This window comes from Schistocerca cancellata, chromosome 11, assembly GCF_023864275.1.
Source record: "Schistocerca cancellata isolate TAMUIC-IGC-003103 chromosome 11, iqSchCanc2.1, whole genome shotgun sequence".
NCBI lineage: Eukaryota > Metazoa > Arthropoda > Insecta > Orthoptera > Acrididae > Schistocerca > Schistocerca cancellata.
Window position 1 is genome coordinate 31256872 of NC_064636.1, and position 72089 is coordinate 31328960.

At 44.8% G+C, this 72089-nt stretch overlaps 1 protein-coding gene across 1 annotated transcript; it reads right to left on the reverse strand.

Annotated features, from left to right (window-relative positions):
* Positions 1-12540: 12540 nt before the first annotated feature.
* Positions 12541-30164, reverse strand: LOC126108152 (protein maternal effect lethal 26-like). Its single transcript, XM_049913396.1, has 4 exons — positions 27687-30164; positions 24015-24164; positions 12777-12919; positions 12541-12662 (listed from the first exon to the last, which is right to left on the reverse strand). The coding sequence occupies exons 1-4, from the start codon at positions 28220-28222 to the stop codon at positions 12541-12543; spliced, it is 951 nt and encodes a 316-aa protein (XP_049769353.1). The 5' UTR covers positions 28223-30164.
* Positions 30165-72089: the final 41925 nt, after the last annotated feature.

Consider the following 72089-nt stretch of genomic DNA (forward strand, 5'->3'; position numbering starts at 1 on the left):
AGGTTGAGGTGAGGTGCCGTAATGGTTACGTTCAAGTACCATTACAATGTGAGACTATGTCTGTAGTATAAAACAGTGGACATACTCCAAATAATTTAGTTTTTCATTTTTGTTCTAAAAATAAAATGCTTTCTTAGTTTTAGCAACCTTTATTAACTGTCTTTCATAATATTGACTATGAAGAACTCATATTTGGAATGAACACAAGAATTTAGCGTGCAGAGTCTACTTAGAAGCAAGGAGAGGTGCATTATTCATGAAAATGATGATTAATTTTACATTTATGAGATAGGTATTTCAAATTGAATGTAGGACTACCAAGGCTAGACTTGAACCAGCGAACCATGAGCTGCACCAAATTAAGTCCTACTACGCTACCGTTTGCGCTATACATTCAATGTGTGTTTGTATCTCAACTGCATCAAAAACTTCGAAGCTAATTTTTTCTGGAAATTTACGTTAAACATGAAGAACAACCTGTTTCTATGAACTTTTTATCCGTGTTTCACTACGTAGCAGGAAGCAACGTCAACCATTTTCGTACTGCTTAAGCCGTGTCCTGCGTGAGCGACAGAAGCGAACGACAGCGAGCGACTTGTGGATCATAGAGTAAACATCTCTGGAGTGAGCACTGCGTTCTGCGCATGCTGTTAACATTAGACCAGGATTGTCACGTGTTTTCGGGACTTCGCTGCGCGTGTGCGCTTTCCGCAGCGTTTGAAGTTTATAATATCAAGAGTTTTTGTTGTGTTTTCACCGTTTGTTGATAGTGTAATGGCGATGGTGCATTACTGTTGTTGCTACGGATGCAAAGAAAAATATGTGAAATGAGGGATAGTTAAAAATTTCGAGACGCATTATAATTAAGGCTTGATTCTGTAGACCTATCTTTCAACGATTTTATGACTATATAATAGATGTTACGGCTCGTACAAAAGCTTACAAACAATCGCTTCCTCTCTTAAATTTGCTAGTCGAACAGGAAAGGGAATGGTTAGTTGTTTCAGCAAATACTATCCTCCATGCATTTATCAGTGACTTGTCCATTATGTATATAGCTTACTCAGCCTCCTATTTATTTAATAAACTGGGAGCAAGTACGTAAAATGCGTTAAATAAGTACTTCAAAGTGTCATAAGTAAGAAAAATTGTGTTTCAGGTCGCAAAAACGAGAAAATAAATAAGCAGAAATAGCAGAAAAAAAGGACGAATTAGCAGGGATATAATCGCTAATGTGTGGCAAATTCGGTGTTTTTCGGACACTTGCAAAAGTACGGGCGTACTGTCAAGTCGTTTTGCAAGACTATCACTGCAAAAATGTACGTCAGGCTCTGTAATACCATAAAGTGCCGTATCATAGCGAAAACTACCAAAAATCGAGTGCATCTCAACTGTGACACCTATCGCAAAGAAGCAGAATGCAATATCACTTGCCCTTAAAAGTTACGTAGCTGGTTTATTCCCGGTATCAAATGGATACTGTTTAAATGCCTGCGCAACATATATAAATAATCCACGACACATACGAAAAGAATCCGTCTGTACTAGGGATGTCGTGACATTCTAAATATACAGGGCGCTATACGGACACACACACGACGTCCCGTGAACACGTGACCAGGCCGGCAATGTATGTTGACAACACAAAATCTGTTCTGCGCATATGAATGCTCACTCCAGAGATATTTACTCTATGTTCTGGATACGCGACAAGCAGCAGCATCGGGCGATTAGTTCGGGTGTTATGCGTGCGAGAGACCCATGTCGCGCTACAAGATGGCTGCTTAGTCAACCAGCTGTTTCTATAATACTGCAGCTGGAGAGTAAGGCTACGGAATTACGTTTACGTAAGAAAATAAAGCTAAAAGAAATGCTGTGCATGAAATTTACAAATGGAGAAATCTCCATGGAGAATTTCATAAATATCATTAGCTACGAAGGTCACCAGACAAATTCTTCGAATACACGTGATTGAGCAGAGGAGCATTCGACTATCTCATCAATAAATTAAGTACGAATGTTTTTTTACATGGCCAAGAACTTTTAACAGCCGATAAATGCGGAGGAATGACTACTTCATGACTAACTACGCTAAATGTCAACATAAGTACGCAGAATGACACCGCAGCACTAAAGCAAACTGTGGTGTAGGGTTAGCGTATACAGTTGGTGATTACGTGTTCGGAGCAGGTCGTGGGTTCGAAACGGGGCTGGTCTTATAATCTTAACTGACTCAGTTACAATTCTGTATACTAAGTCCTATATATACTGTTTACACTGCATTGCTAAGTGTATTTTTAAGGCCTTGCCAAAGAACTTGATCTCCGTACCTATCCCAGTATATCACACACATTTACTACCTAATGAATTAAAAAGAACCATTAAATTTTACAGAAATTTGATGTTGCGAACGTAATTCATCAGCAGTCAATATTAAGGCCAAGCGTTTCAATTACTCTAAATAGTCTGTAAAAGTAAAGATTCCAAAATTTTTTAAAAGAAAGTCAAACGTTTTGTGTAATGATTTGTCTGAAAGTATGAAATAAAAAATATTAGGGAAACGTTTGGTGCACCTCATTTCCTGTTCATGCTTTCGAGCACCATTCAAACGCACGTAGAACGTTTCTCTGATCTACTTACTTCTTTTACACAAATCATTTCACAAAATATTTGGATGATTTCTTCCATCTTCTAATTTCAAGTTTTATTCAGAAAGCATGATCTTACTGACTCCTCGTTTGCCTTCCTAACTTACTTCATTCGAAGGAGCCTTTCTTACATTTAAAAACCGCGCAAATGTATCATTTTATGTGCAAAATAGCTAGGTCTTGAACAGATGAAATTTTTGGCACTTCATTTACATAGCTTGGCAGCAGCTTTTCGTTAAATATTTAGATTTCCCTCAGCTCATTAATTACGTTTTCGTTAATTACACTGATTAGTTTCAAGCAGTTAAACATTTTCATGTCAAATAAGACCTCATGCTGGTCACTTTGATACCCCGTTTACCTGTTTCTCTCCCTTTGTTTGGCTTTGAAAATTTGGACAAAACCTCGTTGTGCAAGTTACAGGGAGTCTTCTTTTCGCTCTGCCCACGCGTTTACAAAAACGTATCGAGTGTTGATCATATGATAAAATAGTCCTTCCTGCGTGCTGTCAGTTCCAAAATTCGTAGTTTCGATATCTTGAACCTTTTATGAGATATGACGATTTTTACGACCACTTGATTCCCGAAGCGCAGGAAAGGTTCGGACGCGCTGCGAGCGACCCGTCTGCGGATATAACAACCAATATCTCAAGAATGGAAACAGACATCATCCCGTCTCAACTTTAAATACAATTTTTATATGTTGGTTACATTTCATACGCAATAATGTATGGCCTTAAATTAACTATACGGAAAGTCTACACAATGTGATTTTACCTCTGCAAATTCTTAAATTTCGTTCAGCCATGTACTTAATGTCGTGCAGCACAGTAACTATGACGAATAACGAAAATAAATTCAGATCTTTATCGTTTAAAGATACAGGGTGTATACGCCCCGGGGCAACCGGGAGATCCCGGATAAACCCGGAAATTTTTTCATCCGGGAGAAAACCGGGATAAACCTGGCAATTTTTTAGAATTCCGGGAATTTTGCATTGTTGTAGTTTTCAGTTAATTTTTCTAATTTTGACTGGTAAGAATCGATACTCTAACAAAGGATATTACTGTATCCCGCTATTGCAGAATAATACTTCAACAAAAAACATAAACGAGAGAAAAAAACGAAAATAACTTAAACTGCAAAGGAAATGCTCCTTGTACACCAACGACTCAGTGCTCATGCAAGCGTCTGCCAACATCAAAATCTGCCAAAGGCTTTAGGAAGACTATGCAATGCTTCATAACAACAAACTGCCTCCGATGAGCGTGAACTCACAACTGTTCACATTAGATCCGTTCTAGAGTTACGAGCGGGCTCGTGCGCATGCGCAGTTGAGTCGTGTTCGAGCAGGAATGTGGTTGTTGGCTGTGCAAGCAGTCGCAGCAAGCAGCTAGATGCTAGCGGGAAAAGGGGGCGCCAAATTCATATTCTGGAGTGGAAAAAAACTTGTTTCACAAAGCGCCTAGCATCCAGCACACGTTTGCCTTTCGATTATTCATATCATTTTAAAAAGCTTCCCTGTTGGTTTTTGAACATTTGTGAACACATTTTAAGTCGATTTCTGAATGAATCATAAGTTGATTTTTGATTGCGTGATGTCTCTGTAAGGTGAATCCTCGTCGCATCTAGAAATAAACTGTCCGCAGACACTTTTGTCTGGGGTTCCGAACTGAGTGGAGTAAAGCCGAACCGATCAATGCCAATCGCTGTCTTATTATGTGGTTGATTGGGTTTGCGAATGATCAGCGTTGTTATAATTACTAGCGAAATCTATAGATTCAGACTACCGAAATGGAAGTAAACCACTGACAGGAATAACAGTTGGGAAAAATTACGTATTATCTTCTCGGTGTATCCAAGAAAATGAAATTTTGACAGGAAATATTTGGCCAGATCGCTACACTAGTAAGGATCAGTTGCAGCCCCGGCTAGCAGCCGCGTAAGTTCTATTCTGGAAGTAACGCGACAAACGTGTTGTACGACAACGTAATAGCGCCTAACCGGAATAGAATCGCGGGATAACTCAACCTGTGATTCTGGCAGGGTTAGTGAAGTTAATCGGCGAACAAATTTTGACAATGGCGGGAATAGCTACAGAATTGACGATGACAAGATTGTTTGTTAGAACGAGGAAGGAGAAGAAACGGGAACATCACACAAATTGTGGAAGAATAAGACGATTCAAAATTTATATAAAAATTTCATCTCATGTTTGAGAGACTGGTGCTTATGAATGAAACGTGGAACTATTTCCTAACATAAAGCTTTTTGCTCGTAGTAGGCCAAATAGGCATTTGATATCCGTAATTCGTGAATTATATTCTGTCTTGTTAAAAACATTTCCATTTGTGGCAAAACCGTCTCGTTTATTTGGTGTGTGTTACAAAATTGTTGTAATATTATAGAGGCCTATTTTGTTTTATCTAGCAGACAGGCATAAAATAGACGTAATCAGATCAGAAACCACACCAGTCTTGGGTATTACTTGTGTTGACAGCTTATTCTAACAGCTTTTTCTGTATTAGATAACGACATTTCGATTTTTCATGTAGCAAAACGTTTGACGATTGTTTCGCAGAAAGGAAAGCACGCCATGTAAAGCTGTAGCAAGATTAGAGAGAAAAAATGCTGGGAGCTAAGGAGTGAAGAAATGTGTAAAGTCTTGCTTATCTCTTGTCTTCATTGGTTTCATGTATCTTATATTTAATTTTATATCACACAAAACAGCAAGTTATTAGCAAATATGCAATAAAGAGGGCAAATTTTCTGAAAAGTTCTTGTTCTCCCGATTACAAATAATCCCGTCGCTATTAATGAGTATCTTTTTAAGAGGGGCGGGCTGTCAAACCGACGGACTGGGAGCAGGAGAGGCACCACACGACATTCCAATTTCCTCTCTCCTGAATATAGTTTCATGGCACGCATTACAAAATATACACGTTTCAATTCCACAGAGCGTATAATACGTCTTAACGTTTCCTCGAACACGTGTTTTATGTTTCAGACTTTTCAGAAAGATATGCGCTACAAGATGAACATATTTTTGAAAGTTCGTTTTTTTTAGTAGTGACCCGGTTCGCAAATATCGTAGATCCGGGGCTGATGCGCAGAGCAGTCTGAGTTATAGTGTGTAGTCTGCAACTGACCCGTGTTTACATTTAGTGATTCTGCTGTTTCCCCCTCGTTTACTCTCACGCCAAATGAAAACAAAACGAATATCTGTGGCTGGGATCTATCAAGTGAATTAAAATGTATTAACATAATTACGCAAGGCTAAAATATGTCATTAGTTTCAGATTTTATTTTATTTCAACTTTTCTGACAGTCAAGCATTAATCGCCTTGACGAACAATGAAGTTATTTTTGTCTGTTTGCTAAAGAAATTAACTTTTATAAACTTTCCCAGCAGAGGCACTCAATGTATTTGAAACGAAATGTTTACACAGCTCTAGCTAGTTTCAACTGTTCGCTGCATTTCAAGTTCACGTTTTCATCTTCTAGCAGATATGGCATTTTTGCCATAATAAAGAACCAAACATGATATAATACAGTACTGATGCTTCAAGAAAATTTACATCCCGAAAACCACACTGAAATGCTTAATATCGAAGTCTACTTCATTGGCGATCTGGACATACGAATGTGCCCTTTAACTATGCACTTTAAATGTGCACATTTTAATGTGGTTCACGAAAATCCGATGCTCTTGCAGTATCCTCTCATGTCTTGTTTATGACATAATGTATGATCTTTCAGGGTTTTACGCGTACGCACATACGGGCTTCCTACGTCATGGTAGCTGAGCAAGCGCGCTGTCGCCTGTTATCTGGCAACTGCGGAAACGAAGCTGTTTCTAACAGGTCGCGGGAAAATATTGCGAATGGTGGTTTGAAAAGCGTTACTTTCAAAGTAAATATCCTTTTACGTAAGTTGAATTATGTGGAAGAATGTACCATGAATTTATTAAATCGCAGAGCGTTTGACTCTCATTTGAAAATCAACTCGTCGATGACGAGCCATTTAGAATAATTTCGAACCCTGAAGATCAGACATTTATGTCATTATTAAAAATTTTACTGGCACATTTGTGTGACATATCGTAAAGTGTAACACGCGCAAAAGAGATCATTACATGCGAAAGCTTAGCTTCTCTTGCAGCTTATTAACCTCAGAGACAAATATTATATGTGAAAGCTTTGCTTTTATTGTAGCAACACCATGTATATTAATTTAAACTATTAACTTTCGCTGTTTATGTGTTCGTGCTACTTAAGTGACGTTGCTGTTGGCTGACTACATCACGTGTCCTATGCTCTGAATATCCGCTGCCGTCTCGAGGCGAGATCACGTGACATGAGCTGTGACTGGCCTACAAAAGCGCATCGCAATCTCGATTTCAATGATTCGGAAAGTAGCATGCGGTGTTTGGTGGAATTCCAGTGTATACTTTCGTAATACGAAAATACGCAGCGTATATGTTGCTGTACGTTAAAGATATTTACCCCGAGTTTCGTTTTCTAAAGTGCCAGGAAATTCTATGCCCGTGTATAAAACCATAACCATTACAAGGATTGATTAGTGAAAATATACTCAATTAACACGGAAAACGCGTGTTTTCACCAGGGAGAAGGTGTATTTTTAACAGGGAAATCCAGGAAAATTGGGGAATTTTTTTCGATTAGATTAGATTAGTACTTGTTACATAGATCATGAATACGACACTTCGTAATGATGTGGAACGTGTTAGGTTAATAAAAGGTGTCTATACAAGATATTACATTTGACAAAATATTACATGACTGCATACGTTAAGGCAGAGTCGCCTTTCTGTGGGCCCCAACTCACGCGGGCATCCCATGGCATGAGCTGGCTGACCGTTGGCTGGAGAAGCAGATACTCAACACCCCCACCCACCCCCCCACCCCATTCTCTTTCACGATTCCAGCTGCGGATATGGGCATCTACGTCAAATCTCTCTTCGCCCAAAAGTGGAATGCCATTTGGAGCACTACTACTCATAGCAATGAACTCCGCACAATCATGGGGTCTACTGCAGTTTGACGCTCTTCTTTCGACTCCTCTCGGACAGTCCATTACTTTACGCCGTTTACGCATTGGTCATACGCGGCTCACCCATTGTTCGCTCCATCACGACCCACCCACGCAATGTGGTTGTGGAGCCAGACTGACGATGTCCCACATACTGGTGGAATGTCCCCTTCTTTCGGCCCTTCGTCTCAAGTACAGTCTTCCCGATTCCTTAAATTTAATAGTGTTTTGTTGTTGTAAATTGCACATTTCCTTTGCCACTAAAGTTTTATTTTTTCCCTCTCGTTTATATTTTACTGCTGCATTATCATTCTCCAGTAGCAGGATACAATAACATTCTTTGCTAGAGAATCAATTCTGCAATCAAAACTACAAAAATTTCACTGAAAGCTAAAACAATTAAAAATTCCCGGGATTCAGAAAAATTCCCGGGTTTTTCCCGGTTTTCTCCCGGATGAAAAAATTCCCGGGATTTTCCCGGATTTCCCGGTTGCCCCGAGTCGTATACACCCTGGTATTTCCATATCAAAATAAATTTCAACAATTTCTCAGGTACCAGCCATACACTTAAAACCAAGAGTTTAAATAAATACGAACACATTTCAAAAGATATGACGTTACTTTCGTCACCAGATGTATGCGGTGAATGCCGTTGTTTGGTGATGGGAAGAACGCTGATGGAGTTCTGGGCTGTTTCCCCTCTGCTGAAGCGTGCCGTGGCGTTGCAGTGTGCCGGAATAGCAGAGAACAACAGACGAAGGCTGTTAAAGGAGCGTTCCGAATTTTCGGCAGTCGCCGTTTTTCAGCGCGCTCTAGCGCCGTCAGCGCTCGTTGTCAGAAAATCCCAACTGATTGGTGCGTTTTGTAGAAGACCTTGGCTACTGTAATTTTGTGCAGGGTTTTCAACTCCGAGAAACGCATAGTCTTCGTGAAACGGACGAAAATCTGAGAAAAGAGTGAAAATATGTGAGAACTTTCGTTGTGAAGCCGATCTCCTACAATGCACCAAACACGAAATTTGGATTTAGCATCACAAAACAAGTAATTATAGAACCGCTGAGAAATGATGTTCCGCAGTTTCGTTATGGGACAACCTCCAGTTTTCTGCGCTTCATTCAGTTGCAGAGGTGAAAACATACACACAACGTTGTATTTTAAGAATCTGCCAAAGGAAAGAGGTCTAAAACTAAACTATGGAATATTTGTAGTTATTTAGCTCCATTACTTTGTAGATTTTTCCATTTTATTCGATGGCGGTGCGCTCAACACCGATTATCTTAATTATTTTTCCACTTCAGCTCTAAGACATTTTTTGCACAATTAGATATTCGTTGCACCATTTGAATTACATTACAGTTACGAAATTACGGTTGAACCTTTCTTCACCTGATTGTTCTGTAGTCTCCTAGAGATTGTCGCAACATGTAAGAACTGTTCTATAACTGGAGATGCGAGAAAAACAAAGTATTTTCCTAATATCAGCCTTTACTGTGCAGCTGTAAGTAAACATATACAGGACTGATAATATTTCGTAATTATTTTCTCATGTAGGTTGTGGGTCGTCCAGCACTGCAATCAGACTCAGTTCTGGAGAGATATTTGCTGGAACAGCTGGAGGCTGTCAACCACAGACGTATCAGTAAAAACACGAAATGTAGAAATTACCCCAAAACTAATAACATAACACAAAATATTTAAAATATGAAACGATGTAAACAATCATGGAGGCAAGGTGGACAATGTGTTTTGCATTATAGCACAGCACTGTAGCTACCAACGCAGCGCGCGAAATCACAATAAATTCTCCAGTTCCTGCGTGGTGAGTCGTTTTAAGTATTTCACTCGTGGTGTGTAGGCGCGTCGCACCAGGGAGTGTGCTGACATGCGTGGTTGTGAGTAATTCATGGAAGGGTGTGTTGCTGTTGTGGCTTAGTGAAGCATAGTTATACTTGGAACCTTTCTCTCATCTGTCAGTCGTTAACTTCAGTTCCTCTTTTTTGGTTTTTGACAGTTCTGTCATTGTATTAATACTAAATAGGTTGCAGAAGAAACAAACATTCCGTTCTCAGAGGTAGGCCAACATATTTAATTACCACTGCCCACTGTCAGATAGTGTAATTGTCGGGATATATCTGTGAAAGTACATCACTTCAGAGGTTTCAAATCGGTAGATGATCTGAGACAGGTGTTACCTTGTGAGTTTCCAAAGAGTTTTAAGACAAAGTTGGATGCGTAAAATTTTGTGTTCATTATCTCTGTAATTACCGCAAAACTTCTGGTGCAGTGATTCTTTGCGAGGCTGAAGATAAACATTAACAACATTCAGGGCCAACATTTTAACCTGAGTCATTTGTTTGCAATCAAATAGCATTTGTAAGTTTCATTGAAAACGCCATGCTCTCTCGCAGGCGAGTTGTTTGACGTGGTGGCTAGACTGGATTTCGCATCGTGTAGCGTGTGCTTCACATACTTCCGATCAAAATTAAATTTTAAAACAGTTTTGCTGCCCTGCTCTGAGATTAACCTTTCTACATATCAACATAAATTTTACCAGTTTCTCAGATACCAACCAGACGTTTACATACACGAGTTTAAACAGGAACACGTTTCAGACTATTTGGCGTCCGGTTATTGAGCGATATGAGCAGTGAATTCAGGCGTGTTTGACGATACGAGGAAAGGGGACGGAGTTCTGGGCTGTTTCCCCTCTGCTGTGGCGTGCTGTGCCGTTCCAGTGAGCCGCAGTAGCAGGCAGCACCAGGTGGAGGGCGTCAGGCGCGTGCCGAACTTTCGGCGAGATGCACAACATGGCTCTCTGTTACCCCCACAAAGAGCGTTTAATATCACGGCGGAGGCGTGTAAGATTGTGTCTGATGTGGAAGTCGTAGTTGCACACAGAGCCACGAAACGTCAGCTTACATGTGCCACATGTGGGGAAGACGCGGCAAAAAGAAGCACTCGAGTTAAGTGCGATACTTCCCCATGACGTTTCTCCTCTGTCTCCAGTACAACTGCTGTTTCTAAGAAACTCATTTAAATTGAAAGTGGCAGCTATGGAAGGTTTTAAAAGAAAATATCGGCAACGAGAGGGTCTGTGTGGGTAGGTGCCACGCATTCATTTGACGAGGATTTGCCATGATTACAATGGGCGGTTGAACTTGCTAATAACCTGGACTGCGGGAGCAACACATTGAACTAAGCAGCATTCATAAGTATTTCAAATTATTGGCTGCAATAAACATACGTAAAGTTGTACTTCAAACTGGAGAAACGTATGTTTCAAGTAGTAGTAGTAGTAAGAGTCTCGTGGAAGAATTAAATCAGCTGAGAAATGTTGGGACACTACGCAGAAAGTTGCGAAATAGCAGAAAATATTGGAATATCACGTGAAGTGAATGTAATGATTGATGACGGAGAGAAACGGCAAGGTAGAAGAAAACGCTTTGTTGATGAAGCAGCAGGGGACGATTTAAACCATAGCTCGAGGAACAGTTTTCATCTAAATGCCACGTTATTACACAGCTGTAGGGAACTTGACTGTACCGCGTGCAGGCACATGCAACACGGACACATTCCGTTTCCCGTGGAACTACGTAAGCGAACACGATTCTCCGGTCCAAGAGCTTGTGGGAAACGACGAATCTTGCTACAGTGTAGACGTTAATAGCGAAGGTCTCGGAGAAATTTTACTGTAGAAAAGATTCGTGAAGGCAATGTTGTGTCTGGGCATTTCTTCTGCGCCTTGTCAGTACTCTTTGTGAGTGAAGTGTGAGTGACGGCCTCACGGACTGTTCTGCCGTTTGCCTGCTGGCGCCTCACAAGCAGAGAGGCCGCTGACAGCTGCGGCAGGAGCCACGGACTGGCGGGGAGCGGCGAGCTGCGTCAGCTGCGGCCGCAGGGAGTGGAGTGAGGCGACAGCAGCTGAGCTGACAGGCGTATACACTCTCCACTACACTTATTTACTCGATGTATTGTACGAGTCAAAGTAAGTGTAGTTTTATTACCTGTAGTTGCACGACTTGCGTCACCGTCTCAGCTGTGCCGTTGTGACCGATGAGTGTGGAGACTCGTGTGCGTCGTTGCGAAACTGCTTTCGTGTGCTGAAACTCGGGCCTCGGTGTTCTGTCTCCAATACAACTAGGATTACTTTGCTCGTTGCAATCATTTACGTCAAGTAGAGACAACAGTACCAGATAGAGAGGATTTCCTTCACATTTTGTATGCGTGTCATGTTGTGGTCTGATTGTGTTTAGTTAAATGTAGACTGACTGTATGGTTCCAGATGATAGTCGCATTATGTAGTGTGAATACTGCTACTAATATGTCATTGTTATTAAACACAACAGGTACGGTAGAGTAGGATGTTTGCTGAATGTGGAGAAGTAAATTGAGTCTGATGTCAGGAGCGAAAATTCTGGTGATAGAACTGATATAGCGTCAATCTCGGTATGTTGCAAATTAGAATAGTCTGATGCAGCACCTTGCTGACTGGTGTGAAATACTTTTCAGCGATCAGATATTATAGAGCAGTTGTGTTTGTTCACAGTGAACTGTTGACTTTTGCCATGTTTTGTCTGGAAGTGTACTCGAGACATTTTTCGTGAGAGAAGGATTGTCCGTTGTTACCTGAATTATTTTGCTGTTATCTGGCGTTGTCTGGGTTTTGCTACAGCATTGCTTTGAGTATTTGTGTGCTGTATGTTACTCGAGGAGGGCTGAAATTAGTGAGTCACAATGGGATTGAGTTTTTTGGATCTTTATTTAAAAAATTATGAATATTGCTCTCCTACAGATTCTTTCAGTTCCTGTTTTTTTGCACAGACTTCGCTGGACTGGCTGCCTCATGACAGCATCTCCACCAGCCGCCTGTGGTTGTGCCGCCTGGCGAGGTCCAGCGCTGTCCGCCCCTTACCATCTGTGGCCCCCCTGTCGGCCCCCGCGACGAGCAGCGCAGCCGCCACTTCTGCGCGGCCATTGAGTGCCGCGTAATGCAGCGGCGTCCACCCACCGTCAGTCCTGGCGTCCACCGCCGCCCCCGCCCCCACCAGCAGCCTCGCCGCCTCGACGTCTCCCCTGCCCGCTGCCCAGTGCAGGGCGGTCCACCCCCACACCGTCGCCCCCACGTCGGCCCCTGCGGCGATCAGCGCCCTCAGCTCCCCCACTGCCCCCTCCTCAGCCGCCTGGACCAGCCTCCTGTCCCTCTCCTCTGCAGAGAGGCTCCTGCACAAAACACACAAACTGCCACTCTCTGCTACAAACACACAGCACACAGAATGAGGAAAACAGCCACACGAGGAAACAACTGTTGCGAATACAAATCTGTCCTGAAACAAACCTACCGTATTCCCCCTCCCACAGTACAAAACAGTGCGCAATTTTGTGTGTATGTATTAAACTACAGCAAATCTGTTCTATCCCCCTCATAAGAAAATCTTCATTCACCGTCCATTACAAATAGCATTATACAACGTCTGAAAGAATTTCATTACCACACTTTGTCACACTCATTCCTGCAAGTCAGCTCCTCTGCTCTCGGGACGCTACACCTAACCAGTCGCTCACCTCCACCACAGGACAGGCTTCTTGCAGCTGACACTGGCCTCTGTCTGCAGCTTCACTGCCAGACGTCACACACAAGAAGAGTCCCGTCTCCTGGTCTTCAAAGAGACACTTTCCTGATATGCAGGCAAAATAATTTCAGTGCAGTTGCCGGCAGTGCTCTTCATTCAGCCTCACCAAACACTGAAACTTTCTGACACACAGACAAGAATTTATTCAAAACATGTGAGAGATAACAAACACCAAAGTGGCAACTCCACCTACATGAAAAACTGTGTGTGTGTCAGATTTATACCCTGATAGCATACGCACATGTGTTTAACATGTGCTATCATGCTCAAAATCATCTGAACGACCTCAGTTGTCGTCCATCTTGATGTTGTTGCGGCGTAAGGACTGTTCCATAAAGTTTCTGGCGTGCAGCCGCATGAATTCAGTGGTTCGGTCCTCGGGTTTAAAAGGACGGACCAGGTGCGGCAGCGTCAGTCACCACGCCTCGTTCTGGGGATGACGGGACGGTGTTCGGCCGAAATATTAGGAGAAGAGGCTGAATTTATGCGGCTGCACGCCAGAAACTTTATGGAAAGATCTGAATTGTGCTTCGCCTGATTTGTAATCAGTCCTCGTAACATTGTTCCTCTGCTCTGTTTTCGGTACAGTCTTTGCCTGTACAAAATGTTCACTGCATGAGGCCACAAGAGGCAACTGCTCTGTGTGATTATCGGTTTACATGCAAACTGACACTTCGATGATGCAAATACCAGGAAACGTGTTATTGGACATTACACAGCCATTACGCTTGCATATTCAAATTTATTGCAGTAAATGAAACCTCACAAAGCAGCATCCTCCTTTAAATGACACGACGAAAGTTTTCTCACTGCGCTACTATCCGGGAATGCAATCTAACAAGTAAAGAAGGAATATCTCAAGTACGGTTACAGTCACAAGTAACAAAGAGTGTGCAACTTGAAACTCGAAATGATCTGCCATAAAGTTTCATGTTTCCCGGAGATTCGAACGCAGCACTTGATCGGATGGTTAACTAAGCACAATGAAACGTCAGAAATCGTCATTTTTAACCGGCAATGAGATGACAAACTGAAACCAGGAGACGAAAGTGTTTTGTGTAACGAGCATTCGAAACCAACACCTATCGACACTGACTTTTAGTCATGCGTAGACGTTGAGCAGCGAAATGTGGACATGTCATAATTTTAAATACAATGATGAAAATTTTCTGCCAACTAGGAATGGAACCCTAGACACATCCTTGTTGACTACATACAAAGATACGTTGACTGTACTATTTTCTCTTTCACCAGTAGCTAGGAGTGGCATGTTTGAAACTGATACGACACGACGAAAAGCTGCCCGTCTGACTTGGTACTCGAAACCAGTACCACCATTATTGTTAACAAAGCCCAGAGAATCGGTAAAATCAGAATAACTTCTCACATGTATTTTGGTGTGCATGTGTTGCAACTTAAAGTGACATGCCAGGGTTCCAACCCAGGGATGTGTCTCTTGTGAATGTCTCTATGAGTTTGCAGACAAGTGGAGACAATGAAGCAGTGGAAATGCATCATGTGAAAGTGATCAAACTTGACGAAAAGGGAGATCTGAGTTCGAATTCCAGTCCATCGTCAATATTTTCCACGTCTCAGGCTCGAATACAGTAAGAGTCAAGTGCGCTGCGGCCTTGTACAGCAATTGGCTCATTGATTTAGAAAGATATCGCTCAAGAAAGGTGACTGGTGACAGAGTTTCGACCCGGCGTGACTTCCGCCTCTGTCAGGACCCAACCTGTAGCGACTCTCCTCCAGGCTACCAGAGGTGGGAGAGATGCTGCTTTTGCTTGTTAAAAATGATTGCCGGATGTGAGAAACGAACCCAGACCTTCACCATATGTAGCAAGAATCATTTCAACTTTTTCCTAACTAGCAACTATTACCACGAATTAAAATTCATGCGAGTTGCGGTATTCGAATCCACTACATGCAGACTAGAAACTCGCGCCCTTAACCCCTTTCCTTTCATTTAATTTTTTAACCATTCCGAGGTCTGGCCACGACGCCTCCCCCCATACCTGTCAGCGAGTCGCTGCGCTATTTTCGCGCATTATTTTTTATTTTTTTTATTTCTAATTTTTTTTATTTTTAGCACTTCATCTGAAAGACCGTCTTTGCACACAAACTAACTCAGCTGAGAGCGACGCCTTCCAAGTTCCGTGTTCACGATGGTTTGCTTTCCGATTTATTTCTCAACATCTTGTAACTCGCCCAATGCCTCGGTTCCCGAGGCCCCTTTGGAAAGCTGGTCTTCTGCCATCCCTGAGCACTGCACGCGCTGGAAGCTCCGTGCTGCGATTCCTGATACAGCGGGTGACGATGAACGTAACGCAGAACAGCAGAAACCAGTGCAGTCGCTTCTGGTTAAAAGGATTTTTCACATACAGAATGAAGTAAAATAAAGTGTACTGAAAACTAGCATGTGTTCTGTCGTGAGGACCAGCTTTTCCTCCGAGATTCCTTCAACACAAAATAGAGTGCTTCTGACCTACGTATTTCAAATTAGATTTCTGTTTCCTTAAAAATAAATAAGTCAGTAAGAAACACCGTTTAACTCAAAAGAGCTTAAGGACGATTTATTATGTTGTTCTTGCGTTTACGCCTTTTTCTATTCACTTTGCACACTGTACCAAGTAACTGTATGCACTGAAGCATGTTGCGGAGTTCCTCTCGCAGTTTCCCGCCTCAGCGACGAACGCGCCGCCCCGTGGCCCGCTTGTGGCCGGCGTGCGTGCGGCGACCCACCCAGCGCCCGCCCGCCTCGCTTCCCTCTGCTGGCAGGTGGTGCGTTGTCTGTCCTCTTAGCCAGTTTACAGCATTCCTTTATTCACACGGCACGTCGCTACGATTCAAAACAATTGGAAGGCAAGGTACTGGCAACAGAGTTCGTGCTATTGTGGCCAACAATTGTCCGATAACTCACCAGATGCCCTTCACTTGAGCGCGTACAAACCTCGCCTGCTGTCAGGTCGTGATTCTCTCACGTGCTGCCGACCACCCAGGTGGACCGCCTCAAGTCTCGCTTTGGTTGCTACTTTCCTGTTTACTGCCCTCTACCGAGTAGTTTTCACACTCGTTGGTAGGTGAGGGGTGCCGACGTTTGTCCAGATGGCCCTCCAGCTGTAGTGCGGCTACTTTTGTACAGTCACGTTTCCGCTTTTGCTTCTCATTAATTCCACGCACATATTCTTGACTTTTACCACATTCGACGGCCAACTCTGGTTTCAGTATAACTGAGTTCGAATCAAAATTGTTCAAAATGATAAAAGCCATTGGCGACGTGCCGTACATCTGTGGGTGGATTCCAGACAGTGGGAGTAATTTCGTCTGGCAAGTGCGGCGTGAGGGTCGTGTGTGTCTTCTTCCCCATGTCGTGTGTGGAACACACGAATATAGTTTCTGACTTTCTCCCAAAGTCGGTGAGGTTTAATCCCCCCCGTTTCCGCCTGAGATGGTAAACGTGTCAAACTTTATCTTAAAAATATTACCACGAGTTAGAAAATGACTCGTAGCTGACAGAAATCTTGCTGCTGTTTCACGTGGTATGGGTAAAACTTGTGCTGCAGAGATGCAGCTCATTCACCAGGAGTGATTCGCTTTTTTAGCACAACGAATTGACGCATGGTGCAGGGAATGGCAATTTAATCTCAATGTAGACAAGTGTAATGTGCTGCGAATACATAGAAAGAAAGATACCATATTATTTAGCTACAACATAGCAGGTCAGCAACTGGAAGCAGATAATTCCATAAATTATCTGGGAGTAGGCATTAGGAGTGATTTAAAATGGAATGACCATATGAAATTAATCGCCGGTAGAGCAGATGCCAGACTGAGATTCATTGGAGGAATCCTAAGGAAATTCAATCCGAAAACAAAGGAAGTAGGTTACAGTACACTTGTTCGCCCTCTGCTTGAATACTGCTCAGCAGTGTGGGATCCGTACCAGATAGGGTTGATAGAGGATATAGAGAAGATCCAACGGAGAGCAGCGCGCTTCGTTACAGGATCATTTAGTAATCGCGAAAGCGTTACGGAGATGATAGATAAACTCCAGTGGAAGACTCTGCAGGAGAGACGCTCAGTAGCTCGGTACGGGCTTTTGTTGGAGTTTCGAGAACATAACCTTCACTGAAGAGTCAAGCAGTATATTGCTCCCTCCTACGTATATCTCTCGAAGAGACCGTGAGGATAAAATCAGAGAGATTAGAGCCCACACAGAGGCATACCGACAATCCTTCTTTACACGAACAATATGAGACTGGAATAGAATTGAGAACCGATAGAGGTACTCGAGGTACCCTCCGCCACACACCGTCAGGTGGCTTGCGGAGTATGGATGTAGATGTAGATGTAGACACTATTTACATTGTGACTTAATAACTTTATTTTTAATACCATTCACTTAAAGCGCTTTCCCTTACAGATACGGTCCTTGGCATCACCAAAGACAGTGTAACACCGATTACAAAACACTTTTCATAAGGTGCGAATAACACAATGTTTCCAATCAGAAAAACACACAGTACAAGGAAATCTCATCAATGACCAAAGAAAAAGCATTAAAAAAGTGTTAAGAAAATGAAACAATCTAATGCATACTATGCAAATTTGATAACATTAGATAATTGGGGAGACTACATTCCTAATGCTATTTCTTACATTTAGCTGTAGTGTTCAGTAAACATAGAAAAGAAAACAATGAGGTATACTTTGTAGTAACGCGAACGTATTGCAACTTACCATGTTAACCTTACAAGAAAAATATTCTAGAGTAAAACAACGTTCCCATAGCACAAACGCCCATAAATAGTCGTGAGTAGGCGAGATATTGTGCCCTTCCTGCACAAAAGGAGGCTTTGACAATGTTCAGCCCACAGTCACAATGAAGTTGTGTCACAGGACTACCACGAAAGTATGTGTGGAAAAGTAGCAGTGGGTGCACACACATAACGAACTCAAGTTAACAAGTTATTCAGTGCCCCAGTTGAGTGACTACACTTGTTTCTGCATTTAAGAAAAAGCTAGAAATTATCTCTGGAGAAGACGAAACAACAGCAACTACGTTTTCAAATCCATAGGTTTTTTTCACTTTTAGACCTACAGTACACTGAATCAATTTAGGAAAAAAACTTGTGTGTAGATGTTTTCTAAGAACTTCTTAACTGGTTGTGGGTCTGCCTGAGGATAACTTTGTTACAGAAGAAATAAAAAATTCTTTCCAGCGAGATTTCAGCCTGCATCTAACACAGTCAGCCCTTTGAAGGGTTAATGCTTCACCCCCGAGCTATCGGAGAACCATCACATGTAGCTCGCTCCTTGACCCCATGGGGGTCAAGTTGGATAATTTTCGGTGTAAAAGGTTAAAGTGGCTGTAGTTTCAGCTTGGAACGAGCTTTCTGCACTCGGAAACATAAATCTTCTAATCTATACCATCCCTTATTTAACGACCATTCAGAATGTTCAATGGTAACGACAGGAAAATATCAAGTAAATGCGTCAGGACGATTCTCTGCCACTCCAGGAACTAAGTCTGAGGTCACAGTGTTGAAATGAGATCAGTCGGAAATTTGAGGGAAGTAAAAGTAGGATGACTGCAGGAAGAATTAGAAGAAATCGAAAAGGAAAGGAACATAGGAAGGACGCATTCAGCACATGCAAAAGTCGGAACAACCTTCAGTGAAATTAAATGCAAGGATGACCACACAAAGAGTGTTTTAAATGCGCAAGAGAGAGCAGGTGGCAGAACATAGTACGTTAAAGACCTCTTTGAGTGGGAGGAACTAACATATAACGTGACAGAAGAAGAGATGGAAGCCGAATTGGAAAACGTGTGGGACTGGCCATTACACTCATAATTTCACAAAGCTCTGGAAAACTTGCACACAAACAAGGTGGAACGGTTAGTTAACATTCCCTTGGAACTTACATGACCATTTGGGAAGGTGAAAATCAAACGACAATTCAGTTTTGTCTGTAGGATCCATGAGACAGGAGTCGTAACAACAGACTGCCAGAAACACACCATCCAAACACTACAGAGGCGAGCAAGGGTCGATATTGCGACAGCTTTCGCCCAGTGAGCTAAACAGCTCATTAATCCAAATTACTAACAAGAATAATTATAACACGCAGAAGAATCGAAGGTAAAACTGAGGATCTGTTCGAGGACGCTAAATTTGGAGTAAAGGATCGAGAGAGGCCTATCAGACCTTCGACCTGATAGTGGAAGGAATGTGTAAGAAAAATGGAGATCTTTATTGGATCTGTAGATCTTTAAATGACGTTTGACAATGTGAAATAGTGAAAGTGTACGAAACTTAAAAAAAAATAGGTATAAGACATAGGGAACAGCAGATAACACAGAATATGTACAGTAATCAGGAAGGATTGGTGCTTTGATTAAAGATGGTGAAAGACAGCGATGCTGGTAGTCTCCACAAATATTCAGTCTGAACACTAAAGAATCGTTGGTGGAACTGAAGAAACTTCCAGGAATTTAATTAAAACTGAGGGTAAAAAGCATTTCGTTGATAAAATTTCCTGGCGATATTTCTATCACTGAAAATGAGAAAGAATCACTGCAGTTGGTGAATGTAATAAATAGTCGAATGATCACTGAATTAGGATTAATGAACAGAAGAAAGAGGAAAATATTGGGGAGTGGCGGAAATAGCATTGATGGCAAAGTTTACATCAGAATTAAGGACCACGAAGCTGACAAATTGCAGGGATTCTGCTATGTGCGAAGCGTATTTACACTTAGGGACAAGGCGAGGTTGTTATAAAAAGTTATCTGGCACACGAAAACAGGACATTCCTCCTAAAACAAGGCTATTGGTACAAAAGATAGTCCTTAACTGGGGAAGAAACCTCTGAATGTATGTTTGTAACAAAGAACTGTATGAAAATGAATCGTGGATTACGGGAAAAAACGAGAAGGAAATCGAAGCATCCTAAATGCGGTGCTATTGGAGGATGTTGAAATTAGGTGAACTCATACCAGAGGAACACTGAAACGTCGCTCCAGAATAGGTGAGGGTAACAATATGTGGAAAACCGTGACATGTACAAGGGTCAGCGTAATAGGTTCGCATGTGAAGCCATCAGAGGTCAACTGCCATGGTGCTAGAGGTAGCTGTAGAGGGTAAAACCTGTAGGGCAGGACAGAGATAGGAGTGCACAGCACAAGTAATTGTGGGCTCTGGGCGGTCACAGCACTCTAAACTTGTTGGTCAGACAGACAGAAACATGGTCAACAGCAGGCAGAGTTTCTGCTTCGCATGTGTGTTGTTACTGGGACTGGCTGTTACTCCATACTGCGGCGGGTCGACCAAAGTCGTCCACACCCTGACGAGCTGACGCTCTGCCGACATTTGCTTCTCTTTGCTGCTTGACGAGCATATTTGTTGTTTATTAGCAGAAATTTTATGGCAAATAATTGTTTTTCTTTTTGTCCTGTCTCAGTGCTGCCAACCACCCCAAATGGTCTCACAAACATGTGTTTATCTGACCCCTGTTAGACCATTCCAATATGCCAAGAGTGCTGGACGTTTACCTCTTTTGACATAGTCACACATTCAGTGCAATCACAGTCGCTCCTTGTCACCAGATTTTCTGTGTGTTGGCGTATGCGCGTGACTTATCGCTGACAGTCGCTGCATGAGAATAAATCACTGAACTGTTGGCAATAACTCACTACTTTCCCTACCAACCTATTCTTAATGACTCTCTCTCTCACGATACAACCTCCTATCATGTCGATACAGCCCCATTATTCATCTGACTGTATTGTTCTGATTTTAGTGCCACGTTCGCTTTGCTGACCGTCATTAACTCTAGACTCTGCATTTACACTTTGCTTTTCGGCATTTAAATCTTATCTACCACAGAATGGTCGTGTGTGTGTGTGTGTGTGTGTGTGTGTGTGTGTGTGTGTGTGTGTGTGTGTGTGTGGTGAGGGAACTCACCGCAAGCGAGAGACAGTGGCGTCATCAGGTGCAGGAGTCGTGGGCGGTGCAGCAGCAGCAGCAGGAGTCTGGCGGGTTGTGCCGGCAGTGGTGGCGGCGGCGGCGGCGGTGGTGGTGGTGGTGGTGGTGGTGGTGGGCCTCAGCTGTGCAGCGGCTGGTGGGCTGCACACACAGAGGCACAGTGTGAGCAGGCCTAATTCTTATCACACAGAGCTTCCCATGAAACCCACATCCGCGCCCTTTACATAGTGTATGTGATGTTCTTAAGATATTGTCATCTCCTTCGCTTATGGTGTGGGAGGAAGACTGAGTGTGAGTGTTTGTAGCTGCATGCTCGGTGGTAGCAGAGAAGTTGTGTCTGCTAGAGAACAGAAGTACCAACGGGTGAGTAGGTAGATACGATTCCTAACACAAAGAGGTTTTCCTCCTTGGTGTGGTTCTGTCCATCCCTTGCCATGCTGGTCAAGGAGGGCAGCCCTCTGGTCACTTCCTGCTGCATCTGTCTGACACCCTAGCACGGCGCCCACGCTGGTCAGTCTGCGTGCAGTTTCTCGTGTGATAACATCTCCGGGTAAGCGCGTGTTTAGTGAGTCTGAAGCAGAACAGGATTCTTAAGTTTTGAGTCTAACTGACATATTAATTACATTTCTTACAGATTTATATCGAAAATGTTTTTTATATTGTTTTAAACCGCGATGCAGTGCGATTTCAGTGTTGGTTTCCGACTTTATTCCGGTAGTTGCTTTGTTTCCACTCCAATAAAGGAAAGTGAATGTGTGTACAAGTGTGTTTTCATGTGGGTGTAAGGTTTTCTTTCTTTGAAATTTCTTCAAATTAATAGAGCCATCAGGTCAATACCATGGCGTTATTAACGCAGTTCGGAAGTTTTCTCTAAGTAATGTGTTTGGACTTGATTTCATCATTACAATCGCTGTGGAATTACATATTTCCTATAAATGTACTTGTGCACGTGCAGCATGGGCTGTACTAACAAAAGTAGCCCTCAGCTGCTTTTTTGGATAATATGTCGCCTATTAAACTTAATTAATCGCTACTGTGGGCAGTTTTCCTATTTCACAATTTCTAGAAAGATTGTTATAGAGCATTTTGGTAAGATTGGGATTATATCGAACGATGTGATCTTTGTTTTAACTTGCAATACCAATCTGTGGTTATCCATTGGGAACACGACTATGCGAGGAGCGGAATCTCCTTACATAAATACAATGGATTGGTTATGGGTGAGTTCCTTTTTTGTGTACCCTTGAACTATCTTTGTGTGCTCGTTTCAATGCGACATCCCATCCTGTTTCCCATTCTTTCTGTTTGCTATTCTATAGAAATTACTTTTCTCCTAATTCAGGCCTCTCTGAGTAACACTTTTCTTAATTAATTTACGACAGTTAATAAGCCACCAGCTTTGAGACAGACTTAACATGTGTTATCCGTTTTATTGAACGTTGATGAATTTTAAAATAAGTATAGAAGTTTAATCTTACTTTCCTTTCGTTTAATCTAATTTTTCCCATAATCTGTTTACTTAAATAATAATAAGAAAAACGAGCTGATAGTGTGGGTGACTGTTGCGCAGACTGAAAAATTTATATCAGTAATAAAAATTTGTGTATCAGTCACAGAAGCATACTTTGGTGTTTTAAAGAAAACTCTGCTCATTGTAGTTATTATGAAGGTGGTTCGAAGAGCCATCCGCCACGCACTTTAGTGTGATTCGCAGAGCATCCACGTAGACGTAGACGTAGACGTAGAGACGCCTCGGCTCAGCCACACCCACAAGAGAACTGACCGGTCACATTCGGGAGGACGACGGTTCAATCCCGTCTCCGGCCATCCTGATTTAGGTTTTCCGTGATTTCCCTAAATCGTTTCAGGCAAATGCTGGGATGGTTCCTTTGAAAGGGCACGGCCGATTTCCTTCCCAATCCTTCCCTAACCCGAGCTTGCGCTCCGTCTCTAATGACCTCGTTGTCGACGGGACGTTAAACACTAACAACCACCACCACCACCAGAACTGACCGGATGTCGGGCTTACCGCGAGCACGAGCGCCGTAGCTGTGGCTGTGGCTCGCCACCTGTGCCTGCCTTCACACCTGACTCCAGCTTTCGCTGTGGCTGATGTTTCCACCAGCCGCAACTTCTAAACAGAACCACCATGGGTTTTCACATACTTGCTTTGTATTAAGATTTTCAGTGGTCGCTAGTAGGGAAGTGTGCAAGAAAGCTATTTAAAGGAAATTGAAAGTGTCTAAACACGCGCACAAAACAAGCCGTAACCACACGCCTGGGGTTGATATCCCGTTTTTGAGCCTCATACTTGTAATTCTGCTTGTCCTTCCTTCAACATTTCTTTTTCCTGATACCGTCCATACAGCTGTGTACGCAATGATTCATTCATATAGCCTCTAGGTTTTGTTGAATGGGAAAGCACTGGAACCCTGTTGTCACACCCATTTCGTTCAGGGGTAATTTGTAACATGTACGAACACAATCGAAAGCGGCAACTACATTAAACACACCAACAAACAAGGAAATAATTTTTTCAGAAAACGTAAAGTCAGTGTCACCAAAAAAAATTTTTTTTTAATTGTTCTGTTTGCTTTTTTTCTTTTTTTTTTTTCTTGTATAACATTTGGTCGACACGCCAATGAAGCGGCAGTATGAGTGAAGAACTTGTGAACGTGGAATGGCGCAACTCACCGCAGGCGAGAGGTGGCTGCGTCGCCAGGTGGCGGGGGTGCGTGCGGGGCAGCCGCGGGCGGCGCAGCTGCGGGGGCAGTGCGGCCGCGACGGCCACGGGCCCGGCGGGGGTTGGCGGGTGTGGGCCCGCCCCCTGTGGTGGCCGGCGGGCTGCAAGCAGGAGCACTGCGTGGGCGGGCGCGTGCACACGGGGGGGCTGCTGACTGCCTGCTGCTCTCTGCAGTGGCAGCACGGCACACACTGCCCGGGACACTACTGGGTTAGCTAAGGTAGTTGACTCGCTGGCGAGACAGTCTGTTTACTTACTACTTGTCGTGTGTTCCCCGCAAGTACACCTTAGCATACCCAACGACAGGTTGTTCAAAACGAAACACGAATGAAAAGTCATGCTGCAGCGATACGACAACTACTGGGCGACACAGTTTGAATACATTATAACAACAGTCTCACAGAAATTACAATAGCAGTAACTTTCATTCGTTCTTGATATTACACTGTGATCATCCAGTGCTGTTTAAGGAGCTGGCATCTGATTTGTCAGGACTTGGGCTGCAGGAGGCGGAAGCTAAACATGGGTACAGCAGGTTTTGAACCAAACACGAAACGAAATTCAGACAAACGGCACAGAAAGGTGACGATGTGTTTTCAGCTTGTTAGAAATGGACCGGTAACTACAATAGACTGCATGGGGAAGGTCACAGGACGTGTCGTAACGGGAAGGAAACAGCGCAGCATACGCTGGACAGACTGCAGTAACGCCACAGACAACTACAAGCAAGGTGGGTGGGGCACAAGTTTGTCCACTGCTACTGCAGGAAGCTAGTACAGCGTTTTGACTAACTACACCCGTTCTCTGTGTGGCACAGAACGGATTGTATCGAACTACACCACAACTGACCAGGAAGGGGAAGAAAACCTGGGGCAAAGGTACAGGCTGTTGCGGAAGTGCCTGTAAGAGTTGCGAGTACTGGTCCTGCCGGGCGGTCACAGGTTGTGTGAGGAGCGACCAGCTGGATCAACCTGCACGTCTGCTCCAGCCACATCGTCCACTGGATGTGCCCTGAACGATAACTACATTCTGCATCCAGCAACCTGGTATACTTCTTAGATGTTTTCAGTAATTTCCCTGGTACTGCTTGGGAAGAATAAACCGAGTCTGGCACTGACTTTGCATCGGTATTCCACATACATACTAAAAAAAGTGAAAGAGAAATCTTGAACACACATAGTTCTACTACCGAAGTCGGAATAACGCTTTCTGTGAACGTCGGCTGTGCTGCTACTTGGGTTTACGGTGGCCAATAGTGATGTGGCATTGCAGCACCAGAAATGCAAAGCTATAACAAAAAGTTGCTGCTCTCCTCGAACTGCAGTATTCCTGGCGCTGGCAATGGCTGGCACTCTTCCTCCTCCCCTTTAACTTCTATTTATGCATGATCACAGAAACTGAGGCGTCAAACAACTTGAAATTCTAATTCTCGTATACAAATCAAACAACGGAAAATCCAGGATGGAATTTAACAATGTGGTTTGAGTTGCCTGAGACTGCAGTCGTGCGCGTGAGTTGCATTTCCGTGTGTGTGTGTGTGTGTGTGTGTGTGTGTGTGTGTGTGTGTGTGTGACTATTGTTGACGAAGGCCCATGACCGAAAGGTTTAACTATGAGAGTATTTTTGTTGTGCCTGTGTGTGACTCAGGATCTCCGCTATGTGGTGAGTGTCAGGTTTTGTATACAGGATTGCAGCTGACAACACAGGAGTCCGTAACGGGGAGCGAGCACTCGGCCGTCCTCGATGCAGCCCAACACGTCACTCCGTCTCATTCTGCATCGAGCAGCACACCTTTGTGCCAGCACCGGAGATGGCTCATCCTTTGTGTACAGTTAATCAGCCCTTCGCAGAGACACTTGATTGCAAAACCTACATAACAATTGCTATTACATCCATTTTAACAGAACTTATCGATGCAAATAAGGACGCATTGCTTAGATGACACAACATATTATGTAGATGCAAAAAGATGTCACCTCTGTGATTTTCCTTGTCAATTTAGCTGCTTATCTACACTCCTGGAAATTGAAATAAGAACACCGTGAATTCATTGTCCCAGGAAGGGGAAACTTTATTGACACATTCCTGGGGTCAGATACATCACATGATCACACTGACAGAACCACAGGCACATAGACACAGGCAACAGAGCATGCACAATGTCGGCACTAGTACAGTGTATATCCACCTTTCGCAGCAATGCAGGCTGCTATTCTCCCATGGAGACGATCGTAGAGATGCTGGATGTAGTCCTGTGGAACGGCTTGCCATGCCATTTCCACCTGGCGCCTCAGTTGGACCAGCGTTCGTGCTGGACGTGCAGACCGCGTGAGACGACGCTTCATCCAGTCCCAAACATGCTCAATGGGGGACAGATCCGGAGATCTTGCTGGCCAGGGTAGTTGACTTACACCTTCTAGAGCACGTTGGGTGGCACGGGATACATGCGGACGTGCATTGTCCTGTTGGAACAGCAAGTTCCCTTGCCGGTCTAGGAATGGTAGAACGATGGGTTCGATGACGGTTTGGATGTACCGTGCACTATTCAGTGTCCCCTCGACGATCACCAGTGGTGTACGGCCACTGTAGGAGATCGCTCCCCACACCATGATGCCGGGTGTTGGCCCTGTGTGCCTAGGTCGTATGCAGTCCTGATTGTGGCGCTCACCTGCACGGCGCCAAACACGCATACGACCATCATTGGCACCAAGGCAGAAGCGACTCTCATCGCTGAAGACGACACGTCTCCATTCGTCCCCCCATTCACGCCTGTCGCGACACCACTGGAGGCGGGCTGCACGATGTTGGGGCGTGAGCGGAAGACGGCCTAACGGTGTGCGGGACCGTAGCCCAGCTTCATGGAGACGGTTGCGAATGGTCCTCGCCGATACCCCAGGAGCAACAGTGTCCCTAATTTGCTGGGAAGTGGCGGTGCGGTCCCCTACGGCACTGCGCAGGATCCTACGGTCTTGGCGTGCATCCGTGCGTCGCTGCGGTCTGGTCCCAGGTCGACGGGCACGTGCACCTTCCGCCGACCACTGGCGACAACATCGATGTACTGTGGAGACCTCACGCCCCACGTGTTGAGCAATTCGGCGGTACGTCCACCCGGCCTCCCGCATGCCCACTATACGCCCTCGCTCAAAGTCCGTCAACTGCACATACGGTTCACGGCCACGCTGTCGCGGCATGCTACCAGTGTTAAAGACTGCGATGGAGCTCCGTATGCCACGGCAAACTGGCTGACACTGACGGCGGCGGTGCACAAATGCTGCGCAGCTAGCGCCATTCGACGGCCAACACCGCGGTTCCTGGTGTGTCCGCTGTGGCGTGCGTGTGATCATTGCTTGTACAGCCCTCTCGCAGTGTCCGGAACAAGTATGGTGGGTCTGAGACACCGGTGTCAATGTGTTCTTTTTTCCATTTCTAGGAGTGTATGTGGTTTGATAAGGAGATCTGATGAACCTGTTTCGAGAAGGTGAAGAAACAGCACACGGGTTCCATAGCTGTCAATAAAGGACACTATTCAGGAAAGGATGTGGCGATACAGTAATCGATGTAGGGTTATAGTAAGATATATAGACAGATTTGGGAGAACAGGTGAACACCTCGCTCGTGCTCACCTCTTTTCTGCTGGTGACTCCATAATCAGCGCCATTAAGTCCACCAGGTGGTGTGGGTACCTGGCCTTTGTATCTTCCCAGCTCTGCGACATCATCACCTTCCGGGGGTTGTCCTTAATTAGCGCAACGGCAGCCTGCCGGAGCCTGGGGCAGGAGTGCCTCAGTGCGAGCACCCCCAGAGCCGCCGCGTTCTCCAGCGCCAGCTCCGCGACCGCTCGCCGCTCGCACGCGTCCTTCAGATCTGACAACTGGTAGGTGTCGGCGGCCGCCAGCAGCTGGGGGGCCACGCTGCACACCTGCTGCGGGACCCGGAGGGTGTACGCGTAGGAGAGCAGCTGCCGCAGCACCGCGCCCTCCACGTTCTCCACGTTGACTTCTGCGTCGTTGCTGCCGAGCATTGACCTGAACACTGGGCTCCTCTTCTCGAGGACCGCCCTGTGGGCAGCCAGCCGCGTCTCCCCCGCCACCAGGGTGACGACGGCGCCGTCACCCGCGTCCAGCAGGTCGCCCAGCTCCACCTCCTCCCTGGCTGCCATCGCTGCTGATTCTGCAACACAGTGCGCTCGTCAGCCTGCTGTCCTCGTACAGAGCCCCCGGGACTTCTACGACGTACAGGCGGACATCTGTCAAGCGACAGTCGGTCAACGTTGATCGTCGCAAGCGAATTCCAACTGCCTCAGACTGCTCCCACCGGTACACAGCTCTAAATGTTGAACAATAATCTTCTAACAACTTCCTATTTGTTTCGGCACAAATACTTCGCATGTCAAGTCTCACAGAGAATAGAGACCTCGTTTAGTTTTACTTTTATTTTTTTCTACAGTGATGTATTATCTGACACGGAGTTCTAGAAAAATACAAACAAAGCCAGAAAGAGCTATGGTACTACTTTATTCAAAGAGTTACCATTCTCATTTCTCCACTCGTTTAGGTAACCAACGCTACTTTAGGACTCGTGTTACTCTGCTCTTAACTGGTATAGCACAGTGTGTCCCCTTGCCAGACTTTGTGCACACACCCGACCGATCTCCTGGTTCTAAGGACTGAGCTGCCTTGCCGCCAAATACACTACTGGCCATTAAAACTGCTACACCAAGAAGAAATGCAGATGATAAATGGGTATTCGTTGGACAAATATATTATACTAGAACTGACACGTGATTACATTTTCACGCAATTTGGGTGCATAGATCCTGACAAACCAGTACCCAGAACAACCACCTCTGGCCGTAATAACGGCCTCGGTACGCCTGGGCATTGAGTCAAAGAGAGCTCAGATGGCGTGTACGGGTACAGCTGCCTATGCAGCTTCAACACGATACCACAGTTCATCAAGAGTAGTGACTGGCGTATTGTGACGAGCCAGTTGCTCGGTCGCCATTGACCAGACGTTTTCAATTGGTGACAGATCTGCAGAATGTGCTGACCAGGGCAGCAGTCGAACGTTTTCCGTATCCACAAAGGCCCGTACAGGACCTGCAACATGAGGTCGTGCATTATCCTGCTGAAATGTAGGGTTTCGCAGGGATCGAATGAAGGGTAGAGCCACGGGTCATAACACACCTGAAATGTAGCGTCCACTGTTCAAAGTGCTGTCAATGCGAACAATAGGTGACCGAAACGTGTAACCAATGGCACCCCATAGCATCACGCGCGTCATATGCCAGTATGGCGATGACGAATACATGCTTCCAAAAAAAATGGTTCAAATGGCTCTGAGCACTATGGGACTCAACATCTTAGGTCATAAGTCCCCTAGAACTTAGAACTACTTAAACCTAACTAACCTAAGGACATCACACACACCCATGCCCGAGGCACGATTCGAACCTGCGACCGTACCAGTCCCGCGGTTCCGGACTGCAGCGCCAGAACCGCACGGCCACCGCGGCCGGCTACGCTTCCAATGTGCGTTCACTTCGATGTCGCCAAACACCGATGCGACCATCACGATGCTGTACACAAAACCTGGATTCATCCGAAAGAATGACGTTTTGCCATTCGTGAACCCAGGTTCGTCGTTGAGTACACCATCGCAGGCGCTCCTGTCTGTGATGCAGCGTGAAGGGTAACCGCAGCCACAGTCTCCGAGCTGATAGTCCCTGCTGCTGCAAACGTCGTCGAACTGTTCGTGAAGATGCTTGTTGTCTTGAAAACGTCCCCATCTGTTGACTCAGGGATCGAGACGTGGCTGCACGATCCGTTACAGCCGTGCGGATAAGATGCCTGTCATCTCGACTGATACGAGGCCGTTGGGATCCAGCACGGCGTTCCGTATTACCCTCCTGAACCCACCGATTCCATATTCCGCTAACAGTCATTGGACGTCGACCAACGCGAGCAGCAATGTCGCGATACGATAAACTGCAATCGCGATAGGCTACAACCGGACCTTTATCAAAGTCGCAAACGTGATGGTACGCATTTCTCCTCCTTACACGAGCCATCACAACAACGTTTCACCAGGCAACGCCGGTCAACTGCTGTTTGTGTATGAGAAATCGGTTGGAAACTTTCCTCATGTCAGCACGTTGTAGGTGTCGCCAATCTTGTGTGAATGCTCTGAAAAGCTAATCATTTGCGTATCATAGCATCTTCTTCCTGTCAGTTAAATTTCGCGTCTGTAGCACCTCATCTTCGTGGTGTAGCAATTTGAATGGCCAGTAGTGTACTTCCTCTGGGTAGGACGTGCAGTCGGTCTGCGGCTTCTCCTCAACCCTTCTGACACATTGCAACATGACAACAGCCACCTATGCATAGAGTGATTTTTCAGAGCGAGCCATAGAGAATACGCCTTTCTTTCAACTACCACATGCGCTGTCGTTTTGTAACTGATGTCACAATGCCACAGTGTAAGACAGGACACCGACAGCAGAAAGGAGTGTGGCAAGCGTGGATATAAAATGGCAGCATTTACGACAGTCAGTGAGCAACTGGCGATAGGTGTAGTATAGCATGGCAAATGAGTAGATATGCTGAGAATAGAGATATTTTACGTGAAAGTGAGCAAGATAGCATTTCATGTTAAGTACAGTGGATAAATAAACGGGAAAGGTAAGGTGTATAATATCAAAATATATCATTGTAAATGAAAGTTAACTTTTTGTACCAAAGGAGAAGAAACAAATATTTGGTTACATGTATGCGACAGGCTACTGCTACGAGTTTACTCACTTACTTTTGAAGTAACGTCACTACACTTGTAAGAAGCAAAGAAGAAATGGGAAGCACAAAGTCCCGAGACGAAGGTAATTGCTATAGAGAAAACATGTTAGTCTCTAAAGGTTACTGCCCACAAATCAGAAGAAGGCTTCTGACAGCATGGTTACGTAGTGTGGTACTGTGTGGGTGCGAGACATGGAGTCGATGGGCTGGGGGAAGCACAAGACAGAATTAGTGAGAGGTGCCGTAGCACAGGTTCATCCTGAAAATCAAACACATGACTGAGTAGCAAATGATGACGGCTCAAAGATTGTGAGAGGAAAGACTAATTTAAGGAACACTACTGTAGAAATAAAAGTCCAATTGTTAATTACCTACTGAGAAATTAGGGGATCCTAACAATTATGTGTCATGGAAGGGAAATCCCAGAAAGGCCACAACTGAAGTACATGGATCAAGTTATAAAAGATACAGACGGTGAGGACAGCCTTCAGGACTGAAGAATTACTGTTCGCAGTGAGGAGGAAAGAAGAAAGAGAAGAAGAAGAAGAACGACAAGAAGAAGAAGACAAGAGAGTCATTGCCCACAGTCCGGAATGGGGAACTAAATAATTGTATTGTAACAAGATACCTCTATCTGCTCTCATTACTAATTTTGTGTATCATATATTGTCATTTCAACGTTTCTCATGTATCACATCAGCATTCATGATATGTGTGTTCCTGTCACCTGTTGTGTGGGGCGTGCTGCCTTTCGGCTTAATCTTCACCTTCTTACTGGCCTTGTTAGTATTACCAACTACTACGACTTCTCGACATGCATGGTTTCAACCTTTCACAGCCAATACTACTTTTTAAGAGGACTATCCTACCCACGTATTGTAAAATGCATTAGACAGAGAAATGAGAAAGCACAATTAATTTACAGTGCTGTAACACAGTGTCTTTACTGCAATAAATCTCAAAATTTCAGTCAAACAAATAAAGTCAACAATCGGAAAAATTCGTATTGACGACTACGGCGTAGATACTTCAAGATGCCTGTTTAAAACAACATCGTCCGAGCCACTTGAGCATTATGCTGATGTGTATTAAAAATGTCAACAGAAATACGTATACCTCTTCATTTGTGCTAAATAAACATTGCTTTCTCCCTTTTAAGTTTTTGTCACTCAGTTTCCTGATGGTTAAATGTAAAAAGGATACGGCAATAATCTTCTGCCTATGTTGGTGCCACATCATTGGTGCTGAAAGGCTAACTAGTGGTTCTTTTACCTGTCGAGAGCTTTCCCGTTCGTCATCTCAAACACGCGGCCGACTGCAGTGTTATGCCTCATTGCGAGACAAATGCCGGTAATGCAGGAAAGACTTGTTTGTTCTGATGTCTCAGCGAGTGGACAACTGTACAGGAGCAGCAGCACCTCTACGTTAGCGTGGGACCGTCATCTGTAACGCAGTGCTGCACAGAGATTTACGGAGGGTTCCACGTGAACTGCAGACTTCTGATCCGTGAACAGCATCTCGTAAGTCGATTTACAGCTTTGAAGCGAACGAAATACTGTTCTGTTAATGGGGCTGAAGTCACTGTGTCGACGTGTTTTAAGACGTGCCTATTGATTGTCCATGCATCTACGAGCCATGTTTCCATATAGAATTATAATACGAGATGCTGCCTCTATGTCTGCAACTCTGTCAAGTTTGTTTGTACACACAGTGACATATTGAGTCCTGTCATCAACTGGCAGTTTTTTTTTTTCCAGCCATGTAGCAGTGAGTAGCGCTGAAATCCAGTCCACTTGGAATATGTGTGTAAGTGGCAGAACTCAAAACAGCAGCTAGTCGTTCGTCTCTACGTAAGTGAGACGTGAGGTTCTTGACTTTTTTGTCCGTGCTTACATTCGCAGACTACAATAGTGCGAACTGATCTACTGTAATTTACTACCTTTTATTTTCTCGAGTCCTTATTCAAGTCAAAACATATACTTTTCAGTTTTGAAAGCATAAACAAGTGGTGATAAACGAAACAGCTGAAATACTGTGGGCGCCAGCTAAGAAAGTATAAGGCTGCTGCAAAACTTGGACAACGTGACTACGAACCTCTCGCAGGCAGCAGCCTGACGGAAACTACGGTGTGTGTTGCTGCATTTCAAGGCTGCCCCATACCGACCTGGTCGAATCTGATGGAGAGAGAGGAATTACCGACTGGCAGGCCGGGGCAGCCCCGCTACGTGAGCAAACTGTGGGGGAGAGCCTCCACTCACCTCAGAGACGGAGAGAAGTGACGTCACGAAGCGAGCTCTGGACACGAAGCGCCCCGTCAGCTGCTGGAGCCTGGAGTGTGGGCCCGCGCCTCCTGGACCGCCGCTTTTATGCCGGACGGCGGCGGCGGCTGCGGCTGCGGCCTCGTGACGTCGCCGCGACCAGCACCTGCCCCACGTGCGACTGCACGCGAGTGGCGCGTGTCACTGTATCGTTCGTCTACAGTGTTCACCGTCAGATATGAGAGGCTGCAATCACGAGTGCGCCGCTCGAGTAGGATTACGTAAACGATTTACGTAAACACGTCTCGTATTCAGAAACGCAAAACGTCGGAATTTGTTCTGTATCAAACTGAAACTAGGCACCGAGTGACTGAAGATTTTGTCCTGATCTGGATTTGAACAGGATCGGTAGAGAAATTGCCTCTGGGTTCTGCCTCAGGTTCAACGGACGTTTGTTTGCAATCACAAGTGGCTGTCATTGTAAAAGCATCACCCTCGAGTCCTCCACCGGCGATGGAGGGTTGCAACGTACGGGGGGTTTTATTATAAAATTATCGATATATTGAAAAATATCTGCTGGTAGTCTTAGTCGACCTTGAGTTGGCTCTGTTTAAACGCGCGGTTATGCCGCCGGTATCATTTTGCATTAAAAAAAATGGGTCTGAGCACTATGGGACTTAACTGCTGAGGTCATCATCCCCTAGAACTTAGAACTAGTTAAGCCTAACTAACCTAAGGACATCACACATATCCATGCCCGAGGCAGGATTCGAACCTGCGACCGTAGCGGTCTCGCGGTTCCAGATTGCAGCGCCTAGAACCGCACGGCCACTTCGGCCGGCGCACGAGTCAATACTCGAGCTACTTGCACATATGCCGAGAGTATTTGGTCGACTCAAGTGCACGGCAGCAAAGGTACACTTCAGATTGCATATGAACACCACAAGTTAGTAGAAATGTGTTTCTCTCCTCAGAGGAACAGATAAAGCTACGTGTGTGGAGTCGTATGCGCTACACTATTCAGACTTGGAGAGTAACCACTGGACTCAATCGCGGTAACTTCTCCGAGCTACTCCTCTGCACGCTCTCCAAGCAGGGCGGCCAGACACCGCGAGTGCTCTCCTCCACAGCCGACCCCAGAGTCCTGCTCCAGAGTTTTTGCAAACCTGGCCGTTCTTCGCCGCACGGATCCGTGCGCGTTGCTAGCCAATAACGACACAGACTCCCATGTATCCGTGTGCGTTTTTACCCAACCACGGCACAAAATTCTCCCGCGGTTACTGTTGCCGCCAAACACTGCGCCAATCCCGCCACAGTCTTCCGCAAATTTTCCACTGTGGCGCGAATTCGTCTTTCTCTCTTTCGCATATAGCTCCTTCTCGCTTCTTGTTGTGATGGCCCAGCCTCTCCCGACGTCTCTGGTGGTCTGAAGTGCCAGCCGACAGAGGGGTCCGGCATCGGCCATCCCGTCAGTTTGACATGACACAAACACCTTCCTTAAGGGTTCCGGCCGTGTTCCAGCCTCTGAGCCCATCTCGTTAGTCTGACATGACACACACAACTTCCTTTCTGTGTCCATTCTCTCCTACCGGTGGGCCATTATCAATTACTATTCGGTGTATTAGTACTGATTTGGCATCATGTAAAGTCCAAATCTGCTACCTTACAGGGTGAAACTCGAGCAACCGAAACGTCAGAAAAATCGTCTGACAAAGAACCTGAGGCAGAAGCCGCAAGCCAATATGACAAGAAGTGGCCACGAAAACCTTAACAAATTTGTATCGAGCAGTCTGTTTCATCATTTTCTGTGGAATGGATATATTTGTATTTCTGCCGTTTTTCGATCAGTAATGTTTGACTTCAGTGAATAATCTGGTTTGAAATCGACAGAGTAGGACATCTTCTTCTTTGGTCGTGCTGCAGCCCTCGGTGAATCTGGGCTTCTTAAACAATTTCTCCCACTCCCGGACTTGCTCACTGGTGAGATCCACAATTACGTCGTCAGTCCATCTTCTTCTAGGTCTCCCTTTTCGCCTAGCTGAATGGATCACACCTTTCATCATTTTCTTTGGAATTCTATCTTCTTGCCATTTTCTCCACGTGTCCTAGTCATCGTATTCGCTGCGGTTTCACAAATTTTACCATGTACCTATCTTCTACTAACACTTTTAATTCGGCATTGTAGCGTACGCTCCAGCCTTCTTCCTCCCCTATTGGACCATGCATTTTGCGTAGTATTTTCCGCTCAAAAGTTCTTAGTTCATTTTTCTCATGTTCTACCAACGTCCACACCTCTGACCCGTATGTGATAACTGGACGGACTAGGGAGTTATATATTAGCAGTTTTGCTTTTCGTGTAAGAAGGCTATTTCTGAGAAGTAGCATATTTGGAAATTAAGCTTTGTTTCCTGCTTGTATTCTTTCCCTTATACCGTTTCCAATGCTATTATCATTTGTTGTTAGGGCTCCCAAGTAGTTAAAAGAGGACACACATTTGAAGCATTTCCCATTGATGTTTAGGTCTTTATCGGTTCTTCTGGCCTCACTTTGTGACATTATCATACACTTTATTTAGTTTTCATTTACCATGAGGCCAATTTTTAAGGCTTTTGTTCCCATTTCCCGGTATATTTCTTCGAGTGTATTTATACCTCTTCGTACTACAGCAATGTCGTCAGCATATGCACGTATCTGGCTAGTTCTCGTGTTTATTGTGCCTGTTTTGTTGATTTTATTTACTACACTACGCTGGGCGATATTGATAGGACAGTGGAAAGACTATCAGCTTGCTTAAACACTTTATTGAAGTGAAAGCTTTTACTGTTCTGCTAAGGACCCTTACTTTCGCTCTGTAGGCGCGCGGTCGTTTTCCCCTTGCCACGGTTCCCACGGCTCCTCCCTCGGGCATGGGTCTGTGTGAGTGTGTGTGTTGTCCTTAGCGTAGGGCAGTTCAAGTTAGATGAGGTAGTGCGCAAGCTTAGTGACCGATGACCGCAGCAGTTTGCTCCCATAAGATCTCGCCACAAATTTCCAAATTTTTTTGCTCTTGTCACTGTCATTGTCATTCTGATTACTCTTGTTGGTTTAGAACGTATACCAAATTCTTCCAGTGCTCTGTATAGTTCTTGCCAGTTTATGTTGTCAAAGGCTTGTTTGATGTGGATGAATAGGTAATGTAGATGGACAGGGTGGTGCATTGATCGTGACTGGGCCGAATATCTCACGAAAAAAGCGTCAAACGAAAAACAACTACAAAGAACGAAACTCGTGTAGCTTGAAGGGGGAAACCAGATGGCGCTATGGTTGGCCCGCTAGATGGCGCTGCCATAGGTCTTACAGATATCGACTGCGTTTTTTTAAAATAGGAACCCACATTTTTTATTACATAGTCGTGTAGTACGTAAAGAAATATGACTCTTTTAGTTGGACCACTTTTTTCACTTTGTCATAGATGGCGCTCTAATAGTCACAAACGTATAAGTACGTGGTATCACGTAACATTCTGCCAGTGTGGACGGTATTTACTTCGTGACACATTACCCGTGTTAAAATGGACCGTTTACCAATTGCGGAAAAGGTCGATATCGTGTTGATGTATGGCTATTGTGATCAAAATGCCCAACGGGCGTGTGCTATGTATGCTGCTCGGTGTCCTGGACGACATCATCCAAGTGTCCGGACCTTTCGCCGGATAGTTACGTTATTTAAGGAAACAGGAAGTGCTCAGCCACATGTGAAACGTCGACCACGAGCTGCAACAAATGATGATGCCTAAGTATGTGTTTTAGCTGCTGTCGCGGCTAATCCGCAAATCAGTAGCAGACAAATTGTGCAAGAATCGGGAATCTCAAAAACGTCGGTGTTGAGAATGCTACATCAACATCGATTGCACCCGTACCATATTTCTATGCACCAGGAATTGCACGACGACGACTTTGAACGTCGTGTACAGTTCTGCCACTGGGCACAAGAGATATTGTGCTGTGTTCAGCAAGTCGAAAATTCTCTGAGTTAGGCCCACGCCTTAGGAGAAGATTCACCGTATTACTTTCTGATAATAAACAACCTACAATGAGCTAGCCTAGCTAATACATTTCTGTAGTGTAAGAAGGTGTACACGTTGACCTGCGTGTGTTATTAGCCACCTGTCGTGTGTGATAGAAGGTGACGATGTCTCACGTGTTACTCTGTTAACGTTTGCCATGTCTCAGAGAGGGATTTAATTCCGTCGGAGGGTCTCCACGTCAGACTGCAGACCCCCCTGCAAAGACTCCCCCCCCCCCCCCGCCCCCAGTCCCTCTCCCCCCGTATCCCACCCCCTCCCGCTCCCCAAAGCCAGGCTGCTCCACACGCAGCCCTCCTGCTCACACACACTCCTCAGCTGCTCCGTCTCCCAAACCGCCCGATATGGAGCCGTTTCTCTCCAGTTGGGCCCTCACTATTTCCGAACGGCGCAGAATCGCAAATTACCGACCCCATTGCGCAAGTGTCGACACCCGATAACGGCGACTCGCTTATCAGCTTATCACAGGTCTGGAGTGTTGACTGCCAGGTGCGCACTCACGTTTCCAGATATGTGCCAGCCGCTCAGCTTGAGATCAAGGTCTCTGCGACCTGCAAAGAATGCGCCTCTCTTTATGTATAAACAACGTAGAACGTTTTCACACTAAATGCGACATCTTAAGTATTTACCAATTTATTGTCGCATGTCATCCCACCCACGTATCGCAGCCCTAGAGCACCTCTCGTTTCTAGGAATGCGAAATGTCGGAAGGCTTCCACTGGTCGTTCCCACGTTGGAGGTGCGAGACTGAACACGTGCCGGCCGGACTGGCCGAGCGGTTCTAGGCGCTACGGTCTGGGACCGCGAGGCCGCTACGGTCGCAGGTTCGAATCCTGCCTCCGGCATAGACGTGTGTGATGTCCTTAGGTTAGTTAGGTTTAAGTAGTTCTAAGTTATAGGGGACTGATGACCTCAGAAGTTAAGTCCCATGGTGCTCACAGCCATTTGAACCGTTTTCTCTAATAACTTTAAATTCGGCCCTCGAAGTGATCGAGAGGCAAAATTCGGAATGAAAAGTGCTTGAAAGTACTATGGTTTCCCGTGTCTATCCGCTATGTAGCTCACAGCATACACCTACATCTACACAGATACTCCGCAAGCCAACGTACGGTGCGTGGCGGAGGGTACTATGTACCACTACTTGTCGTTTCCTTTCCAGTTCCACTCGCACAGAGAGCGAGGGAAACACGACTGCCTGTATGCCTCCGTGTGAGCCCTGACTTCTCGTAATTTATCTTTGTGGTCCTTACGTGCAGTGTGTACTGGTGGCTCTAGAATCGATAGGCAGTCAGCTTCAAATAGCGGTTCTCCAAATACTATTTCTCGAAAATAACGTCGCTTGCCCTCCTGGGATTCCCATTTGTGTCCACGGAGCATCGCCGTAACACGTGTAGTTCGAACCTAGCGGTAACAAACCTAGCAGCCCGCCTCTGAATTGCTTCCATGTCTTCTTTCAGTCCGACCTGGTAGGGATCCCAAAGCCTCCAGCAGTATACAAGTGTAGGTCGCACCAGTGTCCTATTTGCGACGTTGACTGTGGGTACTCAGGTCTTCACGTCTCAAAATCCAGTCGCGAAAACCCAGACAGAGGGTTTTTGTCTTCCTTGCTGACGTCTTCACAGTAACTACACAGGCCGCGAGTCTGGGTCTCGATGCTTTCGACACGGCACGCAGAATGAAACAGCCGTGCGAGGCAGGACACATTTGTATATATCATGCAAGAACTGTCAAATATAAACGTACCTCAGCGGGCCGTACATTTATTACAAATTAGAGCATTTCGAGAAATTAAGCGTTAGTATAGAGGGTGGTCCAATGATAGTGACCGAGCCAAATATCTCACGAAATACGCATCAAACGAAAAAACTACAATGAAGGAAACCCGTCTAGCTTGAAGGGGGAAACCAGATGGTGCTATCGTTGGCCCGCTAGATGGCGCTGCCATAGGTCAAACGGATATCAACTGCGTTTTTTAAAATAGGAACCCCCTTTTTTATTACATCTTCGTATAGTACGTAAAGAAATATGAATGTTTTAGTTGGACCACTTTTTTCGCTCTGTGATAGGTGGCGCTCTAATAGTCACAAACGTATAAGTACGTGGTATCACGTAACATTCCGCCAGTACGGACGGTTTTTGGTTCGTCATACATTACCCGTGTTAAAATTGAGCGTTTACCAATTGCGGAAAAGGGTAATACGCTGTTGATGTATGGCTATTGTGAGCAAAATGCCCAACAGGCGTGTGCTATTAATGCTGCTCGGTATCCTGGACGACATCATCCAAGTGTCCGGACCGTTCGCCGGATAGTTACGTTATTTAAGGAAACAGGATGTGTTCAGCCACATGTGAAACGTCAACCACGACCTGCAACAAGTGATGATGCCCAAGTAGGTGTTTTAGCTGCTGTGCGGCTAATCCGCACATCAGTAGCAGAGAAATTGCGCGAGAATCGCGAATCTCAAAAACGTTGCTGTTGAGAATCCTACATCAACATCGATTGCACCCGTACCATATTTCTGTGCACCAGGAACTGCATGGGGACGACTTTGAACGTCTTGTACAGTTCTGCCACTGGGCACAAGAGATATTACGGGACGATGACAGATTTTTTGCACGCGTTCTGTTTAGCGACGAAGCGTCGTTCACCAACAGCGGTTATGTAAACCGGCATAATATGCACTATTGGGCAACGGAAAATCCACGATGGCTGCGACAAGTGGAACATCAGTGACCTTGGCAGGTTAATGTATGGTGCGGCATTATGGGAGCAAGGATAATTGGCCCCCTTTTTATCGATGGCAATCTAAATGGTGCATGGTATGCTGATTTCCTATGTAATGTTCTACCGATGTTACTACAAGATGTTTCACTGTGTGACAGAATGGCGATGTACTTCCAACTTGATGTATGTCCGGCACATAGCTCGCGTGCGGTTGAAGCGTTACTGAATAGCATATTTCATGATAGGTGGATTGATCGTCGAAGCACCATGGCTCGCACGTTCACCGGATCTGACGTCCCCGGAGTTCTTTCTATGGGGGAAGTTGAAGGATATTTGCTATCGTGATCCACCGAAAACGTCTGACAACATGTGTCAGGGCATTGTCAATGCATGTGCGAACATTACGGAAGGCGAGCTACTCGCTGTTGAAGGAATGTCGTTACACATATTGAGGTTGACGGACATCATTTTGAGAATCTATTGCATTAATGTGGTATTTAAAAGTAATCAAGCTGTAACATCATGCGTTCTCAGAAATGATCACAAAGGTACATGTATCACATTGGAACAACCGAAATAAAATGTTCAAACGTACCTGCGTTCGGTATTTTAATTTAAAAAGCCTACCTGTTACCAACTGTTCGTCTAAAATTGCGAGCCATATGTTTGTGACTATTACAGCGCCACCTATCACAAACCGAAGAAAGTGGTCCAACTAAAACATTCATATTTGTTTACGTACTACACGAATATGTAATAAAAATGGGGGTTCCCATACGCAGTTGATATCCGTTTGACCTATGCCAGCGCCATCTAGCGAGCCAACGATAGCGCTATCTGGTTTCCCCCTTCAAGGTAGACGAGTTTTTAGGGTGTTACAAAAAGGCACGGCCAAACATTCAGGAAACATTGCTCACACACAAATAAAGAAAAGATGTTATGTGGACATGTGTCCGGAAAGGCTTAATTTCCATGTTAGAGCTCATTTTAGTTTCGTCAGTATGTACCGTACTTCTTCGAGTCACTGCCAGTTGGCCCAATTGAAGGAAGGTAATGTTGACTTCGGTGCTTGTGTTGACATGCGACTCATTGCTCTACAGTACTAGCATCGAGCACATCAGTACGTAGCATCAACAGGTTAGTGTTCATCACGAAAGTGGTTTTGCAGTCAGTGCAATGTTTACAAATGCGGAGTTGGCAGATGCCCATTTGATGTACGGATTAGCACGGGGCAATAGCCGTGGCGCGGTACGTTTGTATCGAGACAGATTTCCAGAACGAAGATGTCCCGACAGGAAAACGTTCGAAGCAATTGATCGGCGTCTTAGGGAGCACGGAACATTCCAGCCTATGACTCGCGACTGGGGAAGACCTAGAACGACGAGGACACCTGCAACGGACGAGGCAATTATTCGTGCAGTTGACGATAACCCTAATGTCAGCGTCAGAGAAGTTGCTGCTGTACAAGGTAACGCTGACCACGTCACTGTATGGAGAGTGCTACGGGAGAACCAGTTGTTTCCGTAACGTGTACAGCGTGTGCAGGCACTATCAGCAGCTGATTGGCCTGCACGGGTACAATTCTGCGAATGGTTCATCCAACAATGTGTCAATCCTCATTTCAGTGCAAATGTTCTCTTTACGGATGGGGCATCATTCAGACGTAATCAAATTGTGAAAATTTAAAATCAACATGTGTGGGCTGACGAGAATCCGCACGAAATTGTGCAATCAAGTCATCAACACAGATTTTCTGCGAACGTTTGGGCAGGCATTGTTGGTGATGTCTCGATTGGGCCCCATGTTCTTTCACCTGCGCTCAATGGAGCACGTTATCACGATTTCATACGAGATACGGGATATTTTTTGTAATGAATTCCCTAAAATATTCCTTGACTGGCTGCCACCCTGTACATTCGTCCTTTGAGCAAATGACTAGTCATCGACCGAATTTAAAATTCTGTTACCATCTGCTCATTAAGAGGTATAATCTTACATTAAGACGAGTATTACAGTCAGAAATTGCTCATACAGGGTGTTACAAAAAGGTACGACCAAACTTTCAGGAAACATTCCTCACACACAAACAAAGGGGTTATGTGGACATGTGTCCGGAAACGCTTACTTTCCATGTTTATAGAGCTCATTTTAGTTTCTTCCACCTACGCTGAATGGAGCACGTTATCATGATTTTATACGGGATACTCTACCTGTGCTGCTAGAACATGTGCCTTTACAAGTACGACACAACATGTGGTTCATGCACGATGGAGCTCCTACACATTTCAGTCGGAATGTTCGTACGCTTCTCAACAAGAGATTCGGTGACCGATGGATTGGTAGAGGCGGACCAATTCCGTGGCCTCCACGCTCTCCTGACCTCAACCCTCTTGACTTTCATTTATGGGGGCATTTGAAAGGTCTTGTCTACGCAAGCCCCGTACCAAATGTAGAGACTCTTCGTGCCCGTATTGTGGACGGCTGTGATACAATACGCCATTCTCCAGGGCTGCATCAGCGCATCAGGGATTCCGTGCGACGGAGGGTGGATGCACGTATCCTCGCTAACGGAGGACATTTTGAACATTTCCGGTAACAAAGTGTTTGAAGTCACGCTGGTACGTTCTGTTGCTGTGTGTTTCCATTCCACGATTAATGTGATTTGAAGAGAAGTAATAAAATGAGCTCTAACATGGAAATTAAGCGTTTCCGGACACATGTCCACATAACATATTTTCTTTCTTTGTGTGTGAGGAATGTTTCCTGAAAGTTTGGCCGTAGCTTTTCGTAACACCCTGTATATATATATATATATATATATATATATATATATAGCAGTCCCAGTGTGCGTGTACCGCGTGCAACGGAGAAGGGCGTTCGGCGAGTGGGAAGTGCGAGCGGCCCAGCTGAGAGCTGGCGGGTGGCGGCCGTGGGCCAGGAGAGTCCCCCCGTGGGGCGCGCAGGGGGCAGCCTCCCCCTCCCCCACCCCATCCACCCTGTCGCTCAGCTGCACCCTGTATGCCACCAGGCTGTCTGCGGCTCGGCAGCCGCTGCCCGGGCTGCAAAGTAAGCGCAGCGACCAACTTCACGGCGAGTGCCATTTGGAAACACTCGAGTGAAGGTCACGGCAATACTGAAAAAGGGTAAAATTCTCCAAAACATCTATCCAGCTACAGGAAGTACAGCTACCACTTTGACACGAAACGTAAAATCTGTAGACACTGCTGGATATAGAGAACCAGACAGCTCAAACATGAAGTCACGCTTCCCCGTCCTCCAACTCGGCTACGCTACGGGAAACGAAAGAACTGGTAATTTGATTACATTTTTCGGTAAGAAACGAACAGCAATATACGATGAACGTAAATGAAAAGATATTGACTACCTTATTGCTTAACTGACTGCCATTAATTTTGCGAAAGATGTCGGTTTGTAACGCTTAATAAATTAATGACGCCGTGCTATCACTTTGCAGTATGCCATTCGTTTTTGTTTTGCATTACACCTTACAGTCGTCAGTTACATAAATAGCTTAGAATAAAACCAAATTTTTATTTAAATAAATAACCAGAGTATTTCATATGCTGGGCTTCGTTAATCATAGGTGATAATTACGTAAATTTCTTTCCATCAGAACTATTAAGCAACCTCCGACCCCGACTTTGGTTCCGATGAAACCACCTGCGCCATTTATCGGCCAGCAGTGAGCTGCCGGCTGCTGGTCACAGAAGCGGCAAACGGCCAGTGGCTGTGAGGTGCGGTCGCTTCTCAGGGAGCGGTCCCCGGTTTGAATCGCACTGTGGCCACTTGTTACCTCGTTATTCTTTTTCCCGTTTCTTCCAGTTACACGTAGGAGGCATATTAACTTCAAAGAGCTAGCTAGTACTGATACTTCAACGACTTAATTCACGACTTTAAAAATTGTAGTTTTTCGTTTGATTTTGATTTGTTTAAAATCGCGCCTCATACTCATTCAACGTCATTTGCTACACAAAAAAAATTTGCAATCAAACACGCCTACACAGCTAAAGAGTTTACAGCGCACAGAGGCTTCGGCAAACTTTTCCACGTACTGCTGTCCTTGTGGCGCGAGCAAAGGTCCCGTAAGATAAAATTCCACCTTCCTGGTACTCGACATACTTGATCGATGGCCCGATAAAGTTGGCGAGGACTTGTTTTGATTGCCACAGAGAGCTGACACAAGTCACGTACAAACACTCCAGAGATGTGACGTCTACTAGGTAGATGCGTGGCAAGTCCTGCGAAGAGCGTCGTATTTTTTGTACTTTAAACGAGCCGAGTGTTGAAGACAGGCAAAAACGCAACACTTGGTCGAGCTACGGGCCACTCATGACACTCGAATAGAAATACTTCGAGCTTGTATGAGCTACACGATTTCTTCTGATTATTGTGTCCTGCACCAGAGTTGATGAAAAGGAAACGAGAAATGGCAGAAAATGTTTTGGCGAACTCGCAGCAGTTCGATTTGTTGTCGAGCAATTTGTGAATAACTGCAAAGAATCACATCGTCCAAGTGAAGTTGAGAGAAAACTGTGGGTTCATTCAGTACCGGCCGAACTCGCCTGCCAAGTGTGCCCTGAAGGTGTTTGTTTGCTTTCCGTGACGCAAAATCCTTTTACACAGGTAACGTGCGAAGTTATAGCGTATACAGTCAGGACAGTACATTAAGTCAGGTACACCCCCATAAACTGTACATGCATAGTTGGAAAACGTAATACGAAAAAGAGATATTTCGCTTTTGAAAACTTTTACTCTAGTGCTGATTGTTTGCTGAAGTAGAAACTGACATTCAAACGATCTGTGAATAAGAACAAGCAAAGTTGTCCGGTCCTCTGCTTTTCGATTTCGAAATGTTATTGTTGTTGCATCCTATTTACCAAAGAATGGGAAGTGGGTTTTGCTGCTATCAACAATGTAGAGTGATGTATTTTGGATCGAGAAACACGCAGACGTCGGACTTAATAAACTTATTTAATACCGCCAAAGGTGCCGTGGACACAGTTCTCCAGAAGCCAGTAATTATTCCATTTCCAGAAGAACCAGAAGATGGCCCTCATTTTTTTTTCCAGATATTGAACACAGCAGGAATCAGTGGTCAGATCACATACAGTTTTCCACGTCCAGGTGTCACTGAGAATTCTGAAAACGTCTGAGTTTGGGATTACTGGAGCTCCGTCTACTCTCAAGAGCCAAAATCAGATGCCTACCTAGGAGTGTGAAGGAATCCTTAAGGTTTTTCAGATACAAAAGAAATGTTATGTCCGTTGAAGAAACACCACGAAAAGTCAAGGCCCGGTGCTACCTTTGTGGAAGGATGAAGATTAGGGTAACGACCGTTACAGGTATTGAATGCTGGCGCAAATAAGAAGCACATTCGTTTGAAAGATTCACTTGCTGGTGAGAAGCTGGTAGCCAGTTCGTATATGGGTAGAAGCTGTTGAAGGTTTTATTCGTACGTGTGCTTATTATGTAAAATTTTACGGAAATCAATCCTATGGATTATTTCACCGTAGATGGGGGTGGCACTTGATATCATGGTGTGGTGTGGAAATGTGCGTCGAATTCAACTGAATCGATGAACGAGTACGAATTGTGGAGTACTGCAAAAGTCTACTTCAATCTGAGACGCGAAATTTAGTCTATTTATTATGTCTTTAATTCGTAAATATGTTGTTCGACGTAGTTTTAAGATATTGCTCTGAGATATTTGTGCATTTTTAGTTTAGGATGCCAAATACGCACCGCATATACTGACCCTGCCAACGCACAGAATGTTACATTTTTATCTCTGTTATATTTTTCTGATTACTATGTGGCTGTATTCGTTAAGCTGTTGTAATTGGCGGTGCTGCTTCGATTACCTCGTTCTCTTCCTGGAACACAAGGTTCGGCACGACAGTGCTGTTGAGACGTACGACGCGACGTTCCTTTGGAGATGCGCGCGACTGCAGACGAACGGCCACAGCGGAGGCGCAATGAGACACACGGAGTGTACTCGCAGCTGCCGGTACGGAACACTCGTCAGCTGTGTAATAGCCTGACGACAGTGAGGATATCTGTTGCACCGGGACTCGAACCCGGGTCCCCAGCTTTACACCAGCGCCGCCGCTTCGGCCGCCCGTGCGCTGCCCACGGCCACACCCGAACTTCCGTATCACACGTCGTCGTTCCTGCGCCACAACCTGTGCTGGTAGACACACTGCGTAAGTTTCCCATACAGCAGGGGAGGGGCACGTTTCAATCGAAAGTCGCTGCCTGGTGTTGGCGTGTGAATGCGATCCTGCAGCGGCTGTGTTTCCGAGGAGAACGGTGCAACGTTCTTTTGGACGTACGTGCATCTCCGAAGGAACATTCGCTCTTCCTAACTGCACAGCCGGTGCAGTATCGTATGTATCTGCAGCTGTTGTAATATTTGACGGCACGAAGAGGATGAGAATGATGTAGTCAGAATTGCAGAGTTATTTAAGTATCAAAAGATGTAAATTAGGGTGGCGAGACTGCGAAACTCGTTACGTGACGTACAAGTTGAACTTTTCACGGAGGATCGAAGCGGGACTATAAAAGGGCGGCAGCCGTCCTGCTGAAGGGCGGTGTTAGACAGTGCGGGGCAGCGCTGGTCTGAAACAGTTTCAGCCTCGAGAAGTAATTACTTCGTAGGATGTAGTTTTCGCCGACTTGGCGCAGGGATATCTCTGGTCAAACGACTTACACTGTTTAAAATAAACTTCGTTCTATTTTTAATACTTTCTTTACACAGCACAAATAAATAAAACTTTAACTGCAGTTTCAGTGAAAACGGCAGAAATCAAATCAGTAAACGTAAATTAGCAACAAAAGCAGCAACCAGCAAGCGAGCAACAAAAGAGATCTAACAATGTCCTGTAGTAGACTACAGAGACCGAAACAATCTACAGCACAACATTCTTTTATTTCATTACTTGCTACTCTTAGAGACCAGTTTGTGTTTAAATAATATTGAACCTAAATGTTTCATTTAATTGCTAAAAAGTAATAAAGGCACATTAAAATATGTCACCTACAACTGACGGAAAACGAGAGGAACTACACATCTTGCAGATTCCCGTAAGAGTTCCAACCTGGTGTGTATTCAGACTGAAGACATCACTCGCCGTTTCGCCTTAACTTCGTATTGTGGTGTCTGTTCTTTCGGAAAACGTGTCCTGGCAAGCAGGAGACTTTGGTTCGAATATCTGCCCGGCAAAAATTTTGAACATTCTACATTGTTTTAAATCAATGCCCACTCGCAGACAATACTTGCAGTTCATTTGTTTCTAAATATAGTTGTCCTTTTATTGAAGTAAGATCCAGTTGCTAAAAGCAATTACTCAAAGTAAAAAGAAAAAAAAGAAAAGTATTACCTTTTGATCAAAACTCATTATAAATAAATTAATAAATACACTCCTGGAAATGGAAAAAAGAACACATTGACACCGATGTGTCAGACCCACCATACTTGCTCCGGACACTGCGAGAGGGCTGTACAAGCAATGATCACACGCACGGCACAGCGGACACACCAGGAACCGCGGTGTTGGCCGTCGAATGGCGCTAGCTGCGCAGCATTTGTGCACCGCCGCCGTCAGTGTCAGCCAGTTTGCCGTGGCATACGGAGCTCCATCGCATTCTTTAACACTGGTAGCATGCCGCGACAGCGTGGACGTGAACCGTATGTGCAGTTGACGGTCTTTGAGCGAGGGCGTATAGTGGGCATGCGGGAGGCCGGGTGGACGTACCGCCGAATTGCTCAACACGTGGGGCGTGAGGTCTCCACAGTACATCGATGTTGTCGCCAGTGGTCGGCGGAAGGTGCACGTGCCCGTCGACCTGGGACCGGACCGCAGCGACGCACGGATGCACGCCAAGACCGTAGGATCCTACGCAGTGCCGTAGGGGACCGCACCGCCTCTTCGCAGCAAATTAGGGACACTGTTGCTCCTGGGGTATCGTCGAGGACCATTCGCAACCGTCTCCATGAAGCTGGGCTACGGTCCCGCACACCGTTAGGCAGTCTTCCGCTCACGCCCCAACATCGTGCAGCCCGCCTCCAGTGGTGTCGCGACAGGCGTGAATGGAGGGACGAATGGAGACGTGTCGTCTTCAGCGATGAGAGTCGCTTCTGCCTTGGTGCCAATGATGGTCGTATGCGTGTTTGGCGCCGTGCAGGTGAGCGCCACAATCAGGACTGCATACGACCGAGGCACACAGGGCCAACACCCGGCATCATGGTGTGGGGAGCGATCTCCTACACTGGCCGTACACCACTGGTGATCGTCGAGGGGACACTGAATAGTGCACGGTACATCCAAACCGTCATCGAACCCATCGTTCTACCATTCCTAGACCGGCAAGGGAACTTGCTGTTCCAACAGGACAATGCACGTCCGCATGTATCCCGTGCCACCCAACGTGCTCTAGAAGGTGTAAGTCAACTACCTTGGCCAGCAAGATCTCCGGATCTGTCCCCCATTGAGCATGTTTGGGACTGGATGAAGCGTCGTCTCACACGGTCTGCACGTCCAGCACGAACGATGGTCCAACTGAGGCGCCAGGTGGAAATGGCATGGCAAGCCGTTCCAGCATCTCTACGATCGTCTCCATGGGAGAATAGCAGCCTGCATTGCTGCGAAAGGTGGATATACACTGTACTAGTGCCGACATTGTGCATGCTCTGTTGCCTGTGTCTATGTGCCTGTGGTTCTGTCAGTGTGATCATGTGATGTATCTGACCCCAGGAATGTATCAATAAAGTTTCCCGTTCCTGGGACAATGAATTCACGGTGTTCTTATTTCAATTTCCAGGAGTGTATATATGCACTTCAAGTTAAAGAAGAGATCGTGAAATATATCCAGACGGCGAAATCTTTCAGCTGCAATGCGGATTCTTGCCAAGATGTCGGCGTTGTTGATCAGGCTGTAATTTCCGTACGCTATGTTAGCGATGGAATCCCACAAGAACGGGCGATCAGTATGTTCCCTGTTCGGAAATCGATAGCAGAGGCTTACCGAGCTGTTGTAACTTACGAATTTGCCCAATGAGGCTTAAATTTTCCGGATCTAATTAGCGCATCTTCTGATGGTGCTCGAAAGATGACAGCGGTCTTCAGCTGCACTGAAGGAAGAAGTATCAGAATTAATTTTCGCGCCTTGTTACGCGCATGTTTTAAATTTGGTGCTGGGAGGCGTGACTGCAAGCCGCGCTGAAGCAAAGAGTTTGTTTGGGTCCCTGGAGTGTACCAGTGTATTTATGCACGAATTATTTGAGCGCACATCTGTATGGGTGGACAAAATTTTGGAATTAGCAACTGGTCAAGACAAACTGAGACGATTACAGAACATCGGAAAACGGGACTGTAGGCTCAATACAGAGCCTTGGCCACTATTAAGGAGAAAACTCGACACGTCGCGTTGATAAAAAAAGTTTTAACTCTCATATCTTCGAGAATGGAGTTAAAGATTTCGCTGCAAGCGTAGGCACTGATGGATTCATTTTTGAAATCGGAAACCATCCTGACAACCTTTACATTCAACAAAATTTTTGACATACGAACCCCGGTAAGCCAGTATCCTCAAACCGCAACAGTACACAATCTTAAAGCTTGGGGTCTTATCAAATGTTTGGAGATAAGTTTAAAGAAGCCAATCAGGTAATTTTGACGACGTTTCCAGAACTGCAACTGTGTTTAGATCCCATGTTCAAGGATTAATGTAAGCCAAAAATATTGATATCGACAAACGGCGCACGCTGCCATTACGAAGAATATCTTAAAAAACCAAAAACCACGGTGAGGTATGTCAGGACGAAGTGGCATTACTGTCTGCGGACCCAAAGAGATTCTATTCCGTTTCCGTCTACAGAGTCATCATTAACGCAGACTTAGTTAAATCAGATGCAAAGTTCAGTTGCAACTAACATTTAATGAAGACTCTCGCTTTTTTGTACCCGAAAAACTTCGATGAAATTAACAAAAATGGGTTTCCTAATGCCGCATTAAAGTCTCTCGCATCAGCTGCAAATGCCGATCGAGAATTTCTGTGAAAAGAATTATAATATTTCGCCAAAAGTTTAATGAACCTTCTGAAACTCTTTGGGGTCAACTCGTTCCGCCCATGCAACAAACCGTGAATGGTTCATATTCTCAGAGGAAGAAGACGCCGATCGAAAACGGCTTGGACCAAACTGCAAAGGACGCCATTTGCTTTTCCCGGAGAGGTTCTGACGCCTGGCGAAGTTGCGTACGACGTGCATGTAAACTTTTGCCACAGTATGACACAGCACAGCGGCACGTTGTCCAACATGTACGTTGCTTTACTGTGTAATGCTGACAATTTCGTTGACGCAAGTGACTTCTGAAAGTCGATTTTCAGTGCACCGAAGCGCTTTAAGACAAGATTTAGGTCTTTACTGGGGCAAGAAGTGTTGGATTCGTTGATTATTTGAAACACAGAATTAGATCTGATCAAGGATAATGGGAATCGAATCTTTCAAGATGGAGTTGTTGACAGCTTAGCTGAAACTTCTGCTCTTTTAAAAAAATTTTTTTTGATTAGGTAGCTTTTCAGTTGTTAGAGGTAATTGGAAGTATATTTACGTAATAATACAAATAAATCACTGAAAGTTAATATTTTGCACATGTTGTTGTTATCCCATAGTATCGCACCTACCCTTATCCCAGGCTTGCGGGGAATCACCCGGGTCCTTCCAGCCCAGGATGTGATGACCAACAAGACAAAAAGAAAGATCTAAATGTGGTCCGTAAGTCATTATCCAGCAATACAGAGCTAATATTGTGGTAACTGCAGTGCGCCACGCAGTAAACAAGACTACATTACCGTATAACCGTCTGTGAACCACTAAGTGAGGTTGCATTGCGATGATTGTGTGGCAACAACAGTGCGGTATTCCTTGATCTCAAGTTAGCGACGTACAAGTTTTACGTTCCGACCCTGAGAAGCTTTTTCAACAGTGGATGCTATGAAATAATACTCATGCACGTAACTGAAGCCCTACCGTGGGACGTAATATTTGCTTCACACAGAAAGGAATGAAATTAAAAAACTAAAGTTTCTCGAACTTGAAAATAAATCGATGCGTGAAACCACTAAATTTCACATTTAAATGAGGGGATTGTCCATGTGGTCCAATATATTGAGGGTTATACAGATCTGAGTTTATGGGATGGAGGAAAGTTATTTGCACTTAGATTCAGCCTAATGAATAAATTAGTTATGTGGACGAAAATACGTTGTTATTACATGCGGCCGATGACAACATAATGTCGTTAAGTAATGCGGCGCGTCGCACTGGGGAGAGAATTTCCAGTCCAGGACGAGATTAGTAATGTCGCTGGGTGTGTTGATCTAAACACTGGAGAGCAAGACAGTGGCCATAGCTTCAGTGTCTGGAAAAAAGCGAGAACTGTAGTGAACGTAGTGAAGCCTAAAGAATTCTGTCACAGGGAGACCATTTTTAGTGCCTTTAGTGCTGGGATGACAGTATAGCCGTGAACGACGAGTACAGGAAGATGGGGGTGAGTGTAACCTGGAGGGCGGCGAGAGGCAGCGGCTGCGGGAGGTACACCTCACTGCAGGCAACGTGCAGTGAAGGCAAAGAGGGGAAGGGAGCGTCATTCGCGTCACGAAATTAATCTGCTTACGATTCCGGGATTCGGAAAAAACATATCGCAGAAAAACTGCTGATATTCGTAAGTCATGTATGGTTAAGGTGGCCTTTCGATCGAATATCTTACAGAAGCAACAACTTTAATAAACGACGGGTATACCAGACTTGATGTTAAGCTTTCTGAAATGTTGCTTTTTGGAATATTTAATAGACTATGCACCAATTTCTTAATTAAGGCTAAAATACACTAAGAATTTATTTTTTCAGTCTAAGTAAATGTGTAAAGTAAAAAAAAAGTCACGATTTAATGTAAGGAACGTATTTTTTTTGCTGTTCTGGTAGACAAAGTTCCAGAGAAATGTTTATCTATCGAAACTGTAAAGCAAGTTGAAGGAACTCGCCGTAATTTGTTTTTGGATTACATGAAAGCAGGGCCGCGCGGGATTAGCCGAGCGGTCTCAGGCGCTGCAGTCGTGGACTGTGCGGCTGGTCCCGGCGGAGGTTCGACTCCTCCCCCGGGCATGGGTGTGTCTGTTTGTCCTTAGGATAATTTAGGTTAAGTAGTGTGAAAGCTTAGGGACTGACGACCTTAGCAGTTAAGTCCCATAAGATTTTACACACATTTGAACATAAAAGCAGGATCTGTGAGCCCTCTCCCTCTCTCTCTCTCTCTCTCTCTCTCTCTCTCTCTGTCTCTCGTTTGTTTTCGACGGCTGTTTCGAAAATGTAAGTGTCGCTCTGTAGCGTTTGGCAACTAATTACGCTAATTTAATTTCAAAAGCCGTGTTTTAATTAAGACTGTACTTTCCTTTATCATTAATTCCACATATCAAATTATTATGCCACATTTTAGAAATCTGTGTTCAGTCGGCAACTACTTTAGAAAATTTTTATTCCAGCGTCCCTGAGATCTCTTTTACCGGTCTTTCTTATCAGTATCCGAGCAGCGTACTTACGCAGACTGCCTAATTTTCAGATCGATCACTGGCCTCTAAACAATGCCGTCGGCCTACGTTCTCGTCGGTCTGATGCTGGTTGGCGGAATGTATAATTTCGTTATCCACAAGTAAAAATTTTCTATGCACCATTTTATCATTTTAGAAGCTTGCCACCAGTAAAAGCAATAAATTTAATATTGCATTCTTTTTTAAATGCCAGTAATATTAAACTTCGATGCTGAGTACGTTCCAGAGCCTGGGAGAACCTTTTAAAACATGCACGACAAGCTTCAAGGCGCTCTCTAACTGTGACAAGTCATACGTCACTAAACACACGTACACAACAGGCTGTCCTTTCTCAGCCATCGAAAAAAACTTTGACAGATTCAAGGGTGCGACGTAACAGGTGGAGGGAGCAGATGTAGGAGGAATTAAAAGACTCCGAACCAGAGCAGGCGGTTTGACGACGTGCTGAATGGACAAACGGAGGACTGCGGCGACAGACTGCCGCACAGCTGTGCTGCTGTACCACGGGTGCTCTGGTGGCAGGTGGCAGGCGGCCGACGTCTGCTGGGAGGGAGTTGGAGAGTGGGCAGCAGGGCTGGCCAAACATGACGCTCGCGTTTTGTCGATAGTCTGCAGTGGCCACGTGTCATCTGACCAGTACCGTACGAGTGTAAGCATTAGGAGAGAAACTGCGAACTGTGTGAGCTGTGCGGCCACAACGACAAACTGGCGCTCCGCTAGAAGATTTCACAGTTGCATTGTGGCCGAGCGGTTCTAGGCGCTTCAGTCTGGAACCGCGTGACCGCTACGGTCGCAGGTTCGAATCCTGCCTCGGGCATCGATGTGTTTGATGTCCTTAGGTTAGTTAGGTTTAAGTAGTTCTAAGCTCTAGGGGAGTGATTACCTCAGATGTTAAGTCCCATAGTGCTCAGAGCCATTTGAAGCATTTTTGACAATTGCATGAAAGACAGCAGGAAACTGTACCAAATGCTCCCGCCACAGGAACTACTATTTTGTATGAACATATCCGCAGTAAAAATCGTCGTAGGATATGTCTGGAAATATAAGCATTTATGTAAACTTGAGACGAAAGCGTCGCCATCTTTATTAATAGGAGAGTTCATTAGCCCAAAGAATAACTTCTGTTTCCGACGTTTATTTCTAAGACTGTTTATGTCCATCAAATAATTTTACTTGGCGACACTTGTTGTGACATTTGAAGGTGGCTTAACAAATGATAATGCTGTTCGGCATTAAATAAAGTTTTTTCGGAGAGCACGGCCTACACAGCAATGAGGAGTGTCTCCTTACTGGTTTGACGGGAATCGTTCTGGTCGACACGCCGCCAGCTTCATGAAGTGACCTAAACCGCTTCCAGAAGTTCGCTGTCGAGAGCGTGACATCCACGAAGAACGTGAAGGCCACTCATGACGTCAGACTGCCACCCCGCGACGTGAGTGTACTGTCTTCTGTACGACAAGGCCTTCACATTTAGTGCCGACGCCATCTTCTGAGAGCTGCAGAAACCAAACTACTGTGTCCAGGGGCTTACTGACATTACCGTGCCACTGGCCTGAGTATTTTCCATGTTTTCCAGCATTGACATGATTTTCACTATTTTTTTTGTGTGCTTTAAATGGTATCCCATGTCAAAACTCAGTTCTAAAGTAAGATGAAAACAATTAGTCGGTCATGTTGTGGAGTTTATGGAGTGATGCTACTTGCAGAATTTTAATGATGAACGTTATCGGAGAAAACTGGATGGAACGCCTTTTTGTTGGAGCTGAAGACAGTGTACGTGGTTCAGTGCCAGGTGGTTCTTTCTCCCTGTTCGCACACTACGTGCCCACCTAGGCTGCGCCCCTCTGCCCCTGTGGCTGTGTCCAGACAGGCATCCAGCAGCTCGCGGTGGCGAAGGCTCTCCGCCGCTCTGGAGTCGAGGGGATGTTTACACGAAACGAGAATAAATGAATCGACGCTGCTGTGTCAACAGCACCCTCGCTACTGCACCGCTCCGCCGTAAGGTATGGCACGCCTAACTGATTACCCAACTGTGTTTCAGTTTAATCTTGTACCTCGAGTACTAAACGATAACATGTCAGGCCCGAGATCAAGGTGTTAGTCGCTATGGATCTTCATACTGATGGATTTTATATCTTGTTTACTTGTTCACGTACAGCAGAAATATGGCAGATATCTTAACACAAAACACACTGCAGGACGACGACGTGAACACAGGGTGTGGCCACTTCCGAAGCGATCTCGCGGAGGTAGCCTTCTGGGACACGAAGATGCTGCGTACAAAACACCACCCAACACCCCTCTTGCGAGAGGCACTAGAACAGTAGAGGTAGTCCAGTGGTGAGCAAGAAAATAGTGCGAGCCTTTACACTGCAAATGTCGCACCGCTTACCGCTTTTACTGACAGCAGAGATGAGTAAGACACTGGCGCCCTCCGAATAAAGAACGAATGATTGAAAAAGCGTCATGCCGATATCTGCGTCGGCAAATAGTTCCACATTAGTTCTGTATTTGGATCTCTGAGAGGGGCTGCCGAGGGGGTGCTAACAATGAAAAACAGAGTGTACGGTTCCCCACGACGTGATGTCCTATGTCGGCAGTTTACGCCGCTGAAGTGCTTCTGGGTTTCTGCATCTGTGTGACGCAGTAATGAATTAAGGTGCATTGCCGTGCTGGAAGAACAGAAGAAAATGTCCCATTGAACTTCTGAGAAGCGCTGCAGAAACAGCAGGATTAATTTTCCACGGTTCACCGTTGCCTCATCAAACACTAGATGTTTCCACAGCTTACGCTTCGCCAAAACGTGCTATCCAACTGGTGATGCTTGTCGCTGCACAGGAGAACTGGGGCGTGCGTAAGAGTGTGGCGCTGTGTAACCCGGCCAGAGACTAAGTAGGCGCTGTCCACCTGGGAGAACACGCCGAGTTAATGAAGTGCTGGCGGCCTCAGGAGAAGTGGGTGTGTTCCACTCACTGTACAGTTCCCCGAGGGCAGTAACGTTTAGGTTAAGACTGTAAGTGGGTGCTGTCACTGCCCTGCAAGCTGAGCAACGTCTGGCCACTTCATGATGTTTAACGAGGAAAGTGAATAAAGGAGCAGTGTTCTGCTGGAAAACACGTACCCGACTCAGAGGACTATAGTTGATAGTGACTTCAATTTACCCTAGATATGTTGACGAAAGTACATGTTTAAATCCGGAGGTAAACACAAAACATCACCCGATACTGTGCTAAACGCATTCTCTTAAAATTAATTCGAACAATTAGTTCATACGCCCACTCTAATGGTAGACAGTTGTGCAAACATACTTGGCCTCTTAGCAACAAATAATCTCGAGATATTAATGAGCATAAAAACCGATACAGGGATTAGGTAACAGCTCCGAAATCCCCCAAAATAAACGGAAAACATATCTATTCTGCTTGACGCCTTCCTGAGAGACAATCCCCATTGTTCCAAATTAATATTGCAAGTGTAGTTCAGATGTGCCTTGAATTCAAAGAAATAATGTAGCCAGAAATTGAGAGATTTGTACCGAATAAATTAACAAAAGGCGGAACTGGGATCGCCAAAGGTACGCAAAACAGATCGGAAGATTGTCGCAGAAACAACGAAAAAAGCAGGCCATATTTAAACGAACGCAAAATTGCCAAGATTGGCGATCTTTTCCAGAAGCTCGAAATTTAGCACGCTCTTCAGTGTAAGATGTGAAGCCCGTAAATTCAACTAAATACGTAGGACTTACAGTTACGAACAACTTAAATTGGAAAGAACACACAAGAAACGTTGTGGGGAAAGCAAACCAAATACTGTGTTTTACTGGCAGAATACTTGGAAGATGCAACAGATCTACTAAAGAGACTGCCCACACTACGCTTGTGCGTCCTGTTTTGGACTACTGTTGCACAGTGTGGGACCGTTACCAGGTAGGATTAACGGAGGACGTATAGGAAGTTCAGAGAAAAGCAGCACGTTTTTTACTGCCGAGAAACAGGGCAAAGAGTGTCGTGCGTGTGATACAGGATTTGGAGTGGACGTCATTAAGTTTTTTGTCAACAAAGTTGGAATTCCAGAATGAGATTTTCGCTCTGCAGTGGAGTGTGCGCTGATATGAAACTTCCTGGCAGATTAAAACTGTGTGCCCGACCGAGACTCGAACTCGGGACCATTGCCTTTCGCGTGCAAGTGCTCTACCATCTGAGCTACCGAAGCACGACTCACGCCGGGTACTCACAGCTTTACTTCTGCCAGTATCTCGTCTCCTACCTTCCAAACTTTACAGAAGCTGCGACGTTCTGGTAGAAGTAAAGCTGTGAGTACCGGGCGTGAGTCGTGCTTCGGTACCTCAGATGGTAGAGCACTTGCCCGCGAAAGGCCAAGGTCCCGCGTTCGAGTCTCGGTCGGGCACACAGTTTTAATCTGCCAGGAAATTTCAAAGTTGAAATTACTAATCGATTCCAGTAAGGACGCGTTCACTACTTGCAATAATTTCTGGCCAAGCTTCTAATCGCTAAAGCCGAAGAACACGAGTCGGGAGCGGCGCTGTTGCTCGCCGCTGTCGATAGATGGCAGCTCTGTACGCTGCCTTGGAAAGTGCGGTCCTCGTCTTCTCCCGCCTTTGCCGGCGTCAGCCGTTTGTTGCCGGATGTCGTCAAGTCACGCGATATTGCTCTGTGGCCGTAGAGTACTATCCCCTGTAACGTGTGAGCAAGCAGCGGCGGATTTTCATATAGGCCCAATGGGCACGGGCCTAGGGGAGGCATCTTAAGAGGGGCGCCATTTTTTGCTCTGTACTCATTTTAACCTTTTACGTTTTAAAATCACTGCACTTACAAACGACAAAAATCTTCAATCTCGTTAAACAACTTGGCAGTTTCAATAAGCCTTAAGAACGAAATTAGACCACACATGCTGAGATGTTGTGATGCATACGTAGGTATAACAAGTATTTTCCACAAATAACGTAGTAAAACGCTTCTCACTACACCAGAACACAGTGTGATTGTGGTTTGTTATGTGTCCCAGCCCAGTCAGTGTTCATTTGTTCATCAGAGAGCTCGGCGCCAAATTTGAATTTTATTTGCATTTTATGTTTGTGTGTGTGTGTATGTGTGTGTGTGTGTGTGTGTGTGTGTATGTGTGTGTGTACAAGCGTTCATTAGAATGAAATTACAATGAAGTGAATACCCTTAGCTGCATACGTGTGTTGATATTAGTCAGTGGGGACAGTTGAAAATGTGTGTCCGACCGGGACTCGAACCTGGGATCTCCGGCTTAGTGCCCCTGCCCATTATACTCATTACTTGCGGCTTTACTGCCGATTCCCGTTCGGGCACTGTTTGTGCATAGGCACAGAAGAAGCAGATGGTCAAATGGCCAGTGAGCCTTATATATATATATATATATATATATATATATATATATATATATATATATATATATATATAGGGTGAGTTGTCTGCAGTTCAGCTATGCCTAGATGGTCAATACCGCGGTTCGGTCGCGTCCGCATTGTTACTTTGTGCCAGGAAGGGCTCTCAACGAGGGAAGTGTCCAGTTATGTTGGAGTGAACCAAAGTTGATGTTGTTCAGACATGGAGGAGATACAGGTAGACAGAAACTGTCGATGAAATGCCTCGTGATGACTTAGTGTTGTGTGATGTCCTTAGGTTAGTTAGGTTTAAGTAGTTCTAAGTTCTAGGGGACTGATGACCATAGATGTTAAGTCCCATAGTGCTCAGAGCCATTTTCGAACTAAGCTTTTTTTTCTTCGAGGAGAGATTATTTTTATTTTACGTTAGAACATACGGTGCATTTGCGTGTAGATATAACAGCAGTGTTCACCACACATCACATCAACTGCCCACAAGACTATATAAACTTTATGGTGTGTTTTCTCTGCCCCCAGAAACCGTAAAATGTTATAAGAACAAGTGGGATAAGAGTCGACCCAGCACGTTTGACTGCAAGAAATTGCAAAAATTATTTGCTTTTTAAATTAGAACGACAGTGTCAAGAATATTCAGAACATATTTGCGTCCCAGCTAAAATGCCGACCAGGCGGGAAACAGAAGCCAAAGAAGGGACTGCCCCGTTTTCTTTTTCTTTACGAGACGAATTCCAGCTGGCAGGTGTGCCTCTGCTGCTGACTGACAACAGGGAAAGAGGCGACAATGAAATTAAATCATTCTGCGTTGTCGTTCTTTCATAGCACAGTTACGTTGAGTAATCCGAGTTGGTCAATTCATCGCTCCGTGTCTAAAGGAAAAATCTTTGTGCTCATGTGCGATGTAGTACGTTTGGAACCGAACACAGTCTTTCTTTCTTTCCCTTACAATTGTTTTTCTTTTGTTTTGACCGTTGGTTGACAATTTTGAAAGTGACTTACCATCTACATCTGCATCTACATTTATACTCCGCAAGCCACCCAACGGTGTGTGGCGGAGGGCACTTTACGTGCCACTGTCATTACCTCCCTTTCCTGTTCCAGTCGCGCATGGTTCGCGGGAAGAACGACTGTCTGAAAGCCTCCGTGCGCGCTCTAATCTCTCTAATTTTACATTCGTGATCTCCTCGGGAGATATAAGTATGGGGAAGCAATATACTCGATACCTCATCCAGAAACGCACCCTCTCGAAACCTGGCGAGCAAGCTACACCGCGATGCAGAGCGCCTCTCGTGCAGAGTAACAGTGAAGAAAGCAAACGTGCAAAATTAAGTGGGGCGGCATTTCGGAAATTACCGAAGGAAAGGCGACAACGAGAAGCCAATGTTCTAAAAACGCTTGGCAGAGTAGATAAGTTTTTCGCAAAAAATGTTGCTGACTCGGAGTTCAAGTAGTACGGATGATATTTCTGGCACTGTAGCTGTTGTAAAAGAAGTAAATACAGACGAAACAAAAGTTAAATATGAAGTATAGCTAATTGGTCCTGATTCCGAATTTCACGAAAAACTAAGTGTCGAGTCAGACATTAGGAAAAGAAATAACCTTGTTAGTGATGATTCTGGAGAATGGTGTGTCAATGAATCAACAATCGACATTCTCTTACAAAATGACATTAATCAAAACTGTAATGGTGATTTTTCTAAGTCAGGAACATCGATAGGTGATAAAACCAGATATTTGAACAAAAATGTATTTTACTGTAAACTTTTAAATGGTGAATCAACTTTGCCTGATTTCCTAGTATACTCCTGTAGCACCGGTGCCTTTTTTGTGCACCATGTGAATTGTTCAGCGGTAAGGCGACGATTGCTACTAACGGTATTGGAGATTCGAAAAATATTTCTAATATTTTATCCCAGCATAAGAATTCACTTGAACACAAAAATTCTGTTATCATTTTTAACAAGAAAAAAGTCACTTGGAACAATAGATAATCATTTCGAGTCATATGTTGAGACAGAATAAATGTACTGGCACAGTGTGTTGAAAAGGGTTTTTGCAGTAGTGAAGAAGCTAACAAGTCCTGGACTTCCCCTACGTGGACACGTTGAAAGATTCAATTCATTACATAATGGTCAATTTATCATGTCTCTTGAACTCACTGCCAAGTCTGCTCCTTTTCTCGCAGAGCACATTGAACTACCATCCCACATTCACAGGCTGTCAGTTCTTGTCGTGCGGCCATAAGCAGTTTAGTAACCTTTCACGTGGATCAGATGACTACAAATGGCAGCTCCACCAACGCTTTGCTATTTTATACCTTGTGTACTCGATACTATAGCCGTCTCCATATGTGAATATCGTTATCCCATAACTTTAGTCACCTCAGTGTGTTTCCAGACAGCGCAGTACATTTCGAAACCTCTTGATGTGCTAAATACACTCCTGGAAATGGAAAAAAGAACACATTGACGCCGGTGTGTCAGACCCACCATACTTGCTCCGGACACTGCGAGAGGGCTGTACAAGCAATGATCACACGCACGGCACAGTGGACACACCAGGAACCGCGGTGTTGGCCGTCGAATGGCGCTAGCTGCGCAGCATTTGTGCACCGCCGCCGTCAGTGTCAGCCAGTTTGCCGTGGCATACGGAGCTCCATCGCAGTCTTTAACACTGGTAGCATGCCGCGACAGCGTGGACGTGAACCGTATGTGCAGTTGACGGACTTTGAGCGAGGGCGTATAGTGGGCATGCGGGAGGCCGGGTGGACGTACCGCCGAATTGCTCAACACGTGGGGCGTGAGGTCTCCACAGTACATCGATGTTGTCGCCAGTGGTCGGCGGAAGGTGCACGTGCCCGTCGACTTGGGACCGGACCGTAGCGACGCACGGATGCACGCCAAGACCGTAGGATCCTACGCAGTGCCGTAGGGGACCGCACCGCCACTTCCCAGCAAATTAGGGACACTGTTGCTCCTGGGGTATCGGCGAGGACCATTCGCAACCGTCTCCATGAAGCTGGGCTACGGTCCCGCACACCGTTAGGCCGTCTTCCGCTCACGCCCCAACATCGTGCAGCCCGCCTCCAGTGGTGTCGCGACAGGCGTGAATGGAGGGACGAATGGAGACGTGTCGTCTTCAGCGATGAGAGTCGCTTCTGCCTTGGTGCCAATGATGGTCGTATGCGTGTTTGGCGCCGTGCAGGTGAGCGCCACAATCAGGACTGCATACGACCGAGGCACACAGGGCCAACACCCGGCATCATGGTGTGGGGAGCGATCTCCTACACTGGCCGTACACCACTGGTGATCGTCGAGGGGACACTGAATAGTGCACGGTACATCCAAACCGTCATCGAACCCATCGTTCTACCATTCCTAGACCGGCAAGGGAACTTGCTGTTCCAACAGGACAATGCACGTCCGCATGTATCCCGTACCACCCAACGTGCCCTAGAAGGTGTAAGTCAACTACCCTGGCCAGCAAGATCTCCGGATCTGTCCCCCATTGAGCATGTTTGGGACTGGATGAAGCGTCGTCTCACGCGGTCTGCACGTCCAGCACGAACGCTGGTCCAACTGAGGCGCCAGGTGCAAATGGCATGGCAAGCCGTTCCACAGGACTACATCCAGCATCTCTACGATCGTCTCCATGGGAGAATAGCAGCCTGCATTGCTGCGAAAGGTGGATATACACTGTACTAGTGCCGACATTGTGCATGCTCTGTTGCCTGTGTCTATGTGCCTGTGGTTCTGTCAGTGTGATCATGTGATGTATCTGACCCCAGGAATGTGTCAATAAAGTTTCCCCTTCCTGGGACAATGAATTCACGGTGTTCTTATTTCAATTTCCAGGAGTGTATTATTGCATAACTTCTCAATGTAGGTCGCACACGTTCAGGATAGCTGTACATTCGGAAATATTTTTTGGGATTAGAGGCCCGCCAGTTAAAGCAAAACACCGTTTCTCTCAGTACCCAAACATGTTTCGGCACCGCTGTGCCATCATCAGTGGGATTTCGTTTTTATTTATTGTGCAATGGAACAGTTTTGTACATGATTATAAAATTATGTGCATTTTTAGTTCAAACAACAGATCGTTTCTTTTTTGTAAATACTTTCACATTTGGTCAGCATGAATTTTCTGGCCCACTTTTGTGTCAGTTATTACAGGTAGCTTGTCATCTACAACAAAACTATGTTGATGAAAAAGTTTTTTTTTTCTTTTGCTGAGAGTTAACCTATCTTCTAGAGTGAAATTTAGTTGTTCACAATGTTTCCGCGCCTATTTTCGTATTTACTTACGTTATCGTGTATTAAGCAGTTCCATTCTCCGCATCATGCTGAGATGTTGTGATGCACACGTAGGTATAACAAGTATTTTCCACAAATAACGTAGTAAAACGCTTCTCACTACACCAGAACACAGTGTGATGGTGGTTTGTTATGTGTCCCAGTCCAGTCAGTGTTCATTTGTTGATCAGAGAGTTCGGCGCCAAATTTGAATTTTATTTGCATTTATGTTTGTTTGTGTTTGTGTGTGTGTGCGTGTGTGTGTGTACAAGCGTTCATTAGAATGAAATTACAATGAAGTGAATACCCTTAGCTGCATACGGGTGTTGATATAAGTCAATGGGGACAGTTGAAAATGTGTGTCCGACCGGGACTCGAACCTGGGATCTCCGGCTTACATGGCAGATGCTCTATCCATCTGAGCCACCAAGGACAGAGAGGACAGTGTGACTGCAGGGACTCATCCCTTGCACGCCTCCCGTGACACCCACATTCGCAACTTATTGTCCCGCACCATATTCATAGCGCCCCTGCCCATTATACTCATTACTTGCGGCTTTAATGCCGATTCCCGTTCGGGCACTGTTTGCGCATAGGCACAGAAGAAGCATGTGGTCAAATGGCCAGTGAGCCTTATATATATATATAGGGTGAGTCACCTAACGTTACCGCTGGATATATTTCGTAAACCACATCAAATACTGACGAACCGATTCCACAGACCGAACGTGAGGAGAGGGGCTAGTGTAATTGTTTAATACAAACCATATAAAAATGCACGGAAGTATGTTTTTTAACACAAACCTCCGTTTTTTTAAATGGAACCCCGTTAGTTTTGTTAGCACATCTGAACATATAAACAAATATGTAATGAGTGCCGTTTGTTGCATTGTAAAATGTTAATTACATCCGGAGATATTGTAACCTAAAGTTGACGCTTGAAACATCCAACGTTCAGTTGCGTGTTGTAACAAACACGGGCCACGGTAGGCGAGCAGCATCTGCAGGGACATGTTTACGATGACGACCGTGTTTCTCCTGATCTTACACCTCTGGACTTCTTTCTGTGGGGTACGTTAAAGGAGAATGTGTACCGTGATGTGCCTACAACCCCAGAGGATATGAAACAACGTATTGTGGCAGCCTGCGGCGACATTACACCACATGTACTGCGGCGCGTACGACATTCCTTACGCCAGAGATTGCAATTGTGTGCAGCAATTGTGTGCAGCAAATGATGGCCACCACATTGAACATCTATTGGCCTGACATGTCGGGACACACTCTATTCCACTCCGTAATTGAAAACGGAAACCACGTGTGTACGTGTACCTCACCCCTCATGGTAATATACATGTGCGTCAGTGAAAAAGACCAATAAAAAGGTGTTAGCATGTGGACGTAATGTGCTGTTCCAGTCTCTTCTGTACCTAAGGTCCATCACCGTTCCCTTTGGATCTCTACGTAATTCGGTGCTCTCCGATACACACGATCGAAGAGCGGAGGAGTGGTACTCAAGCGTCAACTTTAGGTTACAATATCTCCGGATGAACATTTTACAATGCAACAAACGGCACTGATTACGTATTTGTTTATATGTTCAAATGTGCTAACAAAACTAACGGGGTTCCATTTAAAAAAACGTAGGTTTGTGTTAAAAAACATACTTCCGTGCATTTTTGTATGGTTTGTATTAAACAATTACACTAGCCCCTCTCCTCACGTTCGGTGTGTGGAATCGGTTCGTCAGTATTTGATGTGGTTTACGAAGTATATCGAGCGGTAATATTAGGTGACTCACCCTGTATATATATGAAGGTGGTATCTGGTCTCTCGGACATGCCCACGCAATGACACAAAGCCGCAGTGGGGCTCCAGTACAGAGAAAGAGATTTCGCAGTGCTTCCCAGAATATCGCAGCATGCAGCCATCCAAGCGTCCCTAATGGTACACCCCATCCCTCACCAAATTTTCACCTCAAACTGCTGCTGCTGCTGCTGCCGCCCGTGTGGCACGATCCTATTAAATGTACACGCACTGCAGAGGCCACTCTAAAGTTTGATCACCTATACTTTAGGAAAATGATCGTATGCCACAGATTATACTGTACGTCGTAAGTGACGCTCCCTCTGGTCCTGTTTAGTTGTGTGAAACAGTTTTCTAACATGCTTTTGTACAATGCCAAACATTTTCTTTTTCTGCCACGACTTTGTGACCTGTGTCAGGTTCTAAGCTGACATTAAGACATTCTGATCCACGTCCTCTCGCAGAAAACTAGACATCGCACGGTGTAAATCATGTTGTTACGGCAGCTACCGTAACATGCCACACACTGGGCGATTTTAAATAACAGACAGTGACAACATAAGGAAACTGGAAGAGTTTAGCCTCATTATTCAGAGTTTCCAAACTGATGGCCAAAAGTGACTGACGACCTCTGCATTTAAACTCATCTGTCACAGTTTCTCACCTTTCTATTAAAATTATCTTTACAAGTAAAACATACGTTCGTTTGTAAAACAACAAAACTTTGCACACATTATTGATAGTGATAACACCCAATGTGGACAACGTGTATGTCCTCATATGTTGAAAATGACCTGATAGACCCATTTGGTGTGGGTACCACATGCTTCAGCAACATTATCGGCTAGGTTGCAAGAGTGTTTTGTAAGCGATCTTGTTTCGAACGGAGAGCAGTGTCCCAATATCTTGCTTATAAACTGAAGTCTTTATGTACGAATGAACATTCGTTTCCATCCATCACACAGGCCTACTGCTTAGCCGCCTTAAATGCTCGAAAGTAATTTGAACTGTAATTAAAACGTAAACAACTACTCCTGACATAAAATTCGATCCTTGTCACTTAATTTTCGTTAAGCATCGTCCGCAACAACATTTTACGCAAATGTTGTACTTAGTTTCTGTACTTAATAATGTTTACTGCAGTATAAAATCGGCTATAAGATACCGAGAAAAAAAGAAAGAAAATCGTCTACGTAATAGTGTACACGATTGCCAATACCTTTGCATGTTTCTTACGGTTGTCTCGTCTTCTTTCGATTCTTTGTTTCCAGGAATAGTACTCGACATGATAGTACATAAATGAGAAAAGCACGCTTCAGCAACTGCACACTACAAATAAAACGAAGTGCAGGCTCACTAATATGCCATAATTTTACTAATTTCGAACTACTGTATACAAATGAGAACATCAATATTCCAAGAACTTAACCTCAATATTACACACCAATTATCATCAGAAATTTGTCCACATTTAAATACTGCACATCTTTGTCACGTGGTATACTCGTCAGCGAATCTCACCTGTTATAAATCGCACTGATGCATCAAAACATGCCTACACTCGAAGTTGCCTTTCGGACTGCCTTACTGTTCTGCTGATTTTCATCAGCCACATTCGTCTTGCATCCCTCCCTTCAGAAGGAGGCCTATAACGTTTCTCCTACCTTCTGTGCTTCAAAGACATGGCCTGTAGCACAGCATTGTTTTACGAAAACCTTCAACACTTGCTGTTTTAACCGAGCAACAGCAATATGGCTGGTGGCTGCAAATGTAATGCAAACTGCAGACGATGGTAATTTTTCTTTTGTGGTGGTGGTGGTGCTGAAGTCTGATCAACTTAGTTGATTTTTACTTCTGTAGGGAATGGAAAGGGTAAAAATTTTCTCTTCATTTATTTATTCTTCTTTCAGCTTTAGTTTGGGCACACAGAAGGGTGTGTAGTAGTGCTAAAGGACTTTATGTCCTTAAATTATGGAGAATTACGTAGGGATATCATTTACGGAGGCTCAAATACTATCGTGCTTGCGTAAGGGTTCTACCGTACCTACTGTGGTGAGTTGTGGTGTACTGTTACGTATCATATCCAACTTCCGAAATAAGGTTCGTGCCTTTTCCTTGACCTTGTCTGAGTGGTTAGACACTGGACTCGCATTCGGGAGGACGACGGTTCAATGACACGTCCGGCCATCCTGATTCAGGTTTTCCGTGATTTTCCTACATCACTCCAGGCAAACGCCGGTATGGTTCCTCTGAAAGGGCACGGCCGACTTCCTTCCCCGTCCTTCCCTAATCCGATGAGACCGATGACCTCGCTGTCTGGTCTCCTTCCCCAAAACAACCCAACCCAACCCAGACGTTGTGTCGGTCGGTCTGTTGCTGTACCCTGGTTGGGCTCTCCACCTGTCTCACCTAAAGGCCCGTCCTCACGCAACGATCTGTCTGCGCAAATGTCTGCGCACATCACATCTGCGCAGACAGATCGTTGCGTGTGGACAGAAGATTTGCACCAACCTGAGGTGTGTGCAAACCTGGAAGTTGGAGTTGGAGGTTTGAGCGAAACCTCTCAAATCTGTGGGTTCAAACCATATCTGCGCAGACAAGTTGGAGCGTGTGGACAGGAGATCGCCGCAAATCTGACGCGAAACGGCTGTTTGCTCAGTCTAGTGTTTGTATTTGTGCGCACAGGGCATTAAAATGGCTGATACTCAGTGTTCTCGAGAGTTTGTAAGTGTATTCATTGAAATATACAGAAACCACCCATGTTTTGTGGAAGATTAAAAGTAAAGAATATAGTGACCGAGACAAAAAGACAGCAGCATACAATGCTCTAATTGAAATATTGCGGGCAGTTGACGCCTCGGCAAACAGAGAAACGGTAATTAAAAAAAAATTCGTTGCGAACTGGCGAAATTATTTGCGGATGGATGTCGAAACTTATAATTATCTCTTAAAGCTTGTAACCCCTCATATTATGAGAAAAAATACTTGTATGAGAAGGGCAATTTCTCCTCATGAACGGCTGGCGGTAACATTAAGATTCCTAGCAACAGGAAGGAGCTACAAGGATTTGGAATTTTCAACTGCAATATCGAAACAAGCGTCGAGTAAAATAATACCCAACACATTTGAAGCTATATACGCTCTCCTGAAGGATGATTCATGAAGGCAAGTCAACTAAATTAAGTCTGTCAGCGAACTGTTTACCGAAAAGAGTTATCCAAAGTTCAGAAATCTAGAAGATCTGGTGTAAGAGTAGATCAAGTATACCATCCAACGCTATGGTATTTTGATCTGCTTGGCTTTCTTAGTGATCAAGAAACGCCAAGACCAAGCAGGAGTACAATTGAAGATGAAATTGGAGTGTCAATGTGCCAGGAAATGGAACACGAAGTAATGTAAAACAAAACAGGTTCGCCCTGCAACTCTCGCACTAAATGTACGTGAGAAAACTGCTTTCGCTTTAGCAGCCACTGTCTACACCATTTTGACCACTTTCTCTGTTTCCTGCGGTTGGTGTGAATGTTTTTTGCAACACAAGCTGCGAACACAGACCACAATAGAACTTCCTACATTTCAAAATAACTGAATTAAATTTTTGACGTTTACGGTGAGCGTAATCGTTTGCCACTGATATTTCTCTTCTACACCGGCAGATGGCGGGCGAGTAGTAGATTGGGGTTTGTGTCGTGTGAACACACCACATTTGCAGCGATCTTTTGCGTGTACAGACGTCTGCGCCGATGTCTGCGCAGACAGATCGTTGCGTGTGGACCGGGCTTAAGTGAACGAGGGCAGACCGACCTCCCTGGAGGCCTTCCGAGTGCCACCGGTGTTTAATTATCCGTTGTCAGCTATTTTAAATTTTAGGTTTATGGTTATTTGTTATATTTCTTTAAGATTTTGCAAATTAATTTTTAAATTTACCTTCCAAGCTTAAACAATGGGGCCTTCTGCGTTTAAAGATTATGGTAATATATTTTAAAAATTTGAAGTTTGTGGCCCTCAGCCACTGGTATTGCACCTTGCATACGTTGTTTCTTTAAATTATTTTATTGCTATCTTAATTGGATTTTTATCTTGTTGATTTTTAAGATTTCTTGTTGTTAAACACGCTGGCCTTCTGCCTTTCAGTGTCTATGGTAATATATTCTGAAGTTGTGAGATTTAATTGTGCACCTTGTATATGTTGCCTTTTGGGTTCTGAATTATTTTACTGCTATCTTAATCGAATTTTGATTTTTTTTAAGATTTCTTGTTGGCCTCCTGCCTTTAAACGTCTATGGTAATATATTCTAGAAGTTTGGAAATTAATTGTGGCCCTCAGCCATTTGTATTGCCTTCTGCCTTTAAGTGTCTATGGTAATATATTCTGAAGTTGTGAGATTTAATTGTGGCCCTCAGCCATTTGTGGTGCACCTTGTATATGTTGCCTTTTGGGTTCTGAATTATTTTATTGCTATCTTAATTGAATTTTGATTTTTTTGTTAAGATTTCTTGTTGGCCTCCTGCCTTTAAAGGTCTATGGTAATATATTCTAGAAGTTTGGAAATTAATTGTGGCTCTCAGCCATTTGTATTGCACTTTGTGTATGTTGTTTTTGAATTATTTTAGTACTATCTTAATTGGATTTTTTTATCTTGTTAAGATTTCTTGTTGGAGGCCTTCAGCCATCAAAGAGTTGCTAAATTAAAAAAAATGACAATTAGGAGTAGGAACTGACTTCAGCCCTTGGCCCTTTCCACAATCCTAATACCGGTTCTGCCCAGCAGGTTCAGTGTGCGTTTCAGTAACATTTCCCTCCCTCCTCTTCCATCCTGAACATCTCCGAATATCCTACATTGCCCACAAACTTGACTCTACCAATTCCCCTCTACTGGTACTCTGCCGCAGCTCTACCACCACGTTCCCCCAACACTACACCTTCACACTCTCCACATCCTCTCCCAATGGAACTTTAATCGCCTTCCCTTAACTGACCATGAAACCTGCCCTGATATACACCCATCCTAGCAGATTTAACAGAACCCACTCCGTCAACTGCAGCCAGTACTCCCTTCCTCTGCAGTCACTTCCTAAGCCTTAGTCTGGAATGGCATTCGTCTTCACTCTCCTGAATTCCTCCTTTATTCATCTCCCCACACAGACACACTCTTAAGCACTACCTCAACTTCTACAACCCCATATGCGCCTCTTCCTGGCCCACTCATTACTTCACACTGGCTTTTTACTTATTTTAACTTATGCTCCTGTCCCTTCGTCTTTTACCTTTCGTGAAACACTCTGTTACCATTTCAGCTGTGTCAGTCTTTTAACGAATCAGCTAATATGCCTTTTACATTTTAAATTATGCAACTAAATCTATGTCTTCTTATTATGTCAAACATTTATTTTGTGAACTGCCATGTCCAATTTTATACTGTTTTAAATTTTTGCTGTCATGGCGGAAGATCGGCAACTTTTATCCACTGACAGCCGACCCCCCCCCCCCCCGCCTCCCCCCATCCCATATGCGGTGAGGAAAATGCAACGACAATAAAAAAGAAGAAGAGGAAGGAGGAAGAAAAGCCTACTGTCGCATTGCATGTATATCATTTGCCATGAAAATGATACTGATCAAAGCAATGGAACTTTGGGGTAGATATATTACCTTATTTTCTTACAACTTCAAATGCTGTTGAGCATTATTTCCCTCGAGCAGTCATGCATACACCTTTGCTATATGTACTGCCCACATTAAATACACTTCCTTTACGTAAATTTCTGGACAACATAGTTGTATGGAGATAAACAGCGATTAATTTTCTTACAATCAATTATTCAAAATGACAGTCACAATCACATTATTTATTTTGCCACCAACCGGTTTCAGCCCGTGATAGGGTCATCTTCAGGGCAATTTACACCATTTGGTCGCTCGTTGGAATTACCAACCCTGCCTGTTCACAGTTGGTAACTATCTAGTTACCAACCCTGCCTGTGCACAGTTGGTAACTATCTAGCTAAAGAGAATGCACAGTTTGCCTCACAGCAGGGAGCAGGCGGTGGTAATTTCCACCATTCTGATACAGTGCTGTCACCAAATGTGTGCATTTTGCACCTCATAGCTATTCTTTGCGACGGTAGAAATGACACACACAAGTAAAATGAGTTCGTGAATATGCAGTCAGATACATTCGCGTTCAGATCTCGAGCTCATTGCAAATGGGCAAGAAATCTGATGATGAAAACTATACTGCGTATGAGTCAAGAAACGACAAACAATAAAAAAATATCACTTTCGATACTCAGGATTTATTTAATATCGATTGTTCAGAACACACGATATGTATTGTATGGTTGGGTTGGCTGCTTGCTCCAGACTCGTAGTGGCGCCGCGCTAGGCAGTTGTAGAGCCAGGCGAACAGTAACTCGCAGGAGGTGGCGTGGAGTTGGTTCTGTAGCTCGCGCGTGCCCTCTGTCGGCTGCAATGCGTACTACGTAGGCCGGCCGCTCGCCACTGCCGGCCGCTGCTGCCATCTCGCGTCAATGTCCTACACTACGTGGAGACGACGAAGTGTAGATTCCCCGGCATTATGCATATCGCATTCTTCTGGGCGTCTGGTACTCGCCAGCTGTACGCGGCGGACAACGATTTTTTCCCCCTTCATTACAATACTGGGACTAGGAAAAACTGACCCGAACCAGTTGGTAAGAAAACAGAACTTGATGGCATTTAAGCAGCACTTTACATCGTACGCCGCTAACTGGTTCGTAGCACATAGAGTTTCACTGGGTGAAACGTAACACGGGAAAGAATTTTATGTGAAGTCCCTTCCCTTGGCTGCCGGCATTGTGCTGTTTCGTTCGCAGCTAGTGCACATAAACTTGTACAGTGAAGGTAAGGATCTAAGAAGAGATAGACGCACAGTGAGAGTAACCACGGTCTAACATAACGGTCGCGACACTTCGCCCTGATTTTGGTGGCTGTTGCGTCAGCAGCGCGCCAAGCGGACAGTAAGTAAAACTGTTGAGATCGCGCGCTTGTAAAAGCGTAAGCGAATAGTAGTTGCTTATTTTGTTTTGTATAATGGCTTTCACAAACGGGAGAGTCTGTAGCGCAATAAATTGCAGCAACAACAAGAAGCAGACAAGTCATCTGTCTTTTTTTTTAGGTTTCCTAAGGACCTTGAGATGTATAGACGATCTATCATGTTATTAAACTGTATCGTCAGGGTTCGCTTGCAAACTACATGTGTGTTAATGATTAATGTTTCATTTTAGGAGCATGAAAAATAGTGAATGACGGACGAGAAGATCTTATGAAAGAAGACTCCGTTTTGCTTTGACGATGAAGTGATTAGATTAAGTGCAATTATTCGCCTCTTGCAAAAGTGTGTGAAGTGTCAGAATGAGCAGATGGCTAGACTTTGGCGATGCTATTGCGGGACACAGAAAGTGCCTATCATTTTAAGTACAGACAGCAAGAGAAACTGAATCAGAAGGATTAAGTGAAGAAAGGCAAACAAATTTTAAAAACTATAGGATCCCTATATTCAAAAAAGATGCCCTTGACTTGTTATTAAGCCAGATTAGCATGCCGTTGAAGGAGCAAAGCAGTGCAAGATGGAAAGACGAAAATAAGCTCTTTGTTCTAAGTTTATTGTATTGCAACACTCAGACATACAGGTTTTGTCATAATATTTTATGCTTGCATCAGTGCGTACATTACAGAGGTACGTGGAAGGCATACAAATAAAATGTGCGGTAAGTGCCAATACATTCCACGTTTTAAAGAAGAAGGTACAGTATTTCTCCGATACTGATAAACTAGTGAATACGCCATTGGATGAAATGTCTGCAAAGGCAAATTTAACACATGACATCACTTCTAACCGTGTTATTGGCTTAGAGGACTTCGCCACTTGGCCACTTGACAGTGGCTTGTCCCACTTGGAATACAAAGATGAAAGTCGTACTTGCAGCAATGGCGATAATGACTAAAACACAGTAGGCCTATGGAATGACAAATAGGGCGTCCATCCTTTTTGAGCATTGAGGATAATGTCTGAGCTTCTTATGTGTGAATCTATGTGTTTGTA

Bases quoted from the DNA above. Each gene is read 5' to 3' on its own strand.
- LOC126108152 (XM_049913396.1), bottom strand. From the start codon at position 28,222: ATGGCAGCCAGGGAGGAGGTGGAGCTGGGCGACCTGCTGGACGCGGGT. The intron at 24,165-27,686 runs GTGAGCACGAGC...TCCTGCTTGCAG, and splicing joins GAGTCACCAGCAGAAAAGAG to CCCGCCGGCCACCACAGGGG. The intron at 12,920-24,014 runs GTGAGTTGCGCC...TGTTTTGTGCAG, and splicing joins GCAGCCACCTCTCGCCTGCG to GAGCCTCTCTGCAGAGGAGA.